Below are 59,940 nucleotides of genomic sequence, written 5' to 3'. Positions count from 1 at the left end.
ATTCAGGCTATGGCCTGAATCCAAAAAAAAAGGAATAATTTTCCACTTTACAGAGAGGAAGTAGATTGCATGACCCAGAAATTACACTCTAAGGCATTTATTCCAGAGAAATGAAAACAGTGTCCATACAAAACCTGTGTACAAATGTTATAAAAGATTTACTTTGAAGCAGAAAAGTGGAAGAAATCAAAATATTTAAAAATAAGTGAACAACCTTTCTGTATGAGGATATACTACTCAGCAAGCCAAAGGAATGAGCTATGTATGGGTGTGGCAATTATAAATCTCTTAAAGGCATTATGTTGAGTGAGCAAAACCAGTCTCAAAATATTAACTCTACTTGTATAACATTCCCAAATTATATATATATATAGAAAACAGAAAGGCATTTGCAAGAGTTTTGATTTGGTGGGGATATTTGTTATTTTAAGGGCTAGCACATAGGAGACTTGGTGCTTATGAAATATTCTGCATCTGACCATGCTAGTGGTTACACAAACATACACAAGACAGGATCAACATAAGCTAAAGCTAAGAATGTAACAAACTCAGCTATAATATAAAAAAAAATTTCATAGTCATAACATGCTGCTGCTGCTGCTGCTAAGTCACTTCAGTCGTGTCCGACTCTGTGTGACCCCTTAGACGGCAGCCCACCAGGCTCCTCCATCCCTGGGGTTCTCCAGGCAAGAACACTGGAGTGGCTTGCCATTTCCTTCTTCAATGCATGAAAGTGAAAAGTGATAGTGAAGTTGCTCAGTCACGTCTGACTCTTCGTGAACCCACGGACTGCAGCCTACCAGGGTCCTCCGTCCATGGGATTTTCCAGGCAAGAGTACTGGAGTGGGATGCCATTGCATAGACACTGTCTATTAACATATTCAAGATTATAATTATATTAGAGTGATAAAGAATAAGATGTGCATGTGTGACATGAGGTCAGGAGTAACAGAATATTACCTCCCTGGCTTTCATACTGAGATGTCTATGAATAATGCCTAACAGTGAGATTTCAAGACATAGCAATAAGCATGTTTTATGACAGGTGGCTAAAATAATTAGTTGAAAGAGTTGAAGCTGGCTTCCTCTCAGAAGTAGAAATGGCACGAATTTAGAGACTCCCGTTTTCATATGTATAACTTCATATGTAGAACTATTGGACTTGTAAACTGTTTGCATATGAGTCTTTGATAAAGATAAAACTATTTGGATGTTTGGAGGTTTAATCTTAAGAGAGTTACACATAAAAAGAATGCCCTTACTGTTAGCAATGGTAAAAGTTCTGTAATGTGGCTTGATCAAACATTCATGATCTACTTCAATTATAATCCTATACAGTAGTCAAAACTATTAAAAACAGTAATAATAATTTTTAAAAATTCAATGAATAAGAAAGTATTAATAATAGCCTCAACTAGAGATGCATAAGATCATTCAGGGAAAAAGCAATTGCAAAATTGTGAATTTAAAATAATTTTAAAACAAATTAATAGAGATATATCAAATCATGAATGAGAAAACTGAATATTAGAAAAGATTTCAATTTTCTCAAATTAGTATATAAATTCAGTGTGATCAAAAAAATTATTCTAAAACAATTTTTCATGAAATTTGAAAGTGTGATTCTAAAGTACATTTGGAGACTGAAACTGAGGGGATGACAATTAAATTTTTACAAATGGAATGCCAAGAAAAAAGGGATATCAATACTCATAAAAGACAAAATAGACTTTAAAGCAAAGGCTAAAACAAAAGACCAAAAGGCATTATATAAGGATAAATCAATCAATACACGAAGAGGATATTAAACTCATTAACATATATTCACCTAATACAGAAGCACCTATTTAGAAAGAGTAAGCATTTTTGACAACCACTATGATATGGAAGTAGCAATCAATTACAGGGAAAAAAGTGGGAAAAGCACAAATATCTGGAGAGAATGAAAAAATCAAAGAGGAAACCAGAAAATATCATGAGCAAAGGAAAATAAAAATGCAACTTTCCAAAATCTATGAGATGCAGCTAAAGTAGTTTGATAAGAGAAGTTTATAGCAATATATATGGCAACCCACTCCAGTGTTCTTGCCTGGAGAATCCCAGGGATGGTGGGGCCTGGTGGGCTTCCATCTATGGGGTCACACAGAGTCAGACATGACTGAAGCGACTTAGCAGCAGCAGCATAGCAATATAGGCCCAGTCAAGATATATGGAAATTATCAAATAAACTATCTAATCTACCACTTGAAAGAACTGGAAAAGGGAATAGAGACAAAGCCAAATGTCAGCAGAAGGAAGGAAACAAGAAAAATCAAGGAAGATATAACTAAAATAGAGATCAAAAAACAACAGAAAAGATAAATGAAATCTAGAACAGGTTTTTGGGCTTTCCAGGTGACATTAGTGGTAAAGAACCCAACAATGCAGGAGACATAAGAGACTCAGTTTTGCTCCTTAGGACAGGAAGATCCCCTGGAGGATGGCGTGGCAACCTACTCCAATGTCCTTGCCTGGAGAATCCTATGGTCAGAGGAGCCTGGTGAGCTATAGTTCATGGGGTCACAAATAGTCAGACACAACTGAAATGACTTAGCATGAATGAATGCACAGAGCTGGATTTTGGAAAAGATAAACAAAATTGATAAACCTTTAGACAGGCTCATCAAGAAGAAAAGGGAGTGGACTGAAACAAAATAAGAAACTACAAGGAGAAATAACAATTGATATCAGAGAAATGCAAAAAAGTCATGAGAGTATGATGACCAGTTATAGCAACAAGTTTGACAACCTAGAGGAAATGGACAAGTTTCTAAAAACATACAACCTTTCAAGACTGAATCAGGAAGAAAGAGATAATCTGAACACTAATCATGGGTAGTGAAATTGGATTTTAAATTACCAGCACACCTAAAAGCTAGAACTTGATGGCTTCATAGGAGACTATTACCAGAAATACAAAGAAGAGTTAATGCTATCCTTCTTAAACTATTTCAGAGATTGAAGAGGACAGAATATTTACAAATTCATTCTATGAGTTCACCATTACTGTGACATAAAAACCAGATAACACATGATAAAAAAAGATCATAACAGCCCAACATCCCTGATGAGTATGAAAAATCCTCAATAGAATATTAACAAACTGATTCAGAAATATATGAAAAAGATCATATACCACGTGCAGGGAGAATTTATCCCAGGGAAGCAAGGATGGTTCAGTATTCACAGATCAATCAACGCAATACACCACATTAACAAAATTGAGGATAAAAATTACATGATCATCTCAACAGAAACAAAAAAAAAACTTTTTTTTTATGTTGAAACCAAATTCAACATCCATTCATGCTAAAAATTCTCATCAAAGTTAGTATAAAGGGAATATGTCTCAACAAAATAAAGGCCATTTATGACAAACCCAGAGTTAGCATCATACTAAATGATGAAAAGCTGAAAGCCTTCCCACTGCATTCAGAAAAAGCCTTCCCACTACATTCAGGAACAAGACAAGGATGCCCACCCTTACCAATTCTAATAATATTAAGCACAGTATTGGAAGACTATCCAGAGCAATCAGACAAGAAAAGTATAAAAGGCATCAAAATTGGAAAGGGAAAAAGCAAAACAGTTTCTGTTTTCAGATGATATGATATTATCTAGACAAAATTCTGATGTTGAAGCTGAAACTCCAATGCTTTTGCCACCTGATGCGAAGAGCTGACTCATTTGAAAAGACCCTGATGCTGGGAAAGATCGAAGGTGGGAGAAAAAGGGGACGACAGAGGATGAGATGGTTGGATGGCATCACTGACTCAATGGACATGAGTTTGAGTAAACTCTGGGAGTTGGTGATGGACAGGGAGGCCTGGCGTGCTGTAGTCCATGGGGTCGCAAAGAGTCAGACATGACTGAGCGACTGAACTGAACTGAAGACAAAATCCTAATGTCGCCACAAAAAAAAGCTATTAGAATTAAAATAAGAGCTCAGTAAAGTTTCAGAATAGAAGATTAATGTACAGAAATCTGTTTACTTTCTATACACAAAAGTAACTATAAATGGATTAAAGAACTACATGCAACATGGAAGCCATATAAATCCTAGATGTGAACTTAGGCAGAACACTCTTTGACATAAATTGTAGCAATATTTTTGAGATCTGTCTTCTAACACAAAGCAAATATAAACAAATGGGACCTAATTAAAATTGAAAGCTTTTGCACATCAAAGGAGATCATCGACAAAGTGAAAACACAACCTAGTGAATGGAGGAAAATATTTTGCATATAGTATGGGCAATATCCAAAATATATATCCAAAATATATAAATATGTCTAAAATATATATAAATAGATCATAAAACACAATATAAATAAAAATCAGTAAAAGACCTGAGTAGACATTTTCCAAAGAAGACATACACATGGCCAATACTCACATGAGAAGATGCTCAGTATCGTTAATCATTAGAGAATTGCAAATAAGGTGAGACATCACCTGACACCTGTCAAAATGACTATCATCAAAAATTCTACAAATAACAATACAGGTAAAAGTGTGGAGAAAGGCAATCACTCATACACTGTTGGTGGAATTGTAAATCGGTGCAGCCATTGTGGAAAACAACACGGAGGTACCTCAAAAAGCTAAAGAGAGTGACCATGTTTTCCAGCAATTCCACTCTATCCAAAGTATATGCATCTCAATATTAATAACAGCTTTAGTTATAATAGCTGAGGAATGGAAGCAATCTAACTATCAACAGATAAAGAAAATGTGGTATGCAATGGATTACTCAGGCATTTAAAATAAAGAATGAAATTCTGCCATTTGCAACAATGTGGATGGACCTGCAGGGCATTATGCTGCTGCTGCTGCTAAGTCGCTTCAGTCGTGTCCGACTCTGTGAGACCCCAGAGACGGCAGCCCACCAGGCTCCCCTGTCCCTGGGATTCTCCAGGCAAGAACACTGGAGTGGGTTGCCATTTCCTTCTCCAATGCATGAAAGCGAAAAGCGAAAGTGAAGTTGTTCAGTCGTGTCTGACTCTCAGCGACCCCATGGACTGCAGCCTACTAGGCTCCTCCGTCCATGGAATTTGCCAGGCAAGAGTACTGGAGTGGGGTGCCATTGCCTTAGTGAAATAAGTCAGACAGAGAAGGACAAATAATCTATGTTATCTCTTGTGTTACCAAAAAAAATAATATAAATTAATATATGTAACAAAACAGAAACAGACTCAGATATAGAGAACAAACTAGTAGTTTCCAGTGGGGAGAGAGAAAGGGATAGGGTTATGGAAGGGTAGGGTTATGAACTAAGAGATACAAATTGCTCTGTATAAATTAGCAACAAGGACATATTGTACAGCACAAGGAAATATAGCCATTATTTTGTAATAACTTGATGATTTTTTTGATGTATAACATAACCACATTTATTAAACAATGTACGCCAATATGAAGGGCAAAGTTCAACAATGCAAAAGTGCAAATATTTTTGCACCAACCTAATATTACAATTACAAACAAATAATAACCTATTCCTCTTTCATATTACTGAGCCTACCCTGTGTTATAACCAGAATAATAATACAGAACAAGCATTTGACAGCACTAGTTTTCTTCCTATGAAGAAACGACAAATGAGTTTCTGCTGGAACCTTCTCAACAGAGATTTCAATGAGGTATGAACAAAGTTTCTTAACTAGAAGGGGCTATATAACAAAATACATTTCACATACGAAGTTTCATATCATACTTCAGAGATCCCAGCATAGAAAGACAGAAGGTTTTTCCTTCAGCAACCAGGGGATAAACAAGATCACCTCAAAATCCTTCCTAGCTCTAGGGTTTGTGAAAATATCAGGCTATTTTGATAGATTTAAAAGGTTTCAGGTTACTAAGTAACCCTGCCTTTGCTCACTAATAGCATTAATAACGCATTTCCATGGCACCAGTATAAATTCATTTTAAACACTAGAGTCTACAAGCAATAAATGCTGGAGAAGGTGTGGAGAAAAGGGAACCCTCTTACACTGTTGGTGGGAATGCAAGCTAGTACAGCCACTATGGAGAACAGTGTGGAGATTCCTTAAAAAACTGGAAATAGAACTGCCTTATGACCCAACAATCCCATTGCTGGGCATACACACTGAGGAAACCAGAATTGAAAGAGACACGTGTACCCCAATGTTCATCACAGCACTGTTTATATATGGAAGCAACCTAGATGTCCATCAGCAGATGAATGGATAAGAAAGCTGTGGTACATATACACAATAGAGCATTACTCAGCCATTAAAAAGAATACATTTGAATCAGTTCTAATGAGGTGGATGAAACTGGAGCCTATTATACAGAGTGAAGTAAGCCAGAAAGAAAAATACCAATACAGTATACTAATGCATATACATGGAATTTAGAAAGATGGTAACGAAAACCCTGTATGCGAGACAGAAAAAGAGACACGGATGTATAGAACAGTCTTTTGGACTCTGTGGGAGAGGGAGAGGGTGGGATGATTTGGGAGAATGGCATTGAAACATGTATAATATCATATATGAAACAAATCGCCAGTCCAGGTTCAACGCATGATACAGGATGCTCGGGGCTGGTGCACTGGGATGACCCAGAGGGATGGTGCAGGGAGGGAGGTGGGAGGGGGGGTTCAGGATGGGGAACACGTGTGCACCCGTGGCAGATTCATGTTGATGTATGGCAAAACCAACACAATATTGTAAAGTAATTAGCCTCCAATTAAAATAAATAAATTTATATTAAAAAATAAAACACTTAGGAAACTCATCTTTGTAAAAGGCAAAGGAGTGAAACACAAGTACACATGGGAGTTCTGTTGCACACCTATCAGATGTGTGAAATAGGATCCAGTAAACTAATGGTCTTTCTGGGCTTGAGTTTTAAACTGAGTTCAGGGGTGTTGGAACTTACAAATGAGTTGATACGTGAATTGCACAGGCAGAACCCTTCTCATCATTACAATGAAAAACTGCAGTAACTAAGTATACCTCAAACATTGAAAGCAGGCAGAAAAGGGGACCACAGAGGATGAGATGGTAGGATGGCATCACCAACTCAATGGAGATGAGTCTGAGCAAGCTCCAGGAGTTGCTGATGGCTGGGGAAGCCTGGTGTGCTGCAGTCGGTGGGGTTGCAAAGAGGCAGACATGACCGACCCACTATCAAAGGTGTGAAGTCAGTGTCTGGTCTTCATCTGTGCTTGCACTCTGGGTCCACACAGAGGCAATGTATGAGCTGTTGATCACGACCTCTGACTTTCTTATCCAACTGTGAACCATCAGAAGTGTGAAGTCAGTGTCTGCTCTTCATCTGTGCTTGCTCTGTGGGTCCACACCAAGATAATGTATGAACTGTTGATCACATGCTTTGATTTTATTGCCAAACTGGTTCCCAACACCAACGCCCAGAGATGACCGACGTCCCAGTTTCCCTCCTCATCCTCTCCTTCACTCTGCCTCCTCTATCAGAAGTGTGAAGTCAGTGTCTGCTCTTCCTCTGTGCTTGCACTCTGGGTCCACACCAAGGCAATGTATGAGCTATTGATCACGCCTGTTTATTATTTTAGCAAACCGTGACCTGTCAGAAGTGTGAAGTCAGTGTCTGCTCTTCATCTGTGCTTGCACTCTGGGTCCACATGGAGGCAATGCATGAGCTGTTGATGATGTGCTTTTATTATTTCTGCAAACCGTGACCTTGCATGTAGGGTACAGGCTGCTCAGACGTTAGAGGATGGGGAAGGTCCCTCTGGCCAGAAAGGCTGCCAGTCCCAGCCCCCGGCCCTGCATTGCCCTGCAGGGAAAAGACACGAAGGAGGCTGAGGGGACCAACGTGGCTGAGGCCGTGCTCCGGCGGGAAAGACCCGGTCCCTTCCTGTAGTAACTTTAAAATGGAATAAAACCTATAAAACTCTTGAATTGCTACGTATACCTGATTTTTAACATAATACTGTAAATCGACTATACTTCATTTTTTAAAAAGCATAAAACAAAGCAAAATCCACTTGGGACAAAAGTAGCCATGGCCGTTTTAAACAACAAGCAAAGGTGGGAAATTTTGCCCCACTGTGATATCAAAAATTATTATAACGTCAGTCTAACTAAGATAGAGTAGTTTGGTCAGAGAGAGCCAAGTAGCTCAAAGGAACAAAATCTTCATTAAAATAACCAGAAATTTATGGAAATGATGTATGGCAAAGTGGCTGTGCCTATCAGTGAGTGCTGGATAATTAATCATTGTGGAAGAAAAAAAAAAAAGATCCCAACCTATATACTAGCACACACACACACAAATAATGATATCAAAGACATAAATGGAAAGAATGAAACTTGATCAAGATCAAAACCTTTTTTTTTAAATAACAGCTCTCCAAATGATACCAACAGTCCACTCTGCGGATCACATCAAAGGAAGAGGGACTCTCCCATATGTGCCAAGGAAGAAAAGAGAAGAACATTTGTGTACAGTTGTACTAGCAAAACATTAGATAAAGTGTTAATACCCATCACGAGAAGAATCAATACATTGTCGCATATTCCTAAAATAGAAACTACAGAGCAGTGGAATTCGAACATCAACATGAACAAAACCCACAAACCTTGTTAAGTATAAAAAATAAATGCTGTATACAGTGTAATAGAATTTGTATGACATTTAAGAGATGCAAGTAATATAAATTGCTTGAGGATTTACGCAAATATTACAGAAGAATAAAATCATGTTTGAAATTATGGACACCAAGTGCAGGACAGTAGTTTTAAAAGGAACAACAGGTTATAACAGAAAAATGTTAGCAGTTTGCAAAGATGGTATGGCAGATAGTTCCATGGAAATTTTTTACATTTTTTAATATTTTGGGATAGAAAATGCTTATCCAAACTTAGTGATTTTAAATATTTACATGTCAAAATGAAATCACACTTGCAAATGCTCTGGATGAAAGTAAATGTGCTCTGAAAAATTAAGGGTTGTTCATGATCAGAGGCTCAGTGGAAACCCGTTTTCTTGATCTATTTGATTCTCTATGAGGTGGAGGAAAGGCCAGTTTCAAGCTCCATGCCTCAGGGTCAGGGACATACCACATGATAACTGACACACAACAGTTTATGGAGAGGTTCTTTGAAGTTTGAGTCTCAAAACTTTGACCTTTATCCCACCTCCATACCTTGAACCCTCACCTCTAGGGTCCTAAAGAACTTACTTGGAAAAACTTCAAATAATACTAAATAAAGCATGAGAATCAGAAACCTCTGAGAATTCCAAGATACATTTGGAATAAAAAAGGTGGTTCACAACTCTCCCTTGAGGCTGGAGCATCGTGTGACTTTTATATTTGTCCTGTATTCCTCTTGCCAGTCCAGGAAGGCTCCCATCTTCTTCGTCTCTAAGACTAACGCTATGCTAAGTCACTTCAGTCGTGTCCGACTCTGTGCGACCCCATAGATGGCAGCCCACCAGACTCTCCCGTCCCTGGGATTCTCCAGGCAAGAACACTGGAGTGGGTTGCCATTTCCTTCTCCAATGCATGAAAGTGAAAAGTGAAAGTGAGATCGCTCAGTCGTGCGCGACTCTTAGCGACCCCATGGACTGCAGCCTACCAGGCTTTTCCATCCATGGGATTTTCCAGGCAAGAGTACTGGAGTAGGGTGCCATTGCCTTCTCCGCTCTAAGACTAAGGCTCCCATCAACTCACCTGTTACAGGTTCCAACATCTGTGGAAGTAGATAACTATGAAAGTGATTATCAGCAGCACATTCAAGCCCCGGAGGAAAGCCTAAGTGACAATGGGCAGAGGAGATATCAAATGGAATTCTGTGAGTTAATACCTCACTCCAGGTGAGCTTACCTGGGCTCCCAATGCATTCTATGTGTTGTGGGCTGCTGTAGACAGTATGAGGCTGTGTCTCATCCTGCATCTTACAGGTGAGCACATGCTCAGACCCCCTGCCCTGAGGCATTCATAACTGCAAGCTTTCTAGGGTGCAGTTGTAATCAGTATTCTGCTTGGATGTGGGTTGCTCTGCTCCCTTGAATATATAGCAGTTCTCCAGCCAACTCAGATGTACAGCCTATGGATAGAATCTCTGCCTGTGGCTGGTAACAGCCCCCAAGTTCAAGGAGGGTTAAAATTGGGACATAGTCACTGTAGGGGGTACTGACACAGCCAAGAATAATAAGACAATTACTGTAGGAAGTTCACTGTGGGAACCTGCAGGCTTCTTAATGATAGGATCATCTACCCAGGTCCTACCACAGAGGAGGAGTTAGACACTGGTTAACAGATGCCTGCATAAGTAAATGCGTGACCCAATGAACATGGGAATGCATGATGAATGCATGCTTGGATGGAAGCATGGAATGATGAAGTCATCTTAATCTTTCCTTTCTTTTCTATTGTGGAAATTCAATAGGAAAAGGTGAACCTGAATTCCATTTCAGTTCAGTTCAGTTGCTCAGTCATGTCTGACTCTTTGCAACCCCATGGAGGGCAGCACACCATGCTTCCTTGTCCTTCACCAACTCCTGAAGATTGCTCAAATTCTTGTCCATCGAGTCAGTGATATCATCCAACTGTTGCAACCTCTGTCATCCCCTTCTCCTACCTTCAATTTTTCCCAGCATCAGGGTCTTTTTCAAAGAGTTAGTTCTTTGCATCAGGTGGCCAAAGTATTGGAGCTCCAGCTTCAACATCAGTCCTTCCAATGAATATTCAGAACCGATTTCCTTTAGGATTGACTAGTTTGATCTCCTTGCAATCCAAGGGACTTTCAAGAGTCTTCTCTAGCACCACAGTTCAAAAGCATCAGTTCTCTGGTGCTCAGCTTTTTTTATAGTCCAACTCTCATATCCATACATGACTACTGGAAAAACCATAGCTTTGACTATATGGACCTTTGTTCGTAAAATAATGTCTCTGCTTTTTAGTATGCTGTCTATTGGTTATACCTTTTCTTCCAAGGAGCAATCGTCTTTTAATCTCATGGCTGCAGTCACCATCTGCAGTGATTTTTGGAGCCCAAGAAAATTAAGTCTCTCACTGTTTCCATTGTTTCCCCATCTATTTGCCATGAAGTGATGGGACCAGATGCCATGATCTTAGTGTTTTGAATGTTGAGTTTTAAGCCAACTTTTTCCACTCTTCTCTTTCACTTTCATCAAGAGGCTCTTTAGTTCCTCTTCGCTTCCTGCCATGAGGGTGGTGTCATCTGCATATCTGAGTTTATTGGTTTTTCTCCTGGCAATCTTGATTCCAGCTTGTGCGTCATCCAGTCTGGCATTTCACATGATGTTAAATAAGCAAGGTGACAATATACAGCCTTGATGTACTCCTTTCTCAATTTGGAACCAGTTCATTGTTCCATGTCCCGTACTAACCGTTGCTTCTTGACCTGCATACAAATTTCTCAGGAGGCAGGTCAGGTGGTCTGGTATTTCCATCTCTTTAAGAATTTTTCAGTTTGTTATGATCCACATAGTCAAAGGCTTTAGCACAGTCAATGAAGCAGAAGTAGATGTTTTTCTGGAATTCTCTTGCTTTTTCTATGATCCAACAGATGTTCCTCTCCTTTTCCAAATTCAACTTGAACATCTGGAAGTTCTCCGTTCACATACTGTTGAAGCCTCGCTTAGATAATTTTGAGCATTACTTTGCTAACGTATGAGATGAGTGCAATTGTGAGGTAGTTTGAACATTCTTAGGCATTGCCTTTCTTTGGGATTGGGATGAAAAGAGACCTTTTCCAGTTTGTGGCCACTGCTGTGTTTGCTGGAGTCAAATTTGCTGGCATATTAAGTGCAACACTTTAACACTATTGTCTTTTAGGATTTTGTAATAGCCTCGCTAGAATTTCATCACCTCCACTAGCTTTGTTCCTAGTGGTGCTTCCTAAGGCCCACTTGACTTTGCACTCCAGGATGTCTGGCTCTAGGTGAGTGATCACACCATCGTGGTTATGTGGGTCATTAAAATCTTTTTTGTATAGTTATTCTGTGTGTTTTTGCCACCTCTTCTTAATATCTTCTGCTTCTGTTAGGTCCATACCATTTCTGTCTTTTTTTTTTAAATTATATTTTATTTTTAAACTTTACAATATTGTATTGGTTTTGCCAAATATCGAAATGAATCTGCTACAGGTATACATGTGTTCCCCATCCTGAACCCTCCTCCCTCCTCCCTCCCCATACCATCCCTCTGGGTCGTCCCAGTGCACCAGCCCCAAGCATCCAGTATTGTGCATTGAACCTGAACTGGCAACTCGTTTCATATATGATAGTATACATGTTTCAATGCCATTCTCCCAAATCTTCCCACCCTCTCCCTCTCTCACAGAGTCCATAAGACTGTTCTATACATCAGTGTCTCTTTTGCTGTCTCGTATACAGGGTTATTGTTACCATCTTTCTAAATTCCATATATATGGGTTATTATACTGTATTGGTGTTTTTCCTTCTGGCTTACTTCACTCTGTATAATAGGCTCCAGTTTCATCCACCTCATTAGAACTGATTCAAATGTATTCTTTTTAATGGCTGAGTAATACTCCATTGTGTATATGTACCACTGCTTTCTTATCCATTCATCTGCTGATGGACATCTAGGTTGCTTCCATGTCCTGGCTATTATAAACAGTGCTGTAATGAACATTGGGGTACACGTGTCTCTTTCCCTTCTGGTTTCCTCAGTGTGTATGCCCAGCAGTGGGATTGCTGGATCATAAGGCAGTTCTATTTCCAGTTTTTTAAGGAATCTCCACACTGTTCTCCATAGTGGCTGTACTAGTTTGCATTCCACCAACAGTGTAAGAGGGTTCCCTTTTCTCCACACCCTCTCCAGCATTTATTATTTGTAGACTTTTGGATTGCAGCCATTCTGACTGGTGTGAAATGGTACCTCATAGTGGTTTTGATTTGCATTTCTCTGATAATGAGTGATGTTGAGCATCTTTTCATGTGTTTGTTAGCCCTCTGTATGTCTTCTTTGGAGAAATGTCTATTTAGTTCTTTGGCCCATTTTTTGATTGGGTCATTTATTTTTCTGGAGTTGAGCTGTAGGAGTTGCTTGTATATTTTTGAGATTAGTTGTTTGTCAGTTGCTTCATTTGCTATTATTTTCTCCCATTCTGAAGGCTGTCTTTTCACCTTGCTAATAGTTTCCTTTGATGTGCAGAAGCTTTTAAGGTTAATTAGGTCCCATTTGTTTATTTTTGCTTTTATTTCCAATATTCTTGGAGGTGGGTCATGGAGGATCCTGCTGTGATGTATGTCAGAGAGTGTTTTGCCTATGTTCTCCTCTAGGAGTTTTATAGTTTCTGGTCTTACGTTGAGATCTTTAATCCATTTTGAGTTTATTTTTGTGTATGGTGTTAGAAAGTGTTCTAGTTTCATTCTTTTACAAGTGGTTGACCAGATTTCCCAGCACCACTTGTTAAAGAGATTGTCTTTAATCCACTGTATATTCTTGCCTCCTTTGTCAAAGATAAGGTGTCCATATGTGCGTGGATTTATCTCTGGGCTTTGACAGATTTCTCAAATTTATTGCATTTGTTTTCTATTGCTGAATAACCTATTACCACAAATACAGTGGCTTAAAAGACACAAGTCCATCATTTCATAGTTTATGTGAATCAGGAGTTCAGGCACAACTTATCTTAGTGGTCATTCACAGAAAGAAGATGGTGTTGTTGCCAAAACCTGGCCTCTTTTCACTGGTGCCAAATAGAGACACAGAGACAGAGTTTGGGGTGAATTAGAAGAGAGTAGATTTTATTGCTTTGCCAGGCACCCACCCTGGAGAGGTTAGTGAGGAGTTTTATAGTGTTCATGGAGCAGAGTGTGATCAGCTCATGGACATTTCTTAGATTGGTTGGCATCACGGTGATGTTTCAAGCAGCATCAACCTTCTGGTTTCAATCAGTCGAGGGTCTATGTTCTTGTGGCCAACAGTTTGCATCTGAATGGGGGTCTGCTTCCTGTAAAAACAACTAGGAATGTGTATCAGGCCTTTTTCTACGTCTTTCTGGGAGCTGGGAGTTCAGTGACTCTGTTATGTGGCAGAATCCTAGTCTACATTTTTACCAGTCCCCCAGCTTATCAACTATTCTTTGGTTCTACATCTTCACATTTCCCAGTCATTAACTCTCGAGTCAACATTTTACTTCAAGAGACAAGGACACCACAGGGGCTTGTACATGGTTTCAGTGTTAAGACACAGGGGAATGCCATCTACAATTCAAGGAATATTTGAGGTACCAACTGGGAAGAGACCTGGAAAAGACTCTCCCTAAAGTTCATAGCAGCTTTATTTATACTTGCAAAAACTTGAAAACAACCCTGATGACCTTCAGTAGGTGAATTGATAAAGAAATTGATAAACCCAGATAAACAAATATTATTCAGAACTAAAAATGAGCTCTCAAGCCTTGACATAATGTGGAGGAATCTTAAATGCTATTAATAACTGAAAGCAAAAATCTACATGCTTCATGATTCCAACAATGTGACATTCTGGGAAAAGGCTCTACCCTCATAATCTAATTCCTTCCCAAAGACACACCACTGAACACCATCATCTCAGGGATCATATCTGAATATGTGAACTTTGAAGAGACACAAATATTCAGCCTATACCTGACTTCCTTAAGTTTTCCATAAGTTCTTGTCCTTTCCAACATCCCATGCTGGATACTGCACACATTTACTTGTCATGTCTCCTTAGGTTATTCTCAGTTGTTACACCTCTGACTTTCCTTGTTTTTGAATGAATATTGTTCAGATGTATTATCGGAAATCTCTCTAGTATTAGTGCAATTTGTCCAATACATTGCTCATAATTAAACTAGGGTTAAGGGCTTCAGGGAAGAAGATCCCAGAGGAAAAGTATCATTTTTTAAAATTAAATCTATATGACTTATGCCTATTGATACTGATTTCTGATTGGTGATGAACTCTTGCTGACCTGGCTAACTTATTTTTGTTAGATTCCCTACCTTGAAGTTATCTTTTTTCCTCTTTTCTTTCTGTCTTCTTTGGAAGGGAGTTACCAAGTGTAGCCCATACTTTAGGAGTGGTGAACTTGATTTTCCCTTCTTTAGACTGAAATATCTATTTGTACATAAATTTCTTGGGACTTTTCTGCACAGTAAACTTTTGGAGAGGGAGGTGGGAGGGTTCAGGATGAGGGGGACACATGTATACCCGTGGCCGACTCATGTTGATGGATGGCAAAAAAATCACAACATTGTAACTAAATTTACAATTTAATTTTACAATTAAAATTAATTAATAAAAATTTCCTCCATTTATTAATATATTAAATTATTTGTTTATACCAATATTGGCTCATATATATTTCTTTTATAACTTGGGCTATCATCTGTCTTAGTCTATTTGGGCCGTTGTCACAAAATGTCACAAGGCTTCCCAGGTGATTCAGTGGTAAAGAATCCACATACCAATGCAGGAGATGCAAAGGACTCAGGTTCAATCCGTGGTTCAGGAAGATCCCCTGGATGAGGAAATGGCCACCTACTCCAGTAAACTTGTCTGTAAAATTCCATGGACAGAGGAGCTTTCTGGGCTGTAAATCATGGGGTCGAAAAGAGTCAGACCCAACTGAGCACATGTGCACAGAATGAAACATCTCAGACTGAACAGCTCACAGCAGAAATTTATTGCTCATAGTTACGGAGGCTTGAAGTACCTGGTCAGGGTGGCAGCATGATTGGGTGAGGGTCTTCTTGGATGTCAGATTTCTCATTGTATCTTCACATGGCAGAAGATGCTAAGATACTGGATGTCTTTTTACAAGGGTACTAATCCCATGCATGAATGGAGAGCCCTCATAAAGTAATCACATTCCAAATGTGCCAGTTTGTAACAGGATCACCTTGGGCAATAGTATTCTAAAATGTGAGTTTTGAGGGGACGAAAACATTCAGAATGTGCATATATATATATATACACACATACATATGTATCTCCAATGCTTTATATATTTGTTGCTCAAATTGTTCCATCATTGACCATTAACACCTCTTTTCGTTGGTTCTGAGCCCCTTTGACAAACTCCAATCAATGATAGTTTTGCTTTTTCTGTATTCTTTTGGTTTTTAAATTTCTTGCTTTCTGAAGAATATTGAATTGATGATAGGATTTCTCAACACAAGAAGAGATTAGCCTTTGATGAAAGGACTTTAAAACACAAAATCCAAGTGACTGACTTAGGTAATTTTTATTTTGAAATCAGTATCTAGTAAAAACTAATTCAATCATTTATTAAATTAAATATTAACAGCCTAGTATGTTGCAGTCACTGTTTTGGCAACTGAGGATTCAGTCACTTCTCATTAGAACTGACGTTCTGTTTGAGGAAGAAACATTACATTTTGCATGGTGCATGAATTTCAGTTTAGTTGAATAGCACCAATCCCCCAACACACAGTTCAGATGTCATTTACCACAGGAAATTTGCTGTGAGCAATTGCATAAAGTACAACTTTGCTGCTAACTGTCCTGCAGACCACAAATCACTATGTGCTAATAGATGCTCATTGTAATCCATATCCATCATGTCCTTTCTTCAAACGTCTAGTTATTGGCCACTGTTACTCTGTTAGTTTAGGCAGAAACATCAAAATATGTACTTGTGTTGTCTCCCCTCGCCTAATGATAAATCTACATGACATTTACAAAAAAAAATCATAAAAAGGAATTGGCAGCAAAAATGAAAAGTGCAATGAAGAGATGAAAAATGATGCTGAAACTTATGTTCAAACTGAAAATTAATGGATTACAGAAGAAATAGCTGACCATGGAAGTAGTAACTTTATACTGTTAGAAAAATTTCAGATATACGCAGTGAGAAGAACTTAGCGAAGGCCAGCTTACCACGTAAATGAGGAAACTGGTGGTGAGGGACCAAGAGTGAAGATATCCCAGAGGAAGTGAGATCAGCAAGTTAAACAAAGTCTCATAAAGATTTCACAGCACTGAGAGTACAAGGCATATCATGTCCAAAACTGATCCAAACATAGCAAGGAGCTTGATAATTCATCAAGTCATAAAAAAGATACTCTTTTTTAAAATAATTAATTAATTAATTAATTTTACTTTACAATATTGTATTGGTTTTGCCATACATTGACTTAAATCATTGTAAATTATACAAAAAGAAGTCAAGCACTGTTCAAACACTTTGGATAAGTTTTTATAAAGAAATAAGTTGTATTAATTCTCAGTGTTTCTAATTCGTCAAACTATATATTATTGGATTTACTTTAAAAAAATTTCTCCATATATTTAAAGATGACAGTAAGGTAGTTTTTAAGGTTTTGAAAGTAAATTTTAAAGATCATAGAATAATCATTATTTTTCCCATTGATTACTGAGATCATTGTCCATGATTCAGCGTACATAGTCATTTTAATGGTCCTTCTCTATGATGCACAGTTAGCACTTCCTACATCAGATGGTAAAAAGTTCTCAGGAAAAAATCAATCAGGTGAAGAGGCATGGACTGCCAGGGTGAGACGGAATCAATATTTTATACGGGGTGGTGTATGAAAGGTGCCTTTGATAAAGTGACATTTGAGCAGAGATCTGTAGGAAGAGAGAATGAACCACGCAGGTATATGAGGGAAGGGAGCAGAGGAGCAACAGGATTTGACTGACATTTCCAGAGAATCACTGTGCCTGAAATGGGAAAACCAGTTAGAGACCATAGCAATGGTGCAGGAAGAGAGAATGATGTCTGGGATCAGAGAGTAGAGATGGGCATGAGAATGGGCAGATTCTTACCCACTGGAAAGAGCTCTGTGGTGTGCTAGAGGAGGCTTGGACTGATGAGAGCTGATATTTACATTTTGAGGAATTTTGCAAGCTAGTTGTTAATTTTGCTAACTTGAAATTAGCCACATTGGGAGTATTTACACCAAAAACTTGTAATGTACTATCAATCAAGCTTTTTTTTTCTTTTTTTTTACTGGTGTACATTGTTTTCAATTCATCAGAACCCCTGGTATTAGCAGAAGTGTCAGGATACAGTAATCAAGCATCTCTACTAGATGTGTTCATCAGGAATTCTTCAGGTTTCTACTTTTGAAATATAGAAAACCCACAAACAGTAAATTCATCCATAATCCCCTTATAATTTTTTTAATTGATTTATAAGATAAATAAAATTAACTTTTTTTCCCCACTCTCCCAATACCCTCCTTTTTTTTTCTTTTAAAAGTCAGTTATTAAAGATTTACCATCTCACCACTGAACATAACCATTTTGAATATCGGCTATAAAAGAAAGATAAATGAATGATGGGTCCAGTTTTCTGGACATGGTACGTTTTATGAGCAACAGGGTTGAGAAAGATGCACAATAATAGAAAAACTCCTCTTCCCACCACAGAGAGAAGAGGGGAGACTACTTTCCAGATTTGACAAGTGGGCCATTTAGACAATGGACAAGGAGAGTAATTTCTCTTAAAACAAAGATGAGGAATATTTGTACTGAAGAGGAAATAGAGAACCTCAGAGGATGAGGAGTTAGGTGAAAGCAGGAATCCAGAACAGAGTAACTCCTCAGTACAGGGTCCATTAATGTGTAGTCATGCAAGTCAGAGGTGAAGGATGAGAGATAACCTGTCTGCGTAGATCTATTTCTCACATTTCCAGAAGATGTCCTGAGTCAGTGCCCAGAGCTACTTTCCGTGACCCCTGCTCAAGACCACGTATGAAGACCCAGCTCAAGGAACACCGAGGACTGTGGGAAGGAGCTCAGGAGCAGGTATGCAGGTCTCATGGAGGGGAGGCATATGGAACATACCAGCTGGTCATTCTCTTAGGCTGGGCCCCTCAAGGAGGGAAGGAGGCTGTAGAGGCTGTGGTGGCACCTAGCAGCAAGGAAGGAGGGAGGTAGAAAACATGTTGATCCTTAATTATCTGCTCATCAATCAAAACATCTTCCTGCATGCTTCCCACATGCCCAGGTGTTCTCCTCCTGAATGCCTGTCCTAAGAGGATGGGTAGCCCCTGAGATAGGACTCTGCCTCCTCGGACTCCTCCCCTTTTCCTCAGGTGCTGGTACCCCCTCTCCAGCCCTTCCACTCCATCACACACAGAATCAGAGCAAGACACCCCTCAGAACAGCTGACCAAGGACTTCTCAACTTTACTAAAACGTGGATTCCTTTTGCCCCCAAATGCCTTAGAGTTCAAGTGATGTAGAAATGTGCTCCACTCAGCTTCCCTTCAATATAGCACTTTTTCGCTACTTCCTCCATAGAACTGCTAAGACGACGAAAACCCCAAGTCCAGCCCACATCCCCCAGGACTTCACACACCCCCTGGGAGTTGGGAATCTCTTAGAAGGAAACAGGATACTCCTGAGGGTATTGAGAGAGGTGTGTCACCTCTTAACTCCATGTGGGCTCTGACCCTGTGTGACCTGCAGGTTGTCCCCTTGATGACCTTGAGTCTTCGAGGACAGATCTTGTCCTGCCGTCCCTCCCACCCCAACTTACAGTCAGGCTCAACGCTTCCTGTGGACAAAGATGACAGACACACTGACCATCAGCAGCAGCTTGGGGCTGAGGAGGAGAACTGCCAGGAGAATCTCTGGGCCTGGCAATCAGGGGACAAGAAAATGATTAGAGGGATCACACAGGAGCCATTCTCAGGGGTCTTCACTTACTCTATCTGAGGCCATGTAGGCCCATCCCTACTCTGAGGCTTTGACTGTGTCCTGTTCTGGGCTCAGCTCAAGGCAGAAATCAGAGTACAAAGGTCATTCATTCATTCTCACTCACTGTCTACCAGACTGCAAGTGTCCTCTTTCTTATAGAGAAAATGCCAGAAGTAAAAATAACTGTGAGACAAGAGAAAATTCAACAGATCCTAGGGCACAATATCTCACTAGGTTGCAATCCCATCCTCAGCCAGCCACCTGGAAAACTGCAGGAGAAAGAGACAAGACAGATACAACAGGAACCCAGAGTTACTTCAACATACCACAAGTGATATTAAATTTGCCTAAATTTGAAAATACTGGAAAAGTGTCCTGCAGAGCAGTGCACAGATCATAGGAAGGGGATTCAATTTATGCTTGATTTAAAAGGGTTGACGGACTTCCCTGGTGGCTCAGATGGTAAAGCATCTGTCTATGATGCGGGAGACCGGGGTTCGATCCCTGGGTTGGGAAGATCCCTTGGAGAAGGAAATGGCAATCCACTCCAGTACTATTGCCTGGAAAATCCCATGGACAGAGGAGCCTGGTAGGCTACAGTCCATGGGGTCGCAAAGAGTTGGACACGACTGAGCGACTTCACATTCGTTAAAAGGGTTGACACAGAATCTCCAGAATGTGTGCATATATTATTACATATGTCACAAGGGATGATCAGTAGTGATCAAGTCAAGAATCTTGAGATGGCACATTATCTTGGATTTTCCAAGTAGAGCCCATGTGATCACAAAGATTCTTATAAGTAAAAGACGGAGGCGGGACAATTGGAAAAGGAGATGTGATGTCAGAAGCAGAGGTCAGAGTGATGTGGGGCCCTTTGCCAAGGAGTGTGGGCACCTCTGGGAGCTGAAAATGGCAAGGAAATGGACTCTCCCCTACAGCCTTCAGAAGGAACTTCAGAAGGAGTTCTCTGTAGGAGAACTCTGGTCTACAATAGCTGGCCTATTGTAGATTTCTGCCTGCTCCAACTGTATGAGGGCTTCCCAGGTGGCACTAATGGTAAAGAACCTGCCTGTCAATGCAGGAGATGTAAAAGATCTCCTTGGTCAGGAAGATCCCCTGGAGGAGGGCATGGCAATCCACTCTAGTATTCTTGCCTGGAAGAGGAGTCTGGTGGGCTACAGTCCATAGGGTTGCAAAGAATCAGACACAATTGAAGTGGCTTAACACACACACAACGCACATTAAATCACTAAACACGGTAGTTACTTACAGTGACTATTGGAACTTAATTCAAGGAGAGATGTGAATAAATGGGCAAGAAAGAAAGAAAGTGAAGTCACTCAGTCATGTCCGACTCTTTGCGACCCCATGGACTGTAGCCTACCACGCTCCTCTGTCCATTTTCCAGACAAGAGTACTGGAGATTTTCCAGGCAAGAGTACTGGAGTGGGTTGCCATTTCCTTCTCCAGAGGATCTTCCCAACCCAGGGATCGAACCTGGGTCTCCTGCATTGTAGGCAGACGCTTTACCATCTGAGCCACCAGGGAAGTCAATTAAAAAAAAAATGGACAGGAACGAGTTAAAATATATAACATCTGGGGAGAAGAGATGAAAAGGAGTGAAAAGTGTCATTTGGCAATTGAGTGGTGAAAGGAAAAAGAAAAAAGTAGGGCAAAGTATTTAGGTTCCTGAAAGACAAAATAGAATCAAGAAATTAGAGGACTCAGAACCTTTCTGCCTCTATCAAAACCAACCAACCAACCCAAAACTCCATTAACCTATTGGATTATTATGTACTGAGAGAAGAGAGGAACACCAGGCTGGAAATATTCTAAAAACACCCCAATTTCAAGGAAACGAGCAATAAGATGTGCATGCTCACAGGAGACCAACTCGAGCAGCAGCAGGATCACATGGGCATCTTACACTTTGCTCAAGCCTCACAACCTGGATGTCCCTGGAAGCATTTCCAGACTTGAGACCCAGCAGGCACGCTAGGTTAGGCACACTGCAGGACTGAGAAATGCCAGCCGTGGCCTGAGCCCCAGCACGAGACGGAAGTATTTCCAAGGTGCTCCGGGCAAGGAGGAGTGGATTCTTCTCTCCTGCTCACCCAGTTCAGTACAACTTGAACCCTAGAAATAACACAAGGGAAAAGCATAGCAGAACTCTGAGGTGGAAGAGGAGACAGACTGGCTAGAGACCCAGGTACTGGAGAAATTACCTAGTGGTCAGGCACCCAGGCCCACTCTCCTAACTCCCCAGCAAAAGAGGAGACCCAGGTGTGGCACCAGAAAAAAATGTCTAAACCAATAATCCTAGTTCCTTACTCAAGAAACAAGAAAAGAAGGACCAAAGTAAACCCAGAGCAAGCAGAGGGAAGGAAATCATAAAGAAGAAAAATCAGTGAAATTGAAAACAGAGAAACAATAAAGAAAATAACTGAAATAAAAGTTTCTTTTTAAAGACCAATAAAATTGAAAAACTTCCAGTATAACAGAGAAAGAAAAAAGGAAGAATGACACATTTCCACTATCAGAAATGAAACAGAGGACATCACTACAGACTCTGCAGATATCAAAATGTAATAAGGGAATACTATGAACAACCATAAGCTGAAACTCAACAGCATAGACACCATGGACCAAATACTTCAAAAAGCAAAAGCTATCACAGTTCACATAATATGAAATGAATACTTTAAATAGCCCTTAACAATTCTGATACATTTTCAAATTAAAAAAAGAAATAAAGATTCTCAAGGCCCAGATGGTGTCACAGGAAAATTTGACCATGCATTTACCGATGAATTAAAAGGCATTTTTGGTGAACAAAAAACAATGATAAAAGATATACTTAGAAAATTTAAAAGTATACCGCACTTTAAATGATATTAGGGGATTATTCGGAGAAGGCAATGGCACCCCACTCCAGCACTCTTGCCTGGAAAATCCCATGGATGGGGGAGCCTGGTGGGCTGCAGTCCATGGGGTCGCTAACAGTTGGATACAACTGAGCGGCTTCACTTTCACTTTTCACTTTCATGCATTGGAGAAGGAAATGGCAACCCACTCCAGTGTTCTTGCCTGGAGAATCCCAAGGATGGGGGAGCCTGGTGGGCTGCTGTCTATGGGGCTGCACAGAGTCAGACACAACTGAAGCGACTTAGCAGCAGCAGCAGCAGCAGGGGATTATTATTGATCATATTAAGTGTGTAAAGGTATTCACTTTGTAGAAAATCAGTGTCCTTAACCATATGACCACACAATCATGGGCTCCACTGACAACTATATATGCACTCAAGACTAAGTTATGAGGGGACACAATTTTACAACTTTTCTACATCTCTTGTTTAAGGGAAGTTGTTTGTTCTCCCAGCGCTCTCTTTATTCTTCCAGCAGGCAGGGACATGAGGCTTTCCTGGTGGCTCAGTGGTAAAGAATCTGCCTGCAATGCAGGAGACATGGTTTTGATCCCTGGGTTGGGAAGATCCCCTGGAGGAGGAAATGGGAACCCAGGCCAGTATTCTTGCTGGGACGATCTCATGGACAGAGGAGCCTTGGGGCCTAGAGTCGGTGGGATTGCAGAGTTGGACATGACTGAGTGACTATGCATGCATGACATGATGCATGATGCAGGGACATGGACACTGGGTGACCCATCAAGGACCCTGCAGATGAGGGCAACATCACAGAGAATGCTGGAAAGGACATGGGCTTTTAAAGTTCTTCTGGAACAAAGACTCTTGGAAACCTGACTTGACTCTCTCCACAAGTTATATTGAGCATATAAGACAAGTTTTACGTATAGAAAAAGGAACCCCACATGTCATTAGGACAATGCCTTGTTGAAGGGGAACTTGTCTCTACTTAACATAAGTCTGCTGTACAGGTTAGCGGTTCTTGTTCTCAGGAGCTCATTCATCTTGATTACTTTAGCCCACTCACCTGGATTAAAGACAACAAATCTTCAACAACCCCCCACCACTGCTTCCTGGGTCTCTTCTGTAAACTCAAAGCCCTCTGGGTGGCTGAAGCAGGAAAGGAGCTCACAGCTGAACTGATAGCTGCATTTGGTAAATGTGCAGTGAGCAAGTGTGATTGTTGCTTGTCTACTGTCACAAATCAGGAGACAAAGGAGCCCTTTTCAGTGCCCAGTCACCTGGGTGCCTGGTGCAATTCTAACTTCATGTCCTCAGGGTTCCTCTTCCAGAATTTCGCAGAGTAGTATTGGCAGAAGATGATGAGGTGACAATACTGATACAGATGGAACCATCAGGGATGACAGAGACTAGGCAGAGGTTAGAAAGAGCAAACAGGTGGGAGGTGGGCGGACAGGAATTATGAATACAATTACTGATAGTTGAAGAAAGCAACAGGCAGGACACTCTGAATAGAATGCTCCCTCTCCTTTCCTACTTTCTTTTTGCACATTTACATCAAAAGACCTATGAAGAATGTAACAAGACCTCAGCAGTGGTGGCTCTTTGAGTATGGGATTTGGGAGATGGGCGCTCACTTCAAAATTCCACTTTATATATCTATAGACATCTAGATTATTCTATTATTACTACTCTGAACATTTAAGAAAGATAATGTTTAAAAGCCATGCCATTTGGAGTGGGGGGGCTTCATCAGTGGTTCCACCTGTATCCTGGTCCTTCCGGGGAACAGAGGTCTCTGTGGAGTTTTTGGTGACTGCTGGCTGCCCATCATGCTCCACCTGGCAGGTGAACACCACAGCCTCCCTGTGGGCCGACGAATTCACCAGGAGCCAGCTCGTGTAGTTAAAGGTCCCATCTTTGTTCTCTATGAGGGTCGAGGCCGCTTCTGTTCGGGACATATTTCCATTCTCCAGCCAGGTCAGCTGTAGTTGCTGGGGGTAGAACTTGTTCACCAGGCAGGTGATGATGTTCACCTGATTTCCCGCCATGGGTTGTTGGGTAACCTCCAAGGTGGGTGGTACTGAAACAGATCAGGCAGAAGGTCTGACCTTATAAAACAGACAAGTCACAGGGGAGGGGCTGGATATCATCTCCCAGCACAGCAAGGGAGTCATCCAGGACAGAACATGGCAGGCAGCAGGTACTCAACACTGAGGACTCCTTGTTCATGAATGAAATCAGTAAACACAGTGCAGGGCGCACAATAAGTGCTCAAGAACGGGTAGCTCCTACTGGGGTTATAGTGGGTGAAATCAATAAGCTCAGCCCCTGACATGCAGTTCTAATATAATAATTGCAGCAAAATAAATAAAATCATCAAGCACTTAGAGGCCTGATTTATAGGAGGTACTCAGTAATTGGAGATACTGTTGGTAAAGAAAAGGAATCTACTTAGCACAGTGCTTGGCACATGGCAGGTATACATCTGGCAGCTGCCATTAAACCAGCAGTGAGTGGCCAGCTCATCTAGGAGTCTGGTGATCAGGCAGGGCTATAAGGAAGTAAATTCCAGGCAATTCAAGGCTTGGAGCAAAAATCAGGCAGGAGGAGGAGGCTCTGGGGTCTTGGGGGCAGGTGTGATCTTGGACTAGTACGAGGGGCACCTACCTCGGATGGTCTTAGACAAACTGGCAGTCCCACGGAGAGGAGGGCTCCCCTGCAGGGTGACATGGGCTACCTCACAGCTGACCTGGGAGTGAACATCCCCTGGGGCCAATAGCAACTCAGTTGTGCTGGTGATGCTGTAGGAAACACCATCTTCCTCTGGGTCCACACTGGTCTGGGAGGCTGAGAGCTCATTGCCATTTTTGAACCATTTCAGGGAGATGTTTCTGGGGGAGAAGCCGTGGGATGTGCAGGTGAAGCTCACTGTCTGCTCAGGTGTGGCCCTCACTGCAGGGCCAGATACCATGGGAGGAGAGGGCTTGGCTACAAAAGGAACATTTACAAACAATGAACATGATTGTAATTATCATCACTAATGATAAGTGTGCAACAATGGTAAGAAACTTATATATATTATATTTTAATTCTTCAGCTAGTTCTGGGAGGGCAGTGTCATCGTCCTCATCTCAGCGAGGAGACACTGAGATTCCCAGGATGAGCTCTGTGTGTGGGCAAGGGTTACATGGAATCCCAGGTCGGAGTTCAGAGTCCACCTTCTCACAACTGCCAGGTGATTTCCCACCAATCTGGGCCCGGGAACAAAAGCGCTGCTTGGACTCACTCTCCAAGTAACTGTTCCCAACGAGGCTCCCCTGGAAAACTTAACTACCTTCAGAGAAGTGTTCATAGAAGTAAATGCAGGGGAAATGGGGCAGGGGCGGGGATAGCAGGACCACGTGGAAGCTGAACCAGACTGCCCAGTTAATGGGAGGTGTGGCCGTGGCATCTCCTAGCTCCCCATCTGCGAAAGGGGACAGCAGGCATTTCCCTTTCTGGGATTGCAGTGAGGTTTAAATCAGGCATTTCTTCTGTGAGTATAACACAAGATAGTTTACAAAACTAAACACAGGTCTATCTTAAACCCAAACTTTGTATTCAGAGCTGTCCCTTCAGGTGTCTGTGAATTTACTCCATAATTTTCATTCTTTCCATTAATATTCCAGGAGGAATAATGTGCTGATTCCAGAGTTTCAAAGTAAGAAGGCAATGAGATGTTTTTCTGAATATGGGTTTTTCTCTTGGGTTAGTTTTGGGTTGAAAACAAAAGATCATTGAGTGCTGAGCAGCCAAAGGTGGTTAATTTCCTAATCATTCCTGAATCAGAAGAAACATAGACACAGGCCTTAGAAGCAGGCAGAAGCATCTCCCGTGTCCTGAAAAAGTACACAAATCAGCCAATAAAAGTGAGGGTGATTTCTCCCTGTGTAGGGTGCTGGAGGGTGTCTCCAAATTGTTCATTATCACCCAACGTCTCCTGTAAAAGTTCACAGACAGCAAATGTTACAGATATTTTCATTTTTAAGCATTTAACTTTCTTCCTAAATTGCATCAAACATTTGAGGACACAGTGAGGAGATATTACTTGAATATGTTGAGTCATAAAAACACCAGCATCCTGGATGCCTCCAATGGGAGAAGATGCTGTGAAACTTATTGACAGTTTCTTCAGAGCATAAAGATGGGCCGATTTCTCTAGGACCCTCAGCTATTTAACCCTTGCATCAGTACTGAGGGGGAGGGCTGAGAGTGGCTTCACTGACAGGACAAAGCTCAGGGAGGAAGCAGCTGACTAAGGACACTCATCAAGAAATGTTCAGAGCTCATCTCAGCAGGACTGATTGATTTTAAAGGCTTAGTTCTTTATCTTTGAGCTTCAATGTCTGATTCCATACGACGTGGACAATAGCTCCACCTGGTAAGATAAGTGAGGATGTTTGTAAACCACAGAGCCTGCATATAATGCGTGCTTAATTAATAGCACCTATGATTGTTATAACATCTGTGTGTGCGTGCTTAGTCACTCCAGTCATGACCAACTCTAACCCACACCATTCCGGGCTTCCTAGACCCTCTCCAGTCATCATAGACCCCTGAAAGGTAGTATGATCACCACCATTTCGCAGACGGGGAAACTGAGGACTAGAGGGAACTGTGAGACGTGCCCAGGACTGCAAAGGTGGGAGGCCAGCACCATCGCTCCCTGAGGGGCTCTCCTTTCACCAGGTCATTCTGCCCTCAGGACACCCTGCAAAGGTGGTGTGATCATCCTTTCTACAGGTGAGGGAGGGGGTGCCCAGCACAGGGAACTGTGTCTCAGCCTTGAAATAAGACCTCAGTTGCAGAATTCCCTATGCTGTGCTGATTTAGACAGAGCACCTCCAATCCTTCCAACTCTCCTAAAAGGAGACCATGAGGATCACCATTTTATAGATGAGAAAACCGAGGCTGAGAGGAATGAAGGGACTCTTACCACTCCACTGTGTCCCAGGAGTATCTCCTGCCACCTCCGAGGTTTCATGTCCACCAGCAGAGCAAGTGCCCACCCTCAGGAGCCTCCACACTGACCACCACCCTCCCCTTTTCCCTCAGATTCCTGACTTCCAGCGACTACAGGGAGGAGAGACCTCTGAGGGCCAAGGGCTGGGGGCCCTGTAGCAACAAGGAAAGACATGGGCTCCTGACGCCTGAGTCTAGAACAGGAACTCTTGCTCACGCGGGGCCCTCATTACCCTCGAGGGAACACCTCCCCCTCCTCATCCTCAGTCTGCAGAGCCAGGAGTGGGCGTGTCCGGTGCTGCTGGGTTTGCAGTGGCCCTTCTGGACTCTGTCCACACTCACCTTCCCGGGCCTGCTCCACAGGGGCCTGGTGAAGGGGCACCATCACAACAGTGGGCAGAATAAAAGATTCCTGATGCTGCTAAGTGTGCTGAGCCCTGACTTTTAGGAATATTTCAGCATATCATGAGACACTGCAGCATTTATCTAATCTGGTTTGTAAAGCTAGCCATGCTTCCCACATGAGACTTTTTAAAAATGCTTATTGCTGAAGAACAGAAAAATACAAGAGTTAACAGGAGAGTTTTCTCCACATTTTGACAGGCACAGCAGGGGGTGCAGATAGCAGAGCTGTAAGTCAGGTGCTTAGGGTTCAACCCTGGCTCCCCTACCTGCCCACCAGCCAGGTCCCCTCTCTGAGCCTCAGTGTTCTCATCTGTAAAGGGAAAACAGATGAGCCCCTCCCCCAGACACTGGTTATAAGAAGTAAACACCATGAAGAAGATTCAGCACCGGACGGGCTGCGGCTCCCCTCCCCTCCCTCCTTTCTCACCCAGGGAATCATCTGGGCCGGCGGCCTGGGGAAGAGGATGAGCAGCCCTGGGAGCCAGCAGATCTGAGAGGTGGGGGAGCCACTTACTAGCTGTATTGAGACTGAGCAGGGACCCACCGTCTGGGAAATTTAGTAATATCTTCAAAATCAGGATAAAGCCACCTGCCCTGCTGATGTCTGGAGGTTTGGGGAGATTCATTTGCTACCATGACTAGGAGGGAAATTAGGCAATATCATCACACAAATTAAAACCCACATACCCTGATCTAGCAATGCCACTTCCAGTGGGTATTTCTCCTCTGAGGAGAGTCACACATGAAAAGGTTATCTCTTCAGCGCTGTTTCAGTAGCCCAAGGTTAGGAACAACTTAGTGTCCATCAACAGTACGGTAAATGATGCTGTCTCCATATCCTGAGTATTAAGTGACTACTGAAGCACAGGGCAGCTCTAGGTGCTGATATGGAATGAGAGATTCGAGATCATGTGGCTGGAAGTAGGGAGAGTTTTCCAGTCACCTCAGGCTCAGAGTCTGAATGTGAGGGGCTTTCTGAACCTTTGGGAAACAATGCCTGTTCCATGATTAATTCAAGGAGCTTTTATTCTGCAACTTCTATGTGCCAGGTTCTTCCATGAAACGAGTTCCAATGCTGGCACAGGAAGGAGACTGACCTTGAATCAGATTGGGCTCCTGATGGATTGCCCTCACTGACCATGTGGTTGTGGTTTGGGCCCCTGTCATCTCTTTGTATAGATGGGGATCTATACATGTGGGCTTGGGAGGATGGTAGTATCTAAAGGTACTTCCACTGTTGACAGTCCAGGATTCAGGAGTTAGAAAGAGGATCCAGGATCTTTGTCAGAACACTCTAAATGAGCATCTTTGCTACCTCAATGGGGCTTCTCCTAAGTCACCCACAAGGGGAACCTATTCCCTGGGGAGGGACATTCTGGGATGACGCAGCTCTGCTGGGAGTCTTCAGTGACTGTGTGAGTCAGTCCCCGAATCACAGGAGGGTTTTCTCAACAGATTCCCAGGAAATACCCAACCTCTAGGCTTCTCCTCCAAGCAGGGCCATCAGAGCCTGTGCCATTGGAATTCTTCTCAGTATAGCATTCTGAAGAGAAAATAAGGAAACACATTTCCCCTCCGTGCCTTGGATGGATTTCTCCTCTTTAGGAGGGAAGAGGACATAAGCTTCATGGGAGAAGAGCCCCTGTTTTGTTCACTGCTTATTCCACCGCATCCAGAGCAAGGTCTGGCACACAGTAGGTGCTCAGTAACTGCGGAATGAGGAGAAGACTTTGCGACACTGAGGGGAGCACTCTCTGGAAGTGCGAGGTGATACTTGGCCTGTGGCAGGGCAAGTCACTCAGACTCTCAGTTCCCTCATCCCTGGAACCAAAGCCTGGGCAAGATGGAGAAGACTGTGGGCTGTGGAGCCAGGCAGACTGGCCTCCTGCCTTTCCTGACCTTTACCAGCCATGGGGCCTTGAGCAAATAGCACGACCCCAACAGGCTTCAACTTCCCTGATCTGTAGAAGAGAGTGAAATTATACTATGTCCAGAACATGAATAAGCACCCACTGCTGCACCTGATTTTTTTTTTCCCCAAAAGAGTGGAGAGCATTCCTATTGACATTTTATCATAGTCCAGGGGACAAAGGCCATACTCACCGCTCACAGTGAGATGAGTGCCTGGTCCAGACTTAAACTCCACGTCACCACGTTCTCCTTTCCGGAACCTCACACAGTAGTAGACACCAGAGTCTGCTGGGGTGATGTTACTGATGCGGATGGAAAAGTCCATGTTGTTTCTCTTTGTGGTATCTGCAACATTTGTTACTCTGGGGGAGACATCTCCTTTTTGACTGTAGATTAACTCCCGACCTGGCCCAGTTCCCCTGAACCACTTGATGGGCCCCACAGGGCTCAGGGAGGTCACGGTGCAGTGCAGAGTGGCCGTCTCTCCTGCTGCAACTGACACTGACCTCTCAGGCTGAATCACCTGCAGCTCCCCGTCACCTGCCACTCCTAGAGGAAGAGACAAAGCAGTTATTTATTCATCCTGATGTGATCCTATGTGTTTTCTTCAGTATGTATCAACAACAGGTTTTATTGACTTAGTGCACCATGAGCCAGCCTTGAACTCAGCTCATTGCCTGTACAATTGCATGTGACCTATACCATGAGCCTGTAATGTAAGATACTAATATAAGAGAGGAACCGAGGCACAGAGGGGTCAAATGATGTGGCAGAGAATGGGATTGAGTACTTGAGCCCTCTTTGGATGTGTCAAGCTACACCAAATATTTCTGGCTCTTCTTTTTGTTGCCTCATGGAGTGTCACACTTCTAACCTTTGCATTAACTGGAACCACATGTCTTTTTTAGACCACTGAGTTGTGAGAAGTGATGGATGTATTTTGTAGGCTATTTATTTATTTATTTTTCTTTTGTTTATTATTATTATTTTTTTTACTTTACAATATTGTATTGGTTTTGCCATACATCAACATACATCCGCCACGGGTGTACACATGTTCCCCATCCTGAACCCCCCTCCCACCTCCCTCCCCATACCATCCCTCTGTGTCATCCCAGTGCACCAGCCCCAAGCTTCCTGTATCCTGCATCGAACCTGGATTGGTGATTCGTTTCTTATATGATATTATACATGTTTTAATGCCATTCTCCCAAATCATCCCCCCTCCCTCTCCCACAGAGTCCAAAAGACTGTTCTATACATCTGTGTCTCTTTGGCTGTCTCATATACAGGGTTATTGTTACCATCTTTCTCAATTCCATATATATGCATTAGTATACTGTATTGGTGTTTTTCTTTCTGGCTTACTTCACTCTGTATAATAGGCTCCAGTTTCATCCACCTCATTAGAACTGATTCAAATGTATTCTTTTTAATGGCTGAGTAATACTCCATTGTGTATATGTACCACAGCTTTCCTATCGATTCATCTGCTGATGGACATCTAGGTTGCTTCCATGTCCTGGCTATTGTAAACAGTGCTGTGATGAACACTGGGGTACACGTGCCTTGTAGGCTATTTATTTAATGAGAAAAGTTTTATGAAACAACTTCTTTCTTCCCCAGAGATCCACATTCTCATGATGGGATTGGCTCCAACAACCTGGTTACGTAAGTGACAGTGATGAGCAGAGCTCCCAATACAGAATGCACATTTAGTTCAAGAAGAAAGTAAAACATTGTTTGAAGTCCCTGGGATTTTATCCCAATGACATGAGTGAGTGAGTGAAAGTTGCTCAGTCATGTCTGACTCTTTGCAACCCCATGGAATAGTCCATGGAATTCTCCAGGCCATAATACTGGAGTGGGTAGCTGTTCCCTTCTCCAGGGGTCTTCCCAACCCAGGGATTGAACCCAGGCCTCCCACATTGCAGGCAGATTCTTTACCAGCTGAGCCACCAGGGAAGCCCTCCAATGACATAGTCATGTTAAATTAGTTACCTTAGGCTACTGTAATAAACTGTCAAAAATTTAGTGTCTTAAAATGATAATTCTGGATGTCAAAGACCAAAAATGGTATTACTGGACTAAAATCAAGGAGTCAGCTGGGTTACATTTCTGGAGGCTGTGATCAGTGCCTCTCCAAATTCTTGAGATTGTCTACACTCCTTTCTTCATGGTTTCCATCCTCTTATGACTCTAGTAGTGCTTCCATTGTCCCTTGTCCTTCTCTAATTTTGGATTTCCTGTCTCCTTCTTACCAGATTATATTAGGCTCACACTGATAATCTAGGATATTCTCCCCATAGCAAGAGTCTTAACTTAATTCACTTTCACAAACTCTCTTTTGCCACATAAAATAAAATGGTCATAGATGAGTATTAGGACATGGATCACTTTGGGGAACACTATTCTTTATTATTTGTTTACTTGATTTATACCTTTTTAAAACTGCTGTGGGTTAGGGTTAGCTTCCTTGATGGATCAGTGGCAAAGAATCTGCTGGTCAAGCAGAAGATGCAGAATTGATCCCTGGTTGGGGAAGATACCCTGGAGAAGGAAATGGGAACCCGCTTCAGTATTCTTATCTGGGAAACCGGATGGACATGGGAGCCTGGCAGGCTATACAGTCCATGGGGTTGCAAAAGAGTCAGACGTGACTTAGTAACTAAACCACAATTGTTGATTTACAATGTTGGGTTGATTTCTGCTGTACAGAAAATGACTCAGTTAAGGCAATGCCAAAGAATGCTCAAACTACCGCACAATTGCACTCATCTCACACGCTAGTAAAGTAATGCTCAAAATTCTCCAAGCCAGGCTTCAGCAATATGTGAACCGTGAACTTCCTGATGTTCAAGCTGGTTTTAGAAAAGGCAGAGGAACCAGAGATCAAATTGCCAACATCTGCCGGATCATGGAAAAAGCAAGAGAGTTCCAGAAAAACATCTTTTTCTGCTTTATTGACTATGCCAAAGCCTTTGACTGTGTGGATCACAATAAACTGTGGAAAATTCTGAAAGAGATGGAAATACCAGACCACCTGATCTGCCTCTTGAGAAATTTGTATGCAGGTCAGGAGGCAACATTTAGAACTGGACATGGAACAACAGACTGGTTCCAAATACGAAAAGGAGTTCGTTAAGGCTGTATATTGTCACCCTGCTTATTTAACTTACATGCAGAGTACATCATGAGAAACGCTGGACTGGAAGAAACACAAACTGGAATCAAGATTGCCAGGAGAAATATCAATAACCTCAGATATGCAGATGACACCACCCTTATGGCAGAAAGTGAAGAGGAACTAAAAAGCCTCTTCATGAAAATGAAAGTGGAGAGTGAAAAAGTTGGCTTAAAGCTCAACATTCAGAAAACAAAGATCATGGCATCCGGTCCCACCACTTCATGGGAAATAGATGGGGAAACAGTGGAAACAGTGTCAGACTTTATTTTTCTGGGCTCCAAAATCACTGCAGATGGTGATTGCAGCCATGAAATTAAAAGACACTTACTCCTTGGAAGGAAAGTTATGACCAATCTAGATAGCATATTCAAAAGCAGAGACATTACTTTGCCAACAAAGGTTCGTCTAGTCAAGGCTATTGTTTTTCCTGTGGTCACGTATGGATGTGAGAGTTGGACTGTGAAGAAGGCTGAGCTTTTGAATTGATGCTTTTGAACTGTGGTGTTGGAGAAGACTCTTGAGAGTCCCTTGGACTGCAAGGAGATCCAACCAGTCCATTCTGAAGGAGATCAGCCCTGGGATTTCTTTGGAAGGAATGATGCTAAAGCTGAAACTCCAGTACTTTGGCCACCTCATGCGAAGAGTTGACTCATTGGAAAAGATGGGAGGGATTGGGGGCAGGAGGAGAAGGGGACGACAGAGGATGAGATGGTTGGATGGCATCGTTGACTCGATGGACATGAGTCTGAGTGAACTCCGGGAGTTGGTGATGGACAGGAAGGCCTGGCGTGCTGCGATTCATGGGGTCACAAAGAGTCAGACACGTCTGAGTGACTGATCTGATCTGATCTGATACACATATATACATTCTTTTTTTTAATATATTCTTTTCCATTTTGGTGTATCACAGGATACTGAATACAGCTCTCCATGCTATAGAGAAGGACCTTGTTGTTTATCCATACCATACACAATACCTTACCATCCCCCTATGCTCTCCCCCTGGCAACCACAAGTCTGTTTTCTACTCCAGCATGTCAGTTGCTGTTTCACAGACAGGTTCTCATTTGTGTCATTTTCTTTTTCTGGTGTGGCTTTTGGGATACTAGTTCCCCGACAGGGGTCAAACCTGGGCCGTCTACAGTGAAAACTCAAGAGTCCTTGCCACTGGACCCCCAGGGAATTCCCCGTGTCATCTTTCAGATTCCACATGTAAGTTATAAGGTAGTTGTCTCTCTCTTTCTAATTTAGTTCATTTAGTATGATAATCTCCATTCCCTTTTTCAAGGGATCTTCCTGACCCAGGGATTGAACCTGGGTCTCCTGCATTGCAGGCAGATTCTTCATCATCTGAACCACCAGGGAAGCCCACGATAATCTCCAGTTGGTCCCTGCTGCTTCAAATGGCATTATTTCATTTTTAGTGTGGGTTTGAATAGTATTTCATTGTATACACATACCACACTTCTTTATACATTCAGCTGTTGATGGACTTCAGTGTTGTTGCTGTATCTTAGATATTGTGAATAGTGCTGCCTTGAGCATACGGATGCATGTATCTTTGTGGATTAGAGTTTTGTCTGGATATATGCCTAGAAGTGGGATCACTGGATAATATGGCAATTCTATTTTTATTTTACTGAAGAAACTTCATACTGTTTTCCATAGTGACTGTACCAACTTCCATTTCCACCACCAGTGTAGGAGGATCCCTTTTCTCCACATCCACTCCAGTATTTATTATTTGTAGAGCTTTTAATGATGACCATTCTGACTAGTGTGACATGGAACCTCATTGTAGTTTTGATTAGCTTTTCTCCAATAATTAGTGAGTGTCTTTTCATATACCTATTGGCCATCTTTATCTCTTTGGAGAAATGTCTACTTAGATTTTCTGCCCTTTTTTCAATTAGGTGTTTTGCTATTTTGTTGTTGAGTTACATGAATTGTTTATCCATTTTGGAAATTAAGCCCTTGTCAGTCACATCATTTGTAAATATTTTATCCCATTCCATATGTTGTCTTTTTGTTTGGTTTATGATTTCTTTTGCTGTGCAAAAGTTTATCATTTGATTAGATCCTACTTCTTTATTTTTGTTTTCACTTGTACTGCCTTGGGAGACTGATGTAAGAAAACATTGCTACAATTTATGTCAATGAATGCTTTGCCTGTGATCTGTTCCAGGACTTTTGTGATGCCATGTATAATACTTAAGTCTTTAAGACATTTGGGTTTATTTTTGTGCATGGTGAGAGGGTGTGTTCTAATTTTATTGACTTACATGCAACTGTCCAACTTTCTCAATGCCACTTTCTGAAGAGACTGTCTTTTTCCCATTGTATATTGCCTCCTTTGTCAAAGTTTAATTGAATGTAGCTTCATAGGTTTATTTCTGGGCTCTCTATTCTGCTCCATTTATCCACATGTCTGTTTTTGTGCCAATACCATACTGTTTTGATTACTGTAGCTTTGTATCATAGTTTCTGATGTCTGGGAGGGTTATACTTCCTGCTTAGTTCATCCTGTTTGGATGTTGAATTCTGTCAAATGCTTTTTTTGCACCTATTTGGTAAAAGTCTTTACCAAAGGAGAATCCCAATCCAGGGATTCATCAGTCTTGTCAAAGCTGATATTGGATAAAATGGAACCAGATTCATCAATGGTTGACAGTCTTTTGTTCCCAGCATTGCCACTGGCTGGTTAGCCTCTGTTGAGAAAAGCCAGAGCTGATTTTTGCTCTTCACTTAGTTGAATGCTGCCAGATGTGTCACACATGAGCATCTCTCGAATCAGCTGAATCCGTCTTTCCAGCTTTTCACAGTCAGCCTCAGCTCACTGTCTCTGTTTGATCTCTACATCCACCTGATCATGTGGCTTTTGTGTTTTCTTTTATGATGTGGTATATCACATTGATTTATTTGCATATGTTGAATCATTCTTGTGAACTTGGGATGAATCTCATTTGGTTGTAGTATATGATCTCTTTTATGTATTGTTGGATTTGGTTTTCTAATATTGTGTTGAGAATTTTTTCATCTATATCTATCAAAAATATTGGCTTATAATTTTCTTTTTTGATGGTGTCTTTGTCTGGTTTTGGTATCAGAGTGATGTTGGCTTCATAGCATGTCTTTGGAAGTGTTCCCTCCTCTTAACATTTTGGAAGAGTTTGAGAATTATTAGTAAAAGTTCATCTTTGTACGCTTGGTGGGCTTTACCTGAGAAGCCATCTGGTCCTATACTTTTATTTGTAAGGAGGTTTTTTTTTTTTTTCTTAGATTAAAAAATATGTATTTATTTTTATTTAATTTTTTTTTGGCTGCAGTGGGTCTTTGTTGCTGCATGCTGGCTTTCTCTGGTTGTGGCAAGTAGGCTACTCCTCCTTGTAGTATGTGGGCTTCTCATTGTGGTGGCTTCTCTCATTGCAGAGCACAGGTTCTAGGCATGTGGGCTTCCATAGCTGCAACACATGGCCTCAGTATTACAGCTCACAAGTTCTAGAGTCCTGACTTAGTAGTTGTGACATGTAGGCTTAGTTGCTCTTAGAAGTGGGATCTTCCTGGACTAGGGATGGAACCAGTGTCCCTTGCATTGCAAGGAGGATTCTTAACCACTGGAGCACCAGGGAAATCCCCAGGAGTTTTAAAATTACAGATTCTATTTCACTTCTAGTGATTGGTCCATTCAAATTATCTATTTCTTCTCGGTTCAAATTTGGTGGACTGTATGTCCATATCTTCTAGGTTGTCAAATTTGTTGGCATATAATTCATAGGATTATGAATTCATAGGATTCTCTTATGTTCTACATATATATATATATATATACACATAAGATATATATATGTGTGTGTGTTTGTATATATATATATATATATATAACTGATACTGCAGTATCCGTTGTTATGTTTCCTTTTCCATTGCTTATTTTGTTTATTTGGGTTCTCCTTTTTCTTCTTGGTGAGTCTGGCCAGAGGTCTGTCAATCTTCTTTACTCTTTCAAGGAATCGGCTCTTGGTTTTATAGATTTATTCCAAAGTTTCTTTAATTTCTATTTTATTTATGTCCTCTCTGACCTTTATTATTCTTTTCCTTCTGCTGACTTTAGATTTTGTTTGTTCCTTTTTTTCTAATTCTATTAGGTTAGGTAGGTTAGATTTCTAACTTGAGATTTTTCTTGTTTTTTAATGAAGGCCTATGATACTTCTCTCTTAAGAACTGTTTTTGCAACATCCCATAGATTTTGTGTGGTTGTGTTTTCATTATCATTTGTATTCAGGTATTTCTAACAGAAGCAGAAGATTTTAAGAAGAGGTGGCAAGAATATACAGAAGAACTGTACAAAAAAGATCTTCATGACCCAGATAATCACGATGGTGTGATCACTCACCTAGAGCCAGACATCCTGGAATGTGAAGTCAAGTGGGCCTTAGAAAGCATCCCTATGAACAAAGCTAATGGAGGTGATGGAATTCCAGTTGAGCTATTTCAAATCCTAACAGATGATGCTGTGAAAGTGCTGCACTCAATATGCCAGCAAATTTGGAAAACTCAGCAGTGGCCACAGGACTGAAAAAGGTCAGTTTTCATTCCAATCCCAAAGAAAGGCAATGCCAAAGAATGCTCAAATTACCGCACAATTGCACACATCTCGCACGCTAGTAATGTTCAAAATTCTCCAAGCCAGGCTTTAGCAATACATGAACCATGAACTTCCAGATGTTCAAGCTGGTTTTAGGAAAGGCAGAGGAACCAGAGATCAAATTGCCAACATCTGCTGGATCATGGAAAAAGCAAGAGAGTTCCAGAAAAACATCTATTTCTGCTTTATTGACTATGCCAAAGCCTTTGACTGTGTGGATCACAATAAACTGTGGAAAATCCTGAAAGAGATGGGCATACCGACCATCTGACCTGCCTCTTGAGAAACCTATATGCAGGTCAGGAAGCAACAGTTAGAACTGGACATGGAACAACAGGCTGGTTCCAAATAGGAAAAGGAGTACATCAAGGCTGTATATTGTCACCCTGCTTATTTAACTTATATGCAGAGTACATCATGAGAAACACTGGGCTGGAAGAAGCACAGACTGGAATCAAGATTGCTGGGAGAAATACCAATAACCTCAGATATGCAGATGACCCCACTCTTATGGCAGAAAGTGAAGAAGAACTGAAGAGCCTCTTGATGAAAGTGAAAGAAGAGAGTGAAAAATTGTCTTAAAACTCAACATTCAGAAAATGAAGATCATGGCATCTGGTCCCATCACTTCATGGGAAATAGATGGGGAAACAGTGAAAACAGTGGCTGACTTCATTTTTCTGGGCTCCAAAATCACTGCAGATGGTGATTGTAGCCATGAAATTAAACGACGCTTACTCCTTGGAAGGAAAGTTATGACCAACCTAGATAGCATATTAAAAAGCAGAGACATTACTTTGCCAACAAAGGTCCGTCTAGTCAAGGCTATGTTTTTTCCAGTGGTCATGTATGGATGTGAGAGTTGGACTGTGAAGAAAGCTGAGCACCGAAGAATTGATGCTTTTGAACTGTGGTGTTGGAGAAGACTCTTGAGAGTCCCTTGGACTGAAAGGAGATCCAACCAGTCCATCCTAAAGGAGATCAGTCCGGGGTGTTCATTGGTAGGACTGATGTTGAAGCTGAAACTCCAATACTTTGGCCACCTGATGCGAAGAGCTGACTTATTTGAAAAGACCCTGATGCTGGGAAAGATTGAGGGCAGGAGGAGAAGGGGATGACAGAGGATGAGATGGTTGGATGGCATCACCGACATGGGTGATGGACATGGGTTTGGGTAGACTCCAGGAGTTGGTGATGGACAGGGAGGCCTGGTGTGCTGCAGTTCATGGGGTCACAAAGAGTCAGACACGACTGAGTGACTGAACTGAACTAAGGTATTTTTAAATTTTCTCTTTGATTTCATCATTGAGCCATTGGTTTTTTAGTAGATTGTCATTTGCTCTCCATGTAATTGTTTTTTCTCATTTCTTTTTCTGTGGTTGATTTCTACATTCAAGCCATGTAGTCAGAAAAGTTACTTGAGATAGTTTCTATACTCTTAAATTTGTTAAATCTTGTTTTGTGCCCCAATATGTGGTCAATCTGAGAAAATGCTCCATGAATACTTAAAAAGAATGTGTGTTCTGCTTTTGGGGGGATATAATGTCCTGAAAATGTCAATTAAGTTTAACTGTTCTTTTATATAATTTAGGATCTCTGTTGCCTTACTGCTTTTCTCTCTAGAAAATCTGCCCATTGATGTGACTGGGGTGGAAAGTCTCCTACTATTCACATCAATTTCTTCCCTTGTATCTGATAGTATTTGTTTTATGTATTTGGGTGCTCCTATATTTAGGTGCATATATATTGATAAAATTCTCTTCTTATGTTGATTCTTTTATCATTTTATAGTGTCCTTTATTCCTTTGTGGCCTTTGTTAAAATCCAGTTTGTCTGATATGTGTATTGCGACCCCCACTTTCTTCTCATTTCTATTTACATGAAATATTTTTTTCCATCCACTCACTTTCAATTTATGTGAGCCTTTTGCCCTAAATTGGTTCTCTTGTATGCAGCATTTTGTAGGCTCTTATGTGTTTTATCTAATCTGTCTCTCTGTGTCTTTTGATTGGACCATTTAGTCCATTGACGTATAAGGTAATTATTGATAGATGAGTATATATTTATTGCCATTTTAAGTTTTTCTTTCCCATTGGTTTTATATTTCTTCTTTCTCTCTTTCTTTTTCTTTTACTTTTTTCTTTTGTGGTTTTAAGATTTTCTTTTGCATTATACTTATGTTCTCTTCTTTTTGTTTTGTGTGAATCTATTGTGTGTTTTAAATTTGTGGTTACCCTGTTTTACGAGTATGTCAATATCGCCTATAACTATTTGTCTAAGAAAGAAAGAAAGGAAGGAAGAAAGGAAGGAAGGAAGAAAGACAGAAAGAGAGAGAGAGAAAGAAAGAGAAGTCGTTCAGTCATATCCAACTCTTTGCGAGCCATGGACTGTAGCCTGACAGGCTCCTCCATCCATGGGATTTTCCAGACAAGAATACTGGAGTGGACTGCCATTTCCTTCTCCAGGGGACCTTCCCAATCCAGGGATCAAACCCAGGTCTCCTGAATTGCAGGCAGACTCTTTACCTTCTGAGCCACCAGGGAATCAGGTATTTTGCCTCAGACTGGTAGTCATATTGGCTCAAACGCATTCTAGGAAATGAAGAAAAAAAGTACATTTTCTTACTCTACTTTCCCACATTTTATGATTCTGATGTCCTCTTTTACATTTTTCATGTTCATTTTGGCTATTATCATTTTCATAGATATTTAAAATGAAAAAAAAATGTGTACTAGCTTATTTAGATGATTTGCTTTCCAATTGTGATTTTTCTCTTTCGCATATATTCTTACTTCTCTTGTAGTTAGAGAAGACCTTTCAGTATTTCCTTTAAGATAGATTTAGTATGGCTATTTTTCTCAGTTCTGCTTGCCTGAGGAATTCTTCATCTCTCCTATTCTAAATGATAATCTTGATAGAGAGAGGATCCTAAGTTGCAGGTTTTTATTTTTCAGGACTTTGAATATATTTTGCCACACCCTCTGGCCTGCAATGTTTTTGTAGAGAAATCAGCTGATAGTCTTACAGGGTTCTCTTGTAATTAACTCTTTTTCTCTTGCTACATTAAGAAACCTCTTTTTATAATTTTTACCATTTTCATTATAATATGGTTTGGTGTAGCTCTGTTTGGGTTTACATTTTTGGGGACCCTCTATGCTTCCTGTACCTGAATATATGCTTCCTTTTTAGGTTTCAGAAGTTTTCAGCCATAATTACTTCAAGTACATTTTTAATCCACTTTTCTCTTTCTTTCCCTTCTGGAATCCCTATTATGCATAGATTGATGAGCTTTATATTATCCAATGGGGGTCTTATATTGTTTTCATTCTTTTCCTTTTGACTTTCTCTCTGCTGTCCTGATTGGGTGATCTCCAATATTTTATCTTCCAGATCACCTGTTTGTTCTTCTGCATCATTCATCTTACTATTCATTGCTTTTAGTTCAGTTTTGTCTTGGCAAATTAGTTTTCTAATTTCTCTTGGTGTTCTCTATAGTTAAAGGTTTCTTTCTTTCTTTTTTTACAGCAGTCTATATTCTATTGATATTTAGTTAGTTCAGTTGCTCAGTCATGTCCAACTCTTTGCAACCTCATGGACTGCAGCACGCCAGGCTTCCCTGTCCATCACAAACTCCTGGAGCTTGCTCAAACTCATGTCCATTGAGTTGGTGATGCCATCCAACCATTGCATCCTCCGTTGTCCCCTTCTCTTCCTGCCCTCAATCCTTCCCAGCATTAGGGTCTTTTCCAGTGAGTCAGTTCTTTGCATCAGGTGGCCAAAGTATTGGAGTTTCAGCTTCAGCATCAGTCCTTCCAATGAATATTCAGGACTGACTTTCTTTAGGATTGACTGGTTTGATCTTGCAGTCCAAGGGACTCTCAAGAGTCTTCTCCAACACCACAGTTCAAAAGCATCAATTCTTTGGTGCTCAGCTTTCTTTATAGTCCAACTCTCACATGGCTACTGGAAAAACCATAGCCTTGACTAGACGGACCTTTGTTGACAAAGTAATGTCTCTGCTTTTTAATATGCTGTCTAGGTTGGTCATAGCTTTTCTTCCAAGAAACAAGCATCTTTTACTTTCATGGCTTCAGTCACCATCTGCAGTGATTTTGGAGACCAAGAAAATAAAGTCACTCACTGTTTCCATTGTTTCCCCATCTATTTGCCATGAAGTGATGGGACCAGATGCCATGATCTTCATTTTCTGAATGTTGAGTTTTAAGCCAACTTTTCACTCTCCTCTTTCACTTTCATCAAGAGGCTCTTTAGTTCTTCTTTGCTTTCTGTCTTAAGGGTGGTGTCATCTGTGTATCTGAGGTTATTGATACTTCTCCCGGCAATCTTGATTCCAGCTTGCGCCTTATCCAGCCCGGCATTTCGTATGATGTTCTGCATTTAAGTTAAATAAGTAGGGTGACAATATACAGCCTTGACGTGCTCCTTTTCCTATTTGGAACCAGTCTGTTGTTCCATGTCCAGTTCCAACCGTTGCTTCTTGACCTGCATAAAGATTTCTCAGGAGGCAGGTCAGGTGGTCTGGTATTCCCATCTCTTGAAGAATTTTCCACAGTTTGTTGTGATTCACACAGTCAAAGGCTTTTGTGTAGTCAACGAAGCAAAAGTAGATGTTTTTCTGGAACTCTCTTGCTTTTTCAATGATCCAACGGATGTTGGCAGTTTGATCTCTGGTTCCTCTGCCTTTTCTAAATCCAGCTTGAACATCTTGAAGTTCACAGTTCACATACTGTTGAAGGCTAGCTTGGAGAATTTTGAGCGTTACTTTGCTAGCATGTGAGATGAGTGCAATTGTATGGTAGTTTGAACATTCTTTGGCATTGCCTTTCTTTGGGATTGGAATGAAAACTGACCTTTTCCAGTCCTATGGTCACTGCTAAGTTTTCCAAATTTGCTGGCATGTTGAGTGCAGCACTTCAACACCATTGTTTTTTAGGATTTGAAATAGCTCAACTGGAATTCCATCACCTCCACTAACTTTGTTCATAGTGATGCTTCTTAAGTCCCACCTGACTTCGCACTCCAGGATGTCTGGTTCTAAGTGAGTGATCACACCATCACAGTTACCTGGAGATCTTTTTTTGTATAGTTCTTCTGTGTATTCTTGCCACCTCTTCTTAATATTTTGTGCTTCTATTAGTTCCATTCCATTTCTGTCCTTCATTGTGCCCGTCTTTGCATGAAATGTTCCCTTGGTATCTCTAATTTTCTTGAAGAGATCTCTAGTTTTTCCCATTCTATCATTTTCCTCTATTTCTTTGCATTGATCAGTGAGGAAGGCTTTCCTATCTCCCCTTGCTATTCTTTGGAAGTCTGCATTCAAATGGGTATATCTTTCCTGTTCGCCTTTGCCTTTAGCTTCTCTTCTTTTCTCAGCTATTTGTAAGGCCTCCTCAGACAACCATTTTGCCCTTTTGCATATCTTTTTCTTGGGGATGGTCTTGATCACTGCCTCCTGTACAATGTCATGAATCTGTCCATAGTTCTTCAGGCAGTCTGTCTATCAGATCTAATCCCTTGAATCTATTTGTCACTTCCACTGTATAATGTAAGGAATTTGATTTAGGTCATACCTGAATGTTCTAGTGGTTTTTCTTACTTTCTTCAATTTAAGTCTGAATTTGGAAATAAGGAGTTCATAATCTGAGCCACAGTCAGCTCCAGGTCTTGTCTTAACTGACTGTACAGAGCTTGTCTATCTTTGGCTGCAGAGAATGTAATCAATCTGATTTCAGTAATGACCATCTGGTGATGTCCATGCGTAGAGTCTTCTTTTGTGATGTTGGAAGAGGGTGTTTGTTATGACCAGTGTGTTCTTGCTATGACTAGAAAGCCTATTCTATTGATAACCTTTCTTAATTCCTTAAATATTTTCATCATCTCCTGTTTGAAATCGGCATCTATTAGACTAAAGAGGTCTGTTTAATTATTTGTTTTTTCAGGGGAATTCTCTTGGTCTTTTAATCAGCAGTGGTTTCTCTGATTCTTCATTTTACTTACGTTTTTCTTATTCTGTGTGTTTAAAAGAAGCAATTATCTACTGTTTTCTTGGAGGGCTGTTTATTCATGGGAGTGTCCCTGTGTAGCTTGTGTGGGTTTAATATTCTTGGTGCAATGACTATTTTTAGTATGTGTCCATGTCACAGCTTTCCTCCATGTGTGTTGGTCATTATTCCCCTTATAGGGGGTATGATGATATAGTGGCTGGTGCCCAATTCTGGGGTTCTTAGCAGTGGTGGTGGCTCGTGTGCACCCCTCAGAGCATGCAACAGGGTGAAGGCAGCTTGTGACCACTCCTACACAGTCTTATTCTCTACAGCATTGGAATATATATTTTTACCACCAGAGGCATTCACAACTGAGCGTCATTTCAGCTTTGACAAGCCACTTCACTCTTTCTGGAGCTATTAGTAATTGCCCTCCACTCTTCCCCAATAGCATCAGTTCAGTTCAGTCGCTCAGTCATGTCCGACTCTTTGTGACCCTGTGAACCGCAGCACGCCAGGCCTCCCTGTCCATCACTAACTCCCAGAGTCCACCCAAACCCATGTCCATTGAGTTGGTGATGCCATCCAACCATCTCATCCTCTGTTGTCCCCCTCTCCTCCTGCCCTCAATCTTTCCCAGCATCAGGGTCTTTTCAAATGAGTCAGCTCTTTGCATCAGGTGGCCAAAGTATTGGAGTTTCAGCTTCAACATCAGTCCTACCAATGAACACCCAGGACTGATCTCCTTTAGGATGGACTGATTGGATCTCCTTGCAGTCCAAGGGACTCTCAAGAGTCTTCTCCAACACCACAGTTCAAAAGCATCAATTCTTCGGCGCTCAACTTTCTTTATAGTCCAACTCTCACATCCATACATGACCACTGGAAAAAACATAGCCTTGACTAGATGAACCTTTGTTGGCAAAGTAATGTCTCTTCTTTTTAATATGCTATCTAGGTTGGTCATAACTTTCCATCCAAGGAGTAAGTGTCTTAATTTCATGGCTGCAATCACCATCCGCAGTGATTTTGGAGCCTAGAAAAATAAAGTCAGCCACTGTTTCCACATCTATTTGCCATGAAGTAAATTGGACAGCTTCTGACCTGTGGGACTCATCTTCTGGTTTCATTTTTTTTTTTTTTTTCATACTGCTCATGGGGTTCTCGCAGCAAGAATCCTGCAGTGGTTTGCCTCCTCCAGTGAACCATGTTCTGTCAGAACTCTTGACTATGACTCATCTGTCTTGGGTGGCCCTGCAAGGATTGGCTCATAACACTGTTGAGTTACGCAAGCCCCTTTACCATGACAAGGCTGTGATCCATGAAGGGTATGTATAATGTATGTGTGTGTGTGTGTATGTGTGTAAAGTGGAATATATTTGTTGTTATTGTTCAGTTGCTCAGTCATGTCTGACTCTTTGTGACCCCATGGACCCCATCCACTATCTCCCAGAGTTTGCTCAAACTCACGTCCATTGAGTTGGTGATGCTATCCAACCGTCTCGTCCTCTGTTACTCCCTTCTCCTAATGCCCTCAATCTTTCCCAGCATCAGGGGCTTTTTCAGAGAGTCAGCTCTTCACATCAGGGGCAAAAGTATTGGAGCTTCAGCATCAGTCCTTCCCGTAAATATTCAGGGTTGATTTCCTTTAGGATTACGGCTTTGCTCTCCTTGCTGTCCAAGGGACACTCAAGAGTCTTCCCCAGAACCAAAGTTCAAAAGTATCGATTCTTCAGTGCTCAGCCTTCTTTATGGTCCAACTCTCACATCTGTACATGACTACTGGAAAAACCATAGCTTTGACTATGTGGATCTTTATCAGCAAAGTGATATCTCTGCTTTTTAACACTCTGTCGAGGTTTGTCATAGCTTTTCTTCCAAAGAGCAGGTGTCTTTTAATTTCATGGCTGCAGTCACAGTCCACGGTGATTTTGGAGCCCAAGAAAATAAAGTCTGTCAGTGTTTCCATTTTCTTCCCCCATCTATTTGCCATGAACTGATGGGACCAGATGCCATGATCTTAGTTTTTTGAATGTTGAATTTTAAGCCAATTTTTCCATTCTCCTCTTTCACCTTTATCAAGAGGTTCTTTAGTTCATCTTAACTTTCTGAGGTTATTGACATGTTTGGATTCCAGAAATCTTGATTCCAGCTTGTGATTTATCCAACCTAGCAATTCACATGATGTCACTTGGTCACGACTGAGTGATTTTCACTTTCACTTTTCACTCTGCATATAAGTTCAATAAGCCATGTGATGATATATACTCTTGACATACTCCTTTCCCAATTTTGAACCATTCCGTTGTTCCATGTCTTGTTCTAACTGCTGCTTCTGAACATGCATATAGGTTTCTATTTATAATGTAATATTGCTCAGCCGTAAAAATGAAATTTTGCCATTTGCAGCAAAATAGATGGAATTGGAAGGCAAATGAAATAAGTAAGACAGAGAAAGACAAATAGTGTATGATACAACTTATATATGGAAAATAAAAAATACAGCAAACTAGTTAACATAACAATAAAGAGACAGACTCAAAGATATAGAGGACAAACTAGTGGGGACAAAGAAAGGAAGAGGAAAATATAGGCTAAGGGGTGAAGAGGTGCAAATAATTACATATGAAATAAGCTACAAGGATATATTGTACTACACCAGGAATACAACCAATATTTTATAATAATGATAAATGGAGTATAACCTTTAAAAATTGTGAATCACTATGTTTTACACCTGTAATTTACAAATTATTTTACAGCAACTATACTTCAATATAAAGGAAAGAGCCCATATTTCCATCAATAGATGAATAGATAAATTAAATGTGAGATATATATATATCATAACATATCATATCATATATATATGATATCATATATCATATATATATATCATATATATATATATATAATATTTCAGCCCTAAAAGCAAACATATCTTATATCATATATATATATATATACATAAGCAAACATATCATATATCATATATATATATCATAACATATATATATATATAATATTTCAGTCCTAAAAAGCAAACATATCATATATCAAATATACATTTTATATATATATATATACACACACACATATACATATATATATATATAATATTTCAGCCCTAAAAAGCATTTTGATACATCATGGCATGGATGAACCTTAAAAATACGCTTAGTGAAATAAGCCAGATAAAAAAGGACAAATAGATGATTCCACTTATGGTACATAGAATAGGCAAATTCACAGAGAAAAAGTAGAATAGATGTTTCCAGTGGTTGCAGGGAAAAAGAAATGAGGAGTTACAGTTTAATGAATAGATTTTCTGCTGCTGCTGCTAAGTCACTTCAGTCATGTCCGACTCTGTGCGACCCCATAGATGGCAGCCCACCAGGCTCCCCCGTCCCTGGGATTCTCCAGGCAAGAACATTGGAGTGGGTTGCCATTTCCTTCTCCAATGCATGAAAGTGAGAAGTCAAAGTGAAGTCACTCAGTCGTGTCCGACTCCCAGTGACCCCATGGACTGCAGCCTACCAGGCTCCTCCATCCACGGGATTTTCCAGGCAAGAGTACTGGAGTGCGGTGCCATTGTCTTCTCCAAGATTTTCTGCTACAGATGTTGAAAAAGTTCTGGCAATATGTACTGTAACGCTTCACAACACTGTGAAGGTCCTTAGTGCCACTTTGTATCCTTCAGTTCAGTTCAGTTCAGTTCAGTCGCTCAGTCGTGTCCGACTCTTTGCAACCCCATGAATTGCAGCACGCCAGGCCTCCCTGTCCATCACCAACTCCCGGAGTTCACTCAGACTCATGTCCATCGAGATGGTGATGCCATCCAGCCATCTCATCCTCTGTCGTCTCCTTCTCCTCCTGCCCCCAATCCCTCCCAGCATCAGAGTCTTTTCCAATGAGTCAGCTCTTCGCATCAGGTGGCCAAAGTACTGGAGTTTCAGCTTTAGCATCATTCCTTCCAAAGAACACCCAGGACTGATCTCCTTCAGAATGGACTGGCTGGATCTCTTTGCAGTCCAAGGGACTCTCAGGAATCTTCTCCAACACCACAGTTCAAAAAAATCAATTCTTCGGCGCTCAGCCTTCTTCACAGTCCAACTCTCACATCCATACATGACCACTGGAAAAAACATAGCCTTGACTAGACAGAATTTGTTGGCAAAGTAATGTCTGCTTTTTAATATGTTATCTAGGTTGATCATAACTTTCCTTCCAAGGAGAAAGCGTCTTTTAATTTCATGGCTGCAATCACCATCTGCAGTGATTTTGGACCCCAAAAAATAAAGTCTGACACTGTTTCCACTGTTTCCCCATCTATTTCCCATGAAGTGATGGGACCAGATGCCATGATCTTCGTTTTCTGAATGTTGAGCTTTAAGCCAACTTTTTCACTCTCCTCTTTCACTTTCATCAAGAGGCTTTTTAAAAAGTTCCTCTTCACTTTCTGCCATAAGGATGGTGCCATCTGCATATCTGAGGTTATTGATATTTCTCAAAGTAGCTAAAATGGTAAATTTTATGTTTTTTATATTTTACTGCAAAAAAAAAAAAAAAAACAAATGAGATCTGAAACATGGTGATTGCCCCAAATAAAGCTTTTGAACTGAACCAAATGGTTCAAGGAAAAATAAAATGTGTGATTCTACACTTGATCTTAACCAAAATGCCAAGGAGTGATAAATGTGTGATTCTAAATGTTGATACATTTGAGGAAACTACAAGTGAATAGGAAGGTAGAACCATGGGGACAAGCAAGCAAGGAAACAGCAAATTCCAAAATCATGTTTTGAAAAGAATTGCAGGTGGCTGACTACATTTGGACAATGAGTTACAAGTTAAAGGGACACAAGTCACCATGGGGCCAATTATTTTACTACAGGTGCAAATTTACCAGATTGATTTCACTGCCTCCTTAACTACCCAGTGTGGGGAGCGAGCTCCACCCGTGGCAAAGGTCATGAGGAAGGAGGCTCGGCATACGCAAAGGCGGGATCAAGCCTCAGGAGTCCCCCTGGAAATTCTCGAGCATCTACCCCCAAAACCAGAGTCTGCCTACTTTCTGCTTTGTGCTTTCACCTACACCTCTGACTTTACAGGGGGCTGTGCCCCAATACCTCTCTCTGAAAAAAGAGTTAGCTTACAGCTCCAGCTAATAATTCCTGGGTGTGACAGTGTTTAACCTACAAACTCCTTTGGAAATCCTCTAGCCTGCCTGAATAGGTTTTTCCGGCCACATGTGATTGTTCAGAGCCTCCCAACTCCTGTGAGAGGCAGGAGATGTTCTAAACTGTCTAAATACAGATTCCTTTGAGCAGTTAAAAGATTGATTAGAAATTGTATTGGTGAAGGGTTTTTCACTTATTGAGCCAATGTTTGCTGCTAAGTCTCCATACCCCTTACCTACTGTGTCCTTGGCACTGTATTGATTGATATAATGGGTGTATAGAAATGTAAGTAGTAGCCTCAGTGTTTGTAACCTTGGACTCTTGAGTTAATTCTTTTCTTGATTGAGCCCACCTCACCTTTGCCCTATAGGAATGCAGCTTTGTCCAATGCTTTTTTGGAGGCTGGTGCCTGACTTTGGAATAATCACCTTTAGAGAAAGATAAGTTTCTTAAAATGTTAACAGGCCTCCTGGCCAGAAGATGATGTAAATCACCTGAACTTTTGCATATGATAAGTTTGAAAGCCTGGCTTCGATTAGAACCAGGAACTGCTGTCCTTGCATGACTCCACCCCTTCCCCCATTATCCTCTATGCACAACTTAAGGTATAAAAAACTATTTTGGAAAATAAAGTGCGGGCCTTGTTCACCGAAACTTGGTCTCCCCATGTCTCTCTCTCTCCCAAATTCTGGCTGAGTCTCCATCTGGAGCGCGGAACCCGCCATGCTTGCTAATTATGCCTGGGCTTCTAAGATCCGACCGGGGAGGCCTCAGTGTCTCCTCTCCTTTGGGAGAATGGAAGGACGCCTGCGGCCTACGTAAGTGGTGCAAACTTCTTGTCTTGAAGTTTTATTGGTCTCCCGCGTAAACCAAGCTACTCAGCCTCTTTTCTCCACTGAATTTTCCTACTGAGCTATCCTCATCCTATTACTCTTTATATCTTTGATAAAATATTTAAATAAATAGGTCGCCGACGCCGTCCCCACTTCGAATACCCTGGATCAGCCGGGGCTGGTCCCCGGCAACCCAGTTTCTGGAGATACAGAGAAATACAAACATATTACTTATCTGAAATGTTCTATTAAACAGGCAAGGGTCTAATTACAGGGGTATAAATCAGAGGAGCAGGATGTTTTGGTGCCACAAACAAATTCTGTGTTCTTTTCTGTTTCTTCCCTACTCCTTGAGTAGAAAATGTGTGGTTCATCTTTGCGGAGTGTGAGCTGGTAACCCACTCACTTCAGTTCAATTCAGTCACTCAGTCATGTCCTACTCTTTGTGATTCCATGGACTGCAGCATGCCAAGCTTCCCTGTCCATCATAAACTTCCGGAGCTTGTTCAAATTCATGTCCATCGACTCAGTGATGCCATCCAATTATCCCATCCTCTGTCATCCCCTTCTCCTCCTGCTTTCAATCTTTCCCAGCATCAGGGCCTTTTCCAGTGAGTCAGTTCTTCGCATCAGGTGGCCAAAGTATTGGAGTTTCAGCTTCCGCATCAGTCCTTCCAATGAATATTCAGGACTGATTTCCTTTAGGATTGACTGGTTTGTCTCCTTGCTGTCCAAGGGACTTTTAAGAGTCTTCTCCAATACCACTGTTCAAAAGCATCAGTTCTTCCGTGGTCAACTTTCATTGTGATCCAACTGTCACATCCATATATGACTACTGGAGCTTTGACTATACGGACATAGGCACTATTTGTAACCAATCATGCCTCCTAAAGAGGGGACATGCTATTACAGGGTAAGTACCGTGATGTGCCAACATCATCAAATGGTTTAGGTTTTTAAGTCTAGACCAGATTGAGGTTAGGGAAGTTGAACTGTTAAGATAAAAATTGGAAGAAATAGGAAAGAACATTGGAGGGAGGAATGGAAGGAGAGGAGGAGAGGGAAGAGAATAAGGGTCAGGAGCCAAAGAATTAAAAAAAAAAAAAAAAAACTACTATCTGTGAATCAAGAATTATTCTATTTATATCTCTGCTCCAGGCCTTTCCTCTGAACTCTGAATTGAATGTCCAACTATATACTCATCATGTTCTTTGTATAGATATAACCATCTCACAGTTAAAACATCTAAAACTGGACTGAATTTCCCCCCACATTCTCTGTATCTCAGCTGAGCCCCTCTTCTTCTTCCAGATTGTTAAGGAAATTAAGTAAATAGTCTTGTTTAAGCTTCAGAGACAAAGCAGAGCAGGCCTGTGGCCTTGCTTCTAACCTGCCTGGACACTGCCCTGACTGTGAGTGCCCTGACTTGCCTGCTGTGAGTGCAAATCTTGTAGCACCGTGGATAAGAATCTTAAAATTGTTGAGCCCCTGGAGGGGCCCTGGCTAAGCAAGTCACAGGCTCAACATTCCAAGTTTTACATGACAAAAAGCATTAACATGAAACCAGAGCTGCAGTTTGCTCACAGATTGATGATGATATCAGTTTGCATTCTGTGATTATACCTGGGAATCCCGAACTGCAATTTTTGAACTCTCACTTACAGAATGGACATGCTGCCTGGGACCTTTTCCCAATTAGGACTCCAGATGTGCTGTGTCATGGGGACTTTCCAATGCTGTTTGAGTCTGGATGTTGGTCAAAACCCAATTTGTTGATGTATCCTCTGCTGTTGCTATTTTTCTCTCTCTTTTTAATGTTAGTATATTGAAAGTAAGCTAGATAATGCTCTAATCAGTTCAGTTCAGTTCAGTCAGTTAGTCGTGTCTGACTCTCTGCGACCCAATGGACTGCAGCAAGCCAGGCTTCCCTGTCCATCACCAACTCTGGGAGTTTGCTAAAAACTCATGTCCATCGTGTTGGTGATGCCATCCAACCATCTTATCCTCTGTCGTCCCCTTCTCCTGCCTTCAATCTTTCTCAGCATCAGAGTCTTTTCCAGAGTCAGTTCTTCACATCAGGTGGCCAAAGTATTGGAGTTTCAGCTTCAGCATCAGTCCTTTCAATGAATATTCAGAACTGATTTCCTTTAGGATGGACTGGTTGGATCTCCTTGCAATCCAAGGCACTCTCAAGAGTCTCCTCCAACACCACAGTTCAAAAGCATAGATTCTTCAGCGCTCAGCTTTCTTTATAGTCCAACTCTCACATTCATACATGACTACTGGATTTGTATACAATGAGTAGCTTATTTTGTTAACAAATCCTTGGAACCTGGGACAAAAGTGAAAACTTTCACCAAAACACAGATGCAGAAGTCTCAAAACCTTGGAGCCTTTTTCTTCTACCTCAAATCCTATGCATCAGAAAATTCTGTTGCTTCCTCATCAGCATGCATCTGGAATCTGACTTTTTTCTCTTATCTCTACTAGCTCCTGCCCAGGTGCAAGTCACTTTTACAATTTTTTTTTTTTTTTTTTTGCATGAATGTGATTGTCTCAAATGCTCTGCTTGTTTCTCAGTACTCTTGCCTGGAAAATCCTATGGACAGAGGAGCCTGGTAGGCTGCAATCCATGGGGTCACTAGGAGTTGGATACAACTGAACAACTTCACTTTCACTTTTCACTTTCATGTATTGGAGAAGGAAATGGCAACCCACTCCAGTATTGTTGCCTGGAGAATCCCAGGGATGGGGGAGCCTGGTGGGCTGCCATCTATGGGGTCTCACAGAGTCAGACACAACTGAAGTGACTTAGCAGCAGCAGCAGGTACTTGTTTCTATATTTTGTATAGTCTGCTCTCAATCAAATAGTAGAATAAATTAAAACTCATGTCAGATTATGTCACTTCCCTCTTCAAAACTATGAGGGCTGAAACTAGGAATAAACCTACCTAAGGAGACATAAGAGTTGTATACAGAAAACTAGAAGACACTGTTGAAAGAAATCAAAAACACTATAAATAGATGCTCATATTGTTCTTGGACTGGAAGAACCAATATTGTGAGAATGACTATACTACCCAAAGCAATCTCAGATTCAATGAAATCCCTATCAAATTACCATTGGCATTTTTTTCATAGAACTAGAAAAAAATTCACAATTCATATAAAACTATAAATACCCCGAATAGTCAAAGTAATCTTGAGCAAGAATAATGGAGCTGGAGGAATCAACCTTCCTGACTTCAGACTGTATTACAAAGCTCATCATCAAGACAGTATGGTATTGACACAAAAACAGAAATATAGACCAATGGAACAAGATAGAAAGTCCAAAGATAAATCCACACACCTATATACACCTTATGTTTGACAAAGGAGGCAAGAATATTCAACGGAGAAAAGATAGTCTCTTCAATAAGTGGTGCTGGAAAAACTGGACAGCTACATTTAAAAGAATGAAATTAGAACACCTCCTAATACCATATACAAAGATAAACTCAAAACAGATTAAAACATAAATGTAAGATGAGAAACTATAAAACTCATAGAGGAAAACATAGGCAGTACAGTCTTTGACATCAATCACAGCAAGATCCTCTATGACCCACTTCCTAGGGTAATGGAAACAAAAAAATAAACAAATGGGACCTAAGGGACCTAATTAAACTTAAAAGCTTTTGCACAACAAATGTAACCATAAACAAGATGAAAAGACAATCCTCAGAATGGGAAAAAAATAATTGCAAATGAAGCAACTGACGAAGGATTAATCTCCAAAATCTACAAGCAGCTCATGCACCTCAGTATCATAAAAAGAGACATTTCTCCAAAAAAGACATACAAGATGGTTCAGAAACACATAACAAATGCCCAACGTTGCTTATTATTAAATAAATGCAAGTCAAAACTACTTCATCCCAATCAAGTTGGCCATCATCAAAAAATCTATAAACAATGAATGCTGGAGAGGATGTGGGAAAAGGGGAACACTCTTGGTGTTGCACTCTTAGTGGAAATATAAATTTTTAAAATAATTCATTTATTTTAATTGGAGGACAATTACTTTACAATATGGTGATGGTGCTTGCCTTATATCAACATGAATTGGCTGCAGGTTTGCATGTGTCCCTGCCATCCTGAACCCCCCTCCCACCTCCCTCCCGACCCTATCCCTCTGGGTTGTCCCAGAGCACCAGCTTTGGGTCCCCTATTTCATGCACCGAATTTGCACTGTTCATCTATTTTACGTATGGCAATGTACATGTTTCAATGCTATTCTCTCAAATCATCCCACCCTCACCTTCTCCCATTGAATCCAAAAGTCTGTTCTTTATATCTGTGTCTGGGAACATAAATTTACATGGTCACTATGGAGACCAGTATGGAGATCCTTTAAAAACTTGAAATAAAACTACCTTAAAAAATAAATAAATAAAATAGGGCACGCTCCTGGAAAAGTTTGTGTCCAATAAACTAAATGAAATCTTAAAAGAAAAAACTGCAATGGCAACCATTTCACTCACAGCAAAACCAAATCCTTCAACACAGGAGGATGATTCTACTCTCAGGACTTTTGTACATGCTGCTCCCTGTCAGGAAGTCTCCTCCACCGGATAACCACATGGCTCACTTCAGAATTTTCTTTTCAACTTTGCTCACAATTCCCCTTCTCAGAGATGCCCACCCAAGATTACCAGGCTTGAAATACATTGCACCCAACATATTCTCCCAATTTGTTATCTAGCTACTCTTTTAAAACACTTATCACTTTCTAACATACTATGTTATTTAATTAAGTATAAGTCTATTGTTTATTGTCATTTCTTCCACTAAGCTAAATATCCATGAAGACAACTTCTTAGTCTCTTTTATTCACCAAAGTACCCCAAGTTCCTTCCTGCAACTTAGAAAGTATCCAAAAAATATATGTTGTTTGAATTGCCCACTGTGACATCTCCATGAGACACTGAATTCTATTTTAAGTGGACATTTCTCTGGAAATTATTAGTATATCAGAAGTTGAGTTGTCCACGTAGGTCAGTTTATGAAAAACAAAAGAAATTTGCATTTATACAGGAGGAAGAAGAGCCCAGGAGAAGAAAACCACAAACCTTCTTTCCCATACTCCATACTTCTCCACACCCATTAGCAGAAGCTGCAGAAATATCATGGGATGGAAAAATATCACAGTATCAAGAAGAGCCATGGTTAAACTCATGAGCTCAACTACCAGGTTGCTTGAGTTCAAATCACACCTTTATCAGGTACCTTGAACTGAGTAACCTTGAACATTCCTTGCTCAGTTTCCTTATCTGTAAGGTAGGGGTTCACAAGAGGATCTAGCTTGGATATAATGATCACATGAGTAAATGCTGTGGGCATTTCCAACATTGCCTGGCACATGCTGAGTGGTCAATAAAATGAATAGTTATTACTCATTAGCTTTCCTGAGGCATGGAAACTTCAGATAGCATTAGATTTTATATATATATATATATATATATATATATATATATATATATATGTCTGTGTATATATATATGTTATAGATATGGATATGGTTATAATTATAGATACAGATATGGATATGAATATATAGGTGGTATAGGCAAGATTCTTGTGTCTTTTATCCCTCCTTTCCTCCTCACGTCTATCCAGCATGGAAGCAGAGACTAAGATAACAATGCAGGAAATTCTACCCTTTAACCAAGAGAAAAGTTTTCTTAAGAATTTGAGTGAGGGTAAGGGGTAGATTTATAGAGAAGTAGAAAAGGAGAGATGTTGCTAAAGACCTCAAAAACTGAACCTTCCATGTAGATTGAAAAATGTTTTAAGGGGAAGAACAGAAAAAGTCTTCTTGAAATACCACGTGTCTGGAAACACTTCCTCATACCCACACATACATACACGCACATACACACACATAAACACATTCACCCACAAACATGTATTAAAAAGTACCCTAGCAATCTAATGTACAAGCTGTTTTGAGCATTAAAAGAAATTATAACACATATTAAAATCTCAGTAAAAATGTCATTGCATAGGACCCTTGCAATATACTGAAAAATTTGAACCCTTCTCTGAGTGGCATGATGGGTGATGACTAATATATTGTTTGCTTCTTGGTATTTTCTGATATTTCTGCAATTGGGCTCTTCTGAGAAGCTGAGCAGCACAATATTATTCAGAGAATCAACTCTGGAGCTGGACAGCCTGGATTTGAATCCTGTGCTCCACTGCTTTAGATAGGTGACATTGGACAAGTTACTCTGTGCTTCAATTTCTCCATTTACAATTGGAGTAATAGTTATCACACAGGGATGTTGTGAGGGATGTTTAGTTAAGTAAATATGCACAAAGCTGTTAGAGTTTGAAACATCCTCTGTTTGGAAGCCTCTGGTAACCAGCTGCATATGATGGATCTACAGAGAAAACTCAGATCCCTGATTTCATGCTCTCAGATAAGGCCCAGCCTTTGGCCTTCTGTGACTGCCTCGGGTAGCATACCCATGTTTACATGGAGACCCTAAAAGCACAGGGACGGGGGAAAGTCCAGGGGACAGGGAGAGGGGATTCTACTCTAAGCAATGCTCACCTGTGAGTCCCAGGAGTAGAGTAAGCAACAGGCAAGAAGGAGGCGGCCAGAAGTAGCAGGCAGAGAATGTCATTGTGGAGGCCAGCGGAGCTGCTCTGTCCAGACGTGTCAGTTGGGAGAACTTGAATTTCTGTGCTCTGTGGAGAAGAGAAAAGCTCCACCTATCATTATATAAAAGGAAGTGCCTATGATGGGGTGAAATGTCTGTGAGAAAGTTATCTGCTTCTGGATTCTTGTAGTTCCTGTTTCTAGACAATGAAATAGGACTCGGGGAAAAAACATAGGTACAAGTTATGAATTTCGTGTTTTCAGAGAGATTGGACAAGCCTAGCAGAAATAATGCTTCCTCCCTACCTGGGGTCTCTGCTTTCTCCTCTGGGTGCCTTGCCCCATTCATGGTGACCCTTCTTTCAAAAGCACCAGGCAAACTCACATATCCCAAGAGTATCTGTGATTATGGTCTATCTCCTAAAGACACAAGCCCAGGACCCTAGGATGTGACTGGTTTGTGGTCTCCTTCTGTACTTGCCTCAGCAAAGACATGCTCTTTGCTGGAAAAAGGAAGAGGGTTCACCAGGACCTTCTCTATTTTGGGATGGAACCAGATCAGCACCTGAAATGATTTCCTATTCCAAACCTTTATTGATGTCGCTAGTGAAATTTAGCCCAATTGCAAAGTGCAATGTGGACCTAGACTGGTACGGCCAGCATCCAAAAAGGGAATCATTTTCTCCTTCCTTTGGGAGAAGAAGTAGATTATATGACCCAGAAATTATACTTCCAGGCATTTATCTCAGAGGAGTGAAAACTCTGTCCATACAAAATCTGTGCACAAATGTTTTAAAATGTTTCTTTTTGAGTCAAAGCAGTGGAAAAATCAAAATGTCTAATAAAAAGGAAGAGTTTAACAACCTTTCTACATAGGAAATACTATTCAGCAGTACAAAAAAAATGAGTTATATACGAGTACAGCTTTGTGTCTTGAAAGCATTATGTTGACTGAACAAAGCCAGTCTCAAAGTATCACTCCACTTGCACAACATTATCAAAATTTTATATATATATATATATAACTGAATGGCATTTGGCAGAGGTTTGGTTTGGTGGGGATGTGTGTCAATTTGTCATGCTAGCACACGGGAGACTCTGTGGCTATGGAATGTTCTGCAGCCTGCCCATAGTGGTGGTTATACATACACAAAAAAGGATCAACATAAACCAAAATTAAGAGTGTTACAAACTCAACTATAAATAATAATCTCATAGTAATAATAACATGGACACTACTAAGCTATCCAAAATTATAATTATATTAGAGTAATAAGGAATAACATGTGCATATGTAGCATAGGTCAGGAATAACAGAACATTGCATCCTCATCCTCCACACTGGGATGTCTATAAATAATGCCTAAGAGTGAAAAAAATCAAGAAGTATCAGTAAGCATACTATGTGACATTTGGCAGTGAAACCTAAAATCATCAGTTTAAAGAGTTGAAAGTGGTTTTGTCTCAGAGGTGGAGAATGGCAGGAGGTTAGAGAGACTCCAGTTTTCATATGTATAACTTGTAGAACTACTGGACTCATAAACTACCTGCATATGAAACTTTAATAAATATAAAGATGATTGGGTTGATGTCAATAGAGTTACACGTAAAAAGAATGCCCTTACTGTTCAGCAATGCTAATAACTTTCAAGCTTGCTGGACAAAACATTGATGATCTACATCAAATACAATCTTATAGTCAAAACTACTGAAAGCATTAATAATAATTTTTAAAGATTCCATAAGCTAGAAAGTATTGAAGACAGCTTTAACTAGAGATGAATAAGACCATTCATGGTAAAAACAACTGTAAAATTGTGAATTTAGAATCATTTGAAAAACTAAATAAACAGAGGCATATTATATCCATGAATGAGAGAACTCAATATTGGAAAATTTTCAATATTTCCAAATTCATATATAAATTCAATGCAGTCAAGCAATAAATCTAAAATAGTTTTTCATGAAAATGCATTAGGAGACTGAAACTGAGGAGATGAAAAAGTGATGTCATACAAATGGAAATGCCAATAAAACAGGTATACTAATACTCATATCAGAAAAAATAGACTTTAAAGCAAGGCTATACAAAAGACGAAGGCAATGGCACCCTACTCCAGTACTTTTGCCTGGAAAATCCCATGGATGGAGGAGCCTGGTGGGCTGCAGTCCATGGGGTCACTAAGAGTCGGACACGACTGGGCGACTTCACTTTCACTTTTCACTTTCATGCATTGGAGAAGGAAATGGCAACCCACTCCAGTGTTCTTGCCTGGAGAATCCCAGGGACTGTGGGGCCTGGTGGGCTGCCATCTATGGGGTCACACAGAGTCGGACACGACTGAAGCGACTTAGCAGTAGCAGCAGCATACAAAAGACAAATGAGGCATTATATAATGGTAAAATGATCAATATAAGAGGAGGCTATTAAACTCATTAACATATATATACCTAATACAGAAGCATCTAAATATATAGCAAATATTAACAGGCATTAAAGGAGAAGTTGGCAATAATACAGCAATAGTAGGGGACTTGAAGACCCCTTACATCAATGCATAAATTATCCAAGAGTAAATCAATAAGGTGGTCTTAAATGACAGAGTAGACTGGTTGGAATTAATAGATATATACTATAAAGCAGTAGAATATACATCTTTTCAAGCATACATGGAACATTCTCCAAGATAGTTCGCATGTTAGGCCAAAATTCAAGTCACGATACATTTAAGAGGATAGAAATTAGATCAACTACTTTCTCTGACCACAATGGTATGAAAGTAGAAATCAATTACAGGGAGAGAAATGCAAAAGAACAAACACATGGAGACTAAAACATATGATACTAGAACACCAATGGTCAAAGAAAAAAAATCAAAGAGGAAATCAGAAAATATCACGAGACAAATGAAAATCCAGAATGACACTTTTCAAAATCTATGTGATGCAGCAAAAGTAGTTTGAAGAGGAAAGCTTATAGTGATACAGGCCTACCTCAAGAAACAAGGAAAATCTTAAATAAACAACCTAATCTACCATCTAAATGAATTAGAACAGGGAGAATAGATGAGACGAAAAGTCAGAAGAAGGAAGAAAATAATAAAGATCGGAATGGATATAGATAAAAGAGACAAAATACACTAGAAAAGATAAATGAAACCTGGTTTTTTGAGAGCTGGTTATTTGAAAAGATAAACGAAGTTAATAAACATTTAGCCAGGCTCATTAAGAAAAAAAGAGAGTGGCTTGAAATAAACAAAATAAGAAATGACAGAGAAATAGCAACTGATATTACAAAAATACAAAAAAAAATACTAGAAAAATTATACCAACAATTTTTACAAAGTAGAAGAAATGGACAAGTTTCTGGAAATATACATCCTTCCAAGACTGAATCAAGAAGAAATAATCTGAACACAGATCATAAGTAGTGAAATTGCTGTTGTAATTTAACAATTCCCAGCATACTTAAAGGCCAGGACCTGATGGCTTCACAGGGGAATTCTATCAAAACTACAAAAAAGGTTTAATG

The 59,940-nt window shown here is 40.7% G+C and overlaps 1 protein-coding gene and 1 non-coding gene across 3 annotated transcripts; both read right to left on the bottom strand.

Annotated features, from left to right (window-relative positions):
- Positions 1-17,116: 17,116 nt before the first annotated feature.
- Positions 17,117-56,487, bottom strand: LOC102285099 (tyrosine-protein phosphatase non-receptor type substrate 1). 2 transcript variants are annotated; one of them, XM_070381345.1, is made up of 6 exons: positions 56,361-56,487; positions 30,105-30,461; positions 25,263-25,583; positions 24,323-24,675; positions 19,547-19,646; positions 17,117-18,917 (listed from the first exon to the last, which is right to left on the bottom strand). In XM_070381345.1, the coding sequence occupies exons 1-5, from the start codon at positions 56,431-56,433 to the stop codon at positions 19,596-19,598; spliced, it is 1,155 nt and encodes a 384-aa protein (XP_070237446.1). In that variant the 5' UTR covers positions 56,434-56,487; the 3' UTR covers positions 17,117-18,917; positions 19,547-19,595. The 2 variants fall into 2 exon arrangements, with proteins under 2 accessions (XP_070237446.1, XP_070237445.1); XM_070381344.1 differs by having other exon boundaries at positions 24,358-24,675.
- On the bottom strand, positions 21,187-21,258 carry TRNAC-ACA (transfer RNA cysteine (anticodon ACA)). The gene has a single exon. It is a non-coding gene; the product is annotated as a tRNA-Cys (tRNA).
- Positions 56,488-59,940: the final 3,453 nt, after the last annotated feature.

The sequence above is a fragment of the Bos mutus genome, chromosome 13 (genome assembly GCF_027580195.1).
Source record: "Bos mutus isolate GX-2022 chromosome 13, NWIPB_WYAK_1.1, whole genome shotgun sequence".
Classification (NCBI taxonomy): Eukaryota; Metazoa; Chordata; class Mammalia; order Artiodactyla; family Bovidae; genus Bos; species Bos mutus.
Note: the sequence above shows the minus strand (reverse complement) of the source record. Positions and strands in the feature narration are given on the sequence as shown.

Coding starts and splice junctions, on each gene's coding strand:
- LOC102285099 (XM_070381344.1), bottom strand. CDS start 56,433: ATGACATTCTCTGCCTGCTACTTCTGGCCGCCTCCTTCTTGCCTGTTG. Junction 24,676..25,262: donor TTTGTCTAAGACCATCCGAG/GTAGGTGCCCCT, acceptor GATCTGTTTCAG/TACCACCCACCTTGGAGGTT. Junction 19,647..24,357: donor CCGGAAGGACCAGGATACAG/GTGGAACCACTG, acceptor CCTGATTGCCAG/GCCCAGAGATTCTCCTGGCA.